The sequence below is a fragment of the Lathyrus oleraceus genome, chromosome 4 (assembly GCF_024323335.1).
Source record: "Lathyrus oleraceus cultivar Zhongwan6 chromosome 4, CAAS_Psat_ZW6_1.0, whole genome shotgun sequence".
NCBI classification, from domain to species: Eukaryota; Viridiplantae; Streptophyta; class Magnoliopsida; order Fabales; family Fabaceae; genus Lathyrus; species Lathyrus oleraceus.
In genome coordinates, this window is record NC_066582.1 from 121,633,761 (window position 1) to 121,705,849 (window position 72,089).

Sequence of the window (72,089 nt, forward strand, 5' to 3'; positions counted from 1 at the left end):
AGCAACAGAATACAATTCAAATGCTTTCGAAGGAGTAAACATCCCATGTAGAAGAAGAGATGTATGATCATAATAAGGATGATCCTTTGTTAAGAAAACTTTGCGGTACAAAGTCATGAAATTAGGATTATCAAACAAGAGGGACCATGATTTACAAACACATTCAAATCTCCTCAAAGATTTAATACACAATTTTAATAGAATGGAAATTGCAACATCATCGTGTATGTGTAATTCTTTTCTTAACTTTACCTTTTCATTCGTCCCTGCAACCACACTCACGTGCTTGTGCTTGTTCATGTTCCAATCCGTTGACGACCTTTGATTGATATTCGAAACCCTAGAATAACAAGTCTTTCCTTGCAACTCAAACCCTAAAGTAAACCATGAAGCTAGGGTGACGGTTAAATAAGATGCACTACCAATTGAATTTATAGGGAAAAAAGAACTATAGTGATTTATAGAAATATTTTAAAACTCAATCAATTAATTTTGTAAAAAAAAATTGAACAAAATAAATAAACAATCAATTTAGTCTTTAAAAATTGTTACCATTTCACATATTTATTTTCTAAAGTATTAAAAATTAATTATAATATTTTTAAACTATTTTTTATTTAAAAAATTATTCGTTTAGAAGTTTATCCTAATAACTAAATAGTTTGTTGAAAAAATAGTTTAAAATTTTTTAGTTTAATTTTTTTATTTGTGGATTTTAGTTGATTGTTTATTCATACACAATGATAATTGTTTATTTATAATTAATTTATTATTAATTTATTATTAATTTATTATTAATTTATTATATATTATAAATAAAATGGAAACAATTAGAATAAAGTAATTACAATTTATTATAAAAACCATATCTTAAATAAATGTTGTCTCTCTAAAATTAATTAAAATTAATATTTTTTTAATTAAAATTCATACTTTTTTTAATGGAATTAATTACTATACACTGTAAAAAGTTTTACACGGTCGATTCATCACCATCACTCGTTTGCATTACTTTATAGATTTTTAAAATAAAAGTTAAACTTATTTCAATATCCAACGTATATGATTAACCAACTCTGTAAAATCTTTTTACATTTCAATTAAATTCTTTTTTAATATCGATGACACAACTATAATACATTAGCTTTTAATAGGTTTAATTAAATCCGTGTACTATGGGATTTTTCTCTATTTATATATAATTATATATATTATATATATATATATATATATATATATATATATTATATATATATATAATAAAATAAATAAAATACTATTTTTAATTATCAAAACAATTCTAAAGTATTCTACTTACTTATATCATATCTCTATACCCCTAACTTAAGAATACATACTCCGCCAACACTCAGCCATAAAATAAATCATCAAAGTGCATAATTCAAATAATTAAAATATAATAAAATATCTAATAAAAATTTGGGATGTTGCATTCATCGTTCGATCATAGAAACAATGTCTAAAGAAGGATATATCATGTTCGTGCAACTTTTGGGTTTTTGGGATGCTCTACTAGGGTTAAAAAAAAACTAATCGACACGGGCACCTCCGGGACAGACCATCGACATAGAGACATTCCTCGAATGACTCCTATGTCTCCATCACAACCACAAGCACAGAAGAAATGCTTTGCACAGGCTTTTCAAAATGTGTGTGACATACCGATTTCAAATTTTACTGAGCATTGCCCGAATGGTAGTCATCTCTCGATTAAGACATATGAAGAGACTTACATAGCAAGATTCTAAGAGCCTTAGTACTTTTAGAGTGATCTTGTGCATAGGTTAGGATCACTATTCTAAGTGAGGACATTATTGTAATTTACGAATAATGTGTTATATCTCGAGTAAAGTATTTATAATTAATTAGGAAAGCAAAATTCACTTTCTAATCGATTAGGTCTTTCATCTAATTGATTAAACCAAGAGTAATTGGGGTTGATGGAAAGAAAAAGGATAAAAGGTGGATAAGAAGAAGAGAAAAACCATAAAAGGGAAAGAAGAAAAGAAAAGAAAGAAAAGAGAAAAGAGAAAAGAGAAAGGAAGAGAGAAAGAGGAAGGGAAAAAGAAGAAGAAACTAATGGAGTGAGCTTTATCATCATCTTCTCCAAGTAAGGTGAGATCCTAGTTAAATTAGCATTGGATGGGAAATAATTCATGAATTAGGAATTACGGTTTTGTGTTGTTGTTATTGTTTGATCATGACATCATGAAATTGTTATTGTTCTTCTTACTTCTATGTGATATTCCTTGACCTCTATACGTTGTTTGATTTTATTTTGGTGTGTTCAGGGTTGTGTTGATGTAATGGGAATCTGTGAAGAAACTATGTTATTGTTGTTATTGTTGTGTAAAACCATGGTATTGGTGTTGTTGTATGCAATATGATGATGCATGTTGGTTGTATTGGTGTTTTTCCTTATCCAAACATGTCATGTTAGTGTCATGATATTGTCACATTTGTTAGAACTTCACTAAGCGAAACAGAGGAAGTTTGCTACTGACTTGGTTTGCTATGAGTTCATTCAATGAAGTATATTAGCTACTAGTTCGCTAGGCGAGCTTGATAACATTGAGAAAAATGCTTGATTCTTATTTTCACCATAACTTGAGAATCGGGTATCAGATTGAGGCGAGACTTGAAGTGTTGGAAAGCTATTTCAATGCTCTATTAGATGGTGAAGTAAAACATGGTTTTTTATGCCAATGTTTGATATGATAGTGATGATAAACTATTATGTATGATATGATGAATTGATTTAATACCTTGTTTCCCTGTTTCAACCATAAAATGGGAACGGTAACCTCAATTGATACGACAACGGGTGCATTAGAAAGCTAACATAGAGAATTATGATATATAAAGATATGTCTCTATGACTTATACAAATGTGACCAAGCAAGTTGTTGTAAGCTTTATCAAGAATCAGATTATATGTCGTTATGGTGTGCCAAGTAAGATCATTATTGACAATGGGTCGAACTTGAATAACAATATGGTGGAAGCTCTTTGCAAAGACTTCAAGATTGCACATCATAACTCTTCTCCCTACAGACCCAATATGAATGGGGATGTTGAAGCTGCAAACAAGAATATTAAGAAGATTATCCAGAAGATGATGGTCACATACAAGGATTGGCATGAGATGCTCCCATTTGCTTTGCATGGGTATCGTACATCCGTTCGTACTTCAACAGGGGCAACCCTTTTCTCTCTTATGTATGGTATGGAAGCAGTACTCCCCGTAGAGGTTGAGATTCCTTCATTACGAGTGCTCATAGAAGCCAAGTTGACTGAGGCTGAATGGTGTCAGACTAGGTTTGACCAATTGAATTTGATTGAAGAGAAAAGATTAACTGCCATGTGTCATGGTCAGTTATATCAGCAAATGATGCTGAAAGCTTTTGATAAGAAGGTCAGACCTCGTGTGTTCAGAGAAGGTGACCTGGTGCTCAAGAAGATTTTATCATTCAAACCAGATTCTAGAGGAAAATGGACTCCTAATTATGAAGGCCTATATGTTGTTAAGAAAGCCTTTTTAGGCGGCGCATTGATACTTACAACTATGGATGGTGAAGAGTTCACTCGTCCTGTGAACGCAGATGCAGTCAAGAAATACTTCGCTTAAAAAGATAAGAATAGTTCGCTAAGTTGAAAACCCGAAAGGGCGACTTAGGCAAAAATGAGCGTCTCGGTGGATTGAAAACCCGAAAGGGCGATCCAGGCAAAAAGTAGAGACATAAAAACAGAAAGAATTTCCCGATAAGTTGAGTACTCCACCCTGGGGAAACTTATGCAAAAATTAGGGATTATGGCAAGTAACCGCATTCTGCTAATTTCCAGTGTTTTGAAAATTGGATTGAGCACAAGGGTTGACATCAATTCATCACCCCGGTGGCGGTCGAGAGCACAGTGGATATCAAGAGTTGGTAGAAGGATTAAGGATCATTTGTATTCAATGTAACCCTTTTCCATGTAAATTACCATTTTCAACTTTGTAAAAATCTCTGAGGTCTTGTCATTTACAGACTACCATTCTATCAAATAAAGTTGAGCTTTTATCCAATTGTTTCTACTCTTATTTATTTCAGCCAATAGTTTAAATTTTATTATGATCATTTTTGAAAATTAAAAATTTTTAAAACTCTTTTTCTTAAAACATATAAAAAGCAAGAATTTTCCAAAGCAATTGAAAGAAATATCAACAACATTCCGATGAATAACAAGTCCTTGAGTGCGAAACATCAGAGGTTCCCAAGTAGTTAACCCTTCGGGTATCCCTAGACGGTTGTGTTGATTCAGTTCCTCGGAGGAATTTTTGATTCCTCAGTAGAGCTTTGTTCCTTTTTCTTAGCTGAGTTGGTTGATTCAGGTACCCTACGACTTGTTCTCCCTCGACAGAGTTTCTGCCTTCCCTAGTGGAGTTTTGTTTTCCTTCAGTAGAAGTGGTTGATCTCCCTAGTAGATCGCATTGGTTTCCCCGCCCATCGCCAGTCGACTTGCTCCCCAGTCAGAGTTTCCTCCTAGTTCCTAAGCAGTTTGTTTTCTCTGTAGGGTTGTCTCCCATTTTTATGGTGTTGACCTAAAAATCCTCACAGGTTCGGTGATATTTCTCTTTCCTCACCAGATCTCCTCCTTCCCCAGTTAAGGGTGAGCCTTTTTGGATTGTTGATCTCTTTGTTCTCCATCAGTTGTCTCCATATTTTGTTGATTGACCGATGATTGTATCGATGATTCAATTTCTTTGCGACACCTTTGTATCCTTTTGTGATCGTCCTTGTCGTCATAATCATCATATATATATACATTCATATAATTTCATATTTGCATATTCACATATCTGATTAAATTGTTGGTTTGAGATTCTCATTCCCTGTATGGCGGTACTTTATCCCCATACAAATTTCGGTGTCTGTCCTCCCTCAATTGCAGAGTGTCGGCCCCTTAGGCAGAAAGACTTTAACCTTTCTCCTCTTCCCCACGGAGTTGTTTCCTCGTGGATGATTATTACTTCAGTTTCCTCCCCAGTTGTTTATCTGGATGGAACCACTCCCCTTGAGTTATATCCTCATTGGACTGAGTCTTGATTGACTATTTTCTTTCTAGCTCCTACGTAGATAGATACTTTGAGTCCCCTAAGAGTCTATTGCCCAGTAACTGGTAATATTCTTCTTAGTTTGCAGTTTGTTACTTCTTGCCTAATACCCGACAAAAGTATCCCAGTTTTCCCAGCAATAGAGTCCCTAGTGGATCTGATTTCCCAGGAAGTATATCCTTGATATGTTCACCCTAACTGGTGACGGATATCTTTCTCTCCCCTGCTTGAGTCTATCCTTGATATGTTCATCCTAACCGATGACGGATATTCTCTTTTTGGTATTCTACCCAGTAAAAAGGTAGTTGTAATCCCTATTCTTGTTTCCCATAGAGTTAATCCTTGATATTTTTATCCTAACTGGTGACAGAGTTCCTTCTCTTTATGGTCTTCTACCCAGTAACAGGTAGTTGTAAACCCTGCTTTTGTCCCCCCCTCCCCCGCCGAGTTGATCCTTGATATGCTCACTTTAACTAGTGACAGATTCGCTCTCTTGGTATTCTATCCAGTAATTGATAGATGTAATTCCTATTTTATCTCCTCAGAGTCTATCCTTGATATGTTCATCTTAACCGGTGACGAATTTTTCTCTTTGATGGTATTCTATCCAGCATTCGATAGATGTAATTCCTACTTTTTGTTCAGTTGGTTTATCCTTGATATGTTCATCCTAACCGATGACGGGTATCCTCCTTGACAATCCCAAGCAAGTCTATCCTTGATATGTTCATCCTAACCGATGACGGATTTTCTTCCCTTTTGAGTTTATCCTTGATATGTTCATCATAACCGATGACAAATATTCTCACCCTTGGTCTTCTGCCCAGTAACTGGTAGTTGTAAATCCTATTTTCTGCAGTTTTCCCCAGCAAGGCTATTCTTACCCAGTAACCGGTAATGAATATTCCCTTCTGTTGTTTCCCAGCAAATTATCCTTGATATGTTCATCCTAATGGGTGATAGATGTTCTCTCTGTCAGATCTTTATTATCTCCTTACCCAGTAACAGGTTGTAGATGATAGATTTCTGCTCCTCCTGTGTTGAAGTTTATCTCTTCCCCAGTCGAGTTGAGTGTGCATTTTCTTAGTGAAATCGCCTTTCCTGCATGATTCAAGTATTTCAGTTTTATCCTGACTTACTCGTATCCCCTGCAGATGTTGTTAGTTCCCCGACTGATTCTTTCCATGTTTGCATGGAATCCCTCGAGTCCCTCAGTAGTTTTGAGTCGTATCCTGGCCTACGCATAACCCCTTTTATCCCCTAGAGTCTCTGTCTCCCCAGTGAGTTTTCCTTACGTAATGCATTTTACTCCTACGGACTTTCGGTCTCTCCGATATCTTTTCCTTTGTGGAAATATATCCCCACAAAGCATTTACTTTTTTGCATTCATATCATATGCATCATGAGGTCTCTTAGGGACCAAAATTTGTTTCTATATGTTGTTATTTAAGCCCATTCTACTGAGTCGACATACAATTTTAACCTTCGCCTCCTCAGTTAGAATGTCCTTAAATAGGGGCAGCTGTAAGACCCCAATTTTGACCCTAAGATCCCTCATTCAATTTCATCATAAGCATTAGCATTGGGATCATACCTTGGCATCCTCCTTACCCCTCTTTCATTGGGTTTGTTTTGGGAAAGATCACCAAGCACTTTGTGATTGTATCATACTTGTATATTATCATTTTACTAACCAAAATACCAAAAATATGTCTTGGCATTTGCCTAACTCTTTTGTAGGTAGAACATGATCTTCATTGATCTATCAAGTTCACATCTAGGGTTTGAGACCCTCATGAACAAAGAACACAACCATGAATTGATACAATAATGGTCACAAGCATCATATATGAGTTCCATTGATTTCTACATGTTATATTGATCAAGTTTTCTTCAAGAGTTTGAGGGTGATTTGCCTTGGAAACCCTAGTTTGACTGGGTATCTTGAGTAACTTCTCCAACAAGCTATCTCACCAATTGATCAAATTTCTCAAGGGACACTTCAAAATTCATCATATTATGCATATATGATCTACCATGAGCATATAAAGTCAAGAGAATTGAAGGTTAGCAAGTTGGTTGATGGGGAGGGCAAATTTTGAGGTGCTACACTAACTAACGGAATTGAAAGAAAAAGGAGAAAACTTAATTGAACTAGAGAAAAAGAAAAACAAAAAGAAAGAAGTAAAACATCTGAAAATCCGCCTGACATCAAGGTTCCTCAACGACACTGTTCATCCTCCTCAAAATTAAATGCCAACACAAAAACTAACAACGCAAAGACTACACACAAATAGTAGCAAAATCGACAAAAAAACAATACACCAACAAAGAGAGTCCGGCGAAACAAAGGATACATTGTTGATGAATTGTTACCATGTGCCGACATGAGTTGTCTTGTATCCAAATAAACTAAGACTTACCTATTTTGAATTTATGCTTTATTGAACACAACCTGGGTAAAAAACACTTTCTTCAATCCAAGATCATCTGGTTGAGGAAATACATGTGCGATTTCTACACAGGAGCGTTAAACCTCTTGCCAACAACAGAATCCTGACCAATGGTAATGTCCGGCAAAGCGGAAGAAAACTAAGGATGACTCTCAGTCGGCAGTGTTGATGGTGGTTAAAGTGAAAGGTTGATGAGTTGAGGGGTGGGTAAATGGAGATGGACAGAAACTGAGGTGAATGGGTGGTGGTGGTTTGTGGGGTATCAGCGCGAGGTATTGAGTGGTGTTAAAAGAGTTGAATTTGAGTGGTGTTATTGTTGTGTCAAGAAGAAGTTGAAAGTGAATCAATGTTTTGAATGAAGGAAATGCTTTGGTTAGTGGAGATGTTATGAGGTCATGGAGAGTGAGGGAGAGAAAGGAGAGAAAGGTTAGTGAAGGGAATAAGGGAAACGTATGGTGGCGGGTGAGGTTCGACCGGGGTCTGAATAACGGTCCAATGATGAAGGTTTTTTAATGGTCAAGGCCGAGAGAACAAAAAAATGCATAAGCAACAAAAAAAAACCCCTTTCCAAAATGCTACGTCCTTTTTTTTTATTTTGTCCTCTTTCTTTATGATTCCTTTTTGTATTTGAAAACCAATTGTCCCACTAGTTCTGCCTCTACCCGCTTGGGTGGGTCTCCAACTTTTTGTGTAGTCGCGTGGCCACGTTTGATAGAAGCAAAAAAAAAAAGGAGAGATTTATGATGCTAGCTGTTAATGAGTAACATGGAAGGGATCCAATGCTCATTTCTCACTCTTGTTCATTATCCTTTAACTTTCTTTTAATATTAATTAAAAGTTAATAATTAAATGAAACTAAATAAACTCAAAATAATCACTCAATTAATCCTAATTAATTTAAATGACTATTTTGGTTAAAAAATAAATATAAACGGATAAACAATAAATAAAAATCAGGCATAAAAGTGCTCAAAAAATTAAAATGAATGCACCATCATGGTCAGTACGAAATAAACGACTCAGAAATGGAAAACGCTCGGTTAAAATGTTCAGACTGATCAAAATGGAAAACGCTCAGTTAAAATGTTCAGACGGATCAAAATGTTCACGAAAAATTAGCCAAAAAATAAATCAAGCACACCAGGTTAAACTACGCGAAAGTAGATTAATAAAACTGATGTCTGCAAGCTTGATTTTGAAATTTTCCGTCCACTGATTTGACGCACGTTTGTCAATTAATTCAATCGGTCTGCTTGTTGATCCGAAAAATTATTTCGACTGATATTCTAGACACTATGCGGTATGGAATGCATGTTATGTTATGCAGAGATGCAATAACTATGATAAATGTATTGAATCATTGATTTAGGGTCAAAATTGGGGTGTGACACCTTGTTCATTGTTCAGTTAGAAGTTAGCCTAAAACTTTATTTTCTTGTATAAGGGGTTTGTGAGCATAACCTTCTAAAAGCTCTAAAGCATAGTGGATACTCTCAAGATCAATTCTTAAGGACAAAATTAGATCTTCTTGGCCAACTCTATATAATTCTCAAGTGTTATTTCACTTGTCTTATCTACTTTATTTTCAATAATTTTCTTTAATTTGAATTTCCATTGCATATTTACTCAATCTTTTTTATAAAATATTTTCAAGCTCTGATTTATCAAATGATTTTTTTTCAAAAATAAACGTTTTTCATACCTTCATAATTCATCCTCTTTAGTGTATGGAATCATATGTTCAATATATTTTACATAGGTGTTGATACATAATAAGTAGTACATAATATTTAATTTATTAATATTAGAACATTTTGTCTTAACTAAAATTAATATTTTTTCTAAGTTATAAAAATATTTTTTATGAACTTCACATTGACTCTCATTCATCCTAGAATTGTTTGACATGATGACATGCATTAGTGCTATTTTTTGTTGCCTTTTGTCCCATTGAATGCTCCGTTAGAAATTATGAGTTATACTCCTAACTTGAAGGTGTCTCAAAGTTAGGAGAGGATGAGTATGTCCAAATAAAAGAATTCTTTGTTCTCTTTGAAGAATTTTCAATCAATGATCTCATCCATTTAAGTTCATCTTTTAACAATTGCAATGCAGACTCAAGATTGAATGTTGCACCTTTCGTCCTGAGAAAAAAAAAAGCATGGGCATTGATTAAGATATCTTTCCATGAGTGTCCTACTTTTCTTTCCGCTGACGGCTTGTTTATAACAACCAATATATTTTATTCAATGGAATTTGCATTTTAACTAGTTGTGTTGCTCTTCTCGCGACATCCCACGACCGTGGATATAATTTCCACTGACTTTTCACCAAAATTTGTCTGATTTTTTTATCAACTCTTGCAATTGAATTCTTTGAAATTATTAGGAGAAAGCTAAGTCTCACATTGATTAAAGATAAAGCTTTCAAAGAATTTATATAGAGTGACACCTCTCACTTTATAATTCGGTTTCTTAGGGATAAATTGTCAAACTTTAAATCTAGCATGGTATCATAGTCTCATTTAAGATCCACTAGACCACTTATTATTAGGTTTTTGCTATCGGTTACTCACCATTTATATTCATGCACTAGATGCCTAATCTTGAACTTAAGGGTGTGTGTTAAGAGTCTCGCATCAGACAATATATAACCTGGACACGTGTTTATAAGTGAAAATAATTATTACCTAACAAATCGATTTTGTAGGAATGAATCACGTCAAAATCTAATTCTAATATTATAAGTATAAGAGTCTATCAATTCATGGTATATTAACAATTTAGATCATCTACCGATCATATCATGCATCAACCCCAATTAAGTGTGAGGGGGTTCTAGAACATAAATGTCTGACTCTACCTTTTAAAGGCATAAATGCTAGAGGGATGAGGATGGGGATTTAGAAGAAAATTATTGTTGCTCTGAAAGGTGTTATCATGCTACAAAATCACAAATAAAATTGCGATTTTTAACATTTAAAATATATTTCAATAGTCATGCTAGAAGTCTAAACAACCTCTTACATGTAGTTTCAGCCGAAAATATTCCAACGATTATTGTCACAATAATGCAATTCCTTGAGAGTGTTTGGAATGAGGAATGTGTTGAGAACATAGTTACATAGAGTAGATCTTAATAGGTGTGATATTAAAAAAAACTTGGAAGCACTATTCTAATTATTTATTCAACTCAAATTATAACTTATAGTAGCTAGTCAAAACTCAAAGTCGAATATTATAATTGAAACATATAGAAATTATATACTCCTTCTGTTCTATATTATAAACAAATTTTAGTTTTTTAAATTTATATATTTATATATATATATAATATATATATATATATATATATATATATAATATATATATATATATAATATATATATATATATATATATGGACTATGTTTCAATAGATTTGACAGAGATTTTAGAGTTGATAGAGATACTAGAGTGTGCTAGTAATGTACATCCAGTTAGGCATGAATTCCTTGTAAGCAATTTTGTACTTACTCAGCATTTGACACTCGAAAACTGAAGAGCATTGGAGTTCCACTCAACACTCAACAATCCATAATATTAATATCAGTTATATTAGCATGAATTGTAACATCTTTCTCAATATGATAAAAATAAAAGAAGAAGCTACAATGGCAGTCGGTGTGCAGCTCAACTGTGCACACACATACTTATTGGAAAAGAAATTTTGTAAGTACAATCTCGGTGAAACAATGATGATTTTGAAGATTTTAACTTTCTTGTATCAGACTTTTGGCACACCGAATATAACTTAATAAACAGACAACTTTATGATGCAGTGGGAAAATGTAAATCAGACATGACATGAAGCTCAACATTTCAATGTATTCTTATTAAAAAATATTCATTTGGGTGGATACAGTTTGCTATAACTGGGTGAATATCTTTGAATAAATCATAACTTTTTAAACCTATCATTAGCATATATATATTGATGATTATACTAAGTATAAACCTTCAAAACAAATGAGAAACTTCTTGATAATAATTAAGAAGCAATTGAAATTCTTACTACTTGGACGAAAACAGATATTAATTACTCTTCCCCTTCAAACGGAATAAGGTTTTCTCTAAGATTTAGTATCTTACAAAATCTTTTTGTTTTAAAACCAAGTTCCTCAGCCGTTTGGGTATTTAAGTTGACCGAAACCAGTCCACCATCTTCTTTAACGAACATCATATCACCCTTCTTTCCCTCTCCAATAGGATACCTAAGGCAAGGGATGACCCTTATAATAAACATTTTAGTCCATGATTCCTTTATACTAATTTCTCCCAAAACTGAAATGTGAAAAGTAGCCGTCTCTTCGAAATTTAAGATCAAAGCAATAGAGCCCTTCAATAACACGAAGTGTTTCCTTACTAATGGCGCAAAGTTGTCATCAATGTCTGAGGGTACCGATGTCGTAATGAAAACTTCATTACTCCAGTCAAATGACAACAGATATCTTTCGTAAGGTGTTTCACCTAGGCACATCCAATGAGAGAGTCCATCCATGTACAATTGTTGTTTGTCCATAAAAGCGTGATGCATATTAAGATTGAGTAATCTCCAAGAGTTAGTTCGTAGACTATATATCTCCCAAATATTTTTCCTACTAAATATCTGTCCATGACATATCACTTTATAGTCGTCTGTATGACGGTCATAACCAAACCCAACATGAATATGAGCAAAATGATCATCATTAACAAACCTAGGTCGAACGACCTTAAAGTCATTAATAGATGGATTCCACAGTACAAGGGTTTTCTGTAGGAATGGTGGGAGTAGACAAAGGGTCCCATTAACACTACCTGAACCTAAAATATTAAAATTACGAACATAATTATACTCATTTTGTTTAAAAAGAGTATATACAGATATTGGTTGATCATATTTCACCCTTGGCCACTCTAATCTAACCTTATTCTCATACCTATCCCCACAAACAGAATACAATTCAAATATTTCATCTTCATAAGGAACTTCCGGAGGAGTAAACACCCCATGTAGAAGAAGAGATGTACGATCATAATAAGGAAGTTCCTTTGTTAAGAAAACATTGCGATACAAAGTCATGAAATTAGGATTATCAAACAAGAGGGACCATGATTTACAAACACATTCAAATCTCCTCAAAGATTTAATACACAATTTTAATAGAATGGAAATCGCAACATCTTCATGTATGTGTAGTTCTTTTCTTAACTTTACCTTTTCATTCGTCCCTGCAACCACACTCACGTGCTTGTGTTTGTTCATGTTCCAATCGTTTGTTCATGTTCCAATCCATTGACGACGTTTGCTTGATATTCGAAACCCTAATCTCAAGAATGAACTAACAGTATTATAGTTGCTAGGGTGAGATTTAAATAAGATGCAGAAATTGAATTTATAGGGAAAAAAGAACTATAGTGATTTATAGAAATATTTTAAAACTCAATCAATTAATTTTGTAAAAAAAATTGAAGAAAATAAATAAACAATCAATTTAGTCTTTAATCTATTACTATTTCATCAATTTTTGTTTTTAAATAACGTGTGTTTATTTGCAAAATGGTTTGTACGGGACATACCAGTACCTTATAAACTTTTAAACTATTGAATAATTTTTTGTCTTGTAGAATGACAATGAATAGAAAAAATAAAATAAAGTAAAATTTATTATAATATTTTTATAAATTATAAATATCATATATATTAAAATTGTTAAGTTTCTTAGTAATTTTTGACGTCAAAATGGAGGTCAATTTTTAATCTATTTTATAGGTTAAAGTTGTTAAGTCTCTTGACAATTTTTGGTGCTAAAACAAAGGTCAATTCTATAATTTACTATATGTATTTTATTTATTTATTTAATAATGACTATAATTTAATTTTTTTTCTTTTAATTATTTAATTAATAGTTAAATTATTATAATATGTTATCCCACTAAATCTATAATTTACTATATTCATTTTATTTATTTAATAATGACTATATTTATTTATTTAATAATGAATATCCCTCTGATTTATCTTTTAATTAATAAAATATTATGTTACCCAAAATTTTCACCAATTTATTTAATTATTAGTTAAATTTCGTTCAACTATCTCTTTAATTTAATATTGTTTTCTTTTAAGTAATAAAATATTATATTATCCAAAATTTCCACTAAGTTATTTATTTATAATTAATAGTTAAATTTCGTTCAACTAATTATTTTAATAATTAATTAATAATTAAATTATCTTATTATAATATGGCAGTCCATTAAATCAATTTAAATTGTGAACATGACCCCGCCAAATCAGTTGTGGATCCTGCAAGTTGCATTTTTTTATGCAGTTACCCAAATATATAGGTGGTCTTTTTATTTTTGTTTTAAGTTAATTAAAGATAATTATCTCGATTAATTTAAGTTGTGGACATGACAACCCACTAAATCAATTAATCCATAACAAACTTTTAGTATTTAGTTGCTTCTCTTATATGAAAAGGTATATCAATATGATTTTTATAAAAAATTATAGTTTTTTTTTAATTATATTTATATCTCACAAAATATTTTGTTTCATCATCTTAGTTGTCAAAGATTCAAGCTTCTATAAAGAAGAATGATATTAAACAATATGAAAAATCTATTGAGTTAGAGGTTGCTTATACGATAGAATTTTTTTGTCTCAATGAATAATGTGGGAAAGTATAAGTCAACTTACTTTCATTAGAAGCAGCACTATATTAGAAATTCCCTATAACAAAATTCCCAAAATCATTTTAATTTCACAAAATTCTTAGAAATTCTCATCGCACTCATAACGGTCTTTTTGATGGGTTAGACTTTTTTCTAACTGTATACCTATAATATTAATTTTTAATTTAATTTTTTATTTAATTTTTATTTATATTATATTTTATTTATTCTAATTTTATTATTATAAAATTATTTCTTTGTAGATGTGATTGGACATGTGGTTGAAAAAGTTGATATTAAAGATGTTGAATCAAAAGAAAAAATAATCAAACTCGTGGATTTAACTCTTCAAGATCTTGTGTAAGTATAATTAGCATTAATAAATTATTATTTTTGTTAGTATGTTGACAAAAAGTTTCTTTGTTTTCAATATCATATGTGCTTTATGGGTCATTTTGCTGAAGAAGTGAACTATTATCTAAAAGAAAATGAAATAGAATTTCTTATAGGAGTTATTATGCGGGTTTTTTTTACAAAAATAACCCACTTTTTAAAGGAAATTTTCAAAATACCTCCGATTTCAAAAAAAATCTCAAAGTACCCCACTTTTAGGAGGAGTCGCCAATTGAATTGGAGACTCCTCTTAAAACTTGAATGGAGGCGCCAATTGGATTGGCTAGGGCAGGTGCCCTAACCAATCCAATTGGCGCCCCTGTGTAGGGTTTAAGAGGAGTCGCCAATTCAATTAGAGACTCCTCCTAAAATGCATTTTTTGTGTTTTATGGTATAAGTGATAGATAAATTTGATATAAGACCACTTGATATTAATAAAGTTTGGCGTTTACACAAAGAAACTTAATGGTGATGACCGGGAACACCTAACCGACCTCCGGTCCCACATCCTCTAGCTACCCTAATCCTTGGCCCTAACCCACGTTGACGATTCTGTACCGGTGTTTGATCATCTGAGGGGCCAGGAGCGTCACTACCAACTACAGGAGAAGGTCCGTTGAGGTATTCAGACAAGTCGGCATAGTCTTCAGTATGCATCGATGGTGTACCGCCGTAGCTGAGCTCATGACCCATGCCAGAGAAGTTGGAATGTGGTTGACTCATTGATGGGCGACCGAGACGGTTGAAGGGAGACATGGGTGTGAACGATGCGTCGAGCAAAGGTTGGAAAGGTTGTTGGGGTGTTTGGTAGAGATAGGGTTGTTGGATGTTTTGGTTTTGTGATGTTTGGCCTTCTTGGCTACGGTAGGAGGAGGGGCGGTTGGTGTTGAATGATCGTTGGGTGTTCTGGCTAAGGCGACTTTGGTAGGGTGATGGGGTGGGTGCGAAGCGATGTTGGGTCTCAGGTTGATGGTCAATTTGTTGGTGGTGGTATGGGGTATGCTCTTGGTATTGGGGTTGGGTGAATGGCATATTTTGGTTGTATGTTTGTGTGTTTGTGGAACGGAAAGTTTGACGGATAGGGGGTTGTGAGTAACCGGGCTGACAATGTTGTTAGGGGTTAGATGTTGATCCTTCTGGTGTGTAAGTTGCCTGGCGTGGGTTGTATAGGTACATATCCTCATCAATGAACTGAAAACCAATCGATCTGTACCAAGCCATATAAGTACGACTTGGTTTTTCTTCAGTTGGCATGACTGCGTCAGTTAACACATGGTCATGACGGTGCTTCCATTTGCGACACTCCGATCTTGCGAAGCTTTGCCATGGATTGAAGTTCCATTGGTCGTTAACTTTATGCAGATGTCATTCTCCTAGGCTAGTTGGGGGATCTGGGATATTCTGGAGCATACCGAACTGCAACTTCACACGATCACTGTTGTGCATCTCCACAGTTGTGAACCGTATTATCGATCTGCATGCAGTCCATACGGCTGCGTCTTCAGCGTTGACCTCATGGTCATGATCCAAATTAAGGTATGGACGCCAAATGAACTGAAATGTGAAAGAAGATAGGATTATAATTAATGTAGAAAAAGTTAACAAAATATAACGAAATAATTAAGTTCTTTTGCTTACGTTTGTCGGTCGAAGGTGATCCAACAGGTTGCGATACTAAGTAATACAATGTCTTGGACATCTGTTGTAACTCATACCACGTGCAGACCATCTACACCAAAAAGTCAAAAAAAATTAGTTAGAGGTAATAAACTTTAAAGAAGTAAGTAAAGATATAGAAATTTAAACAACTTACTTTTGTGCATACGGAAATGTGAAAGGGTTGTTATTGACCGGTGCTAGAGACGGTAGTCTTGACCAACCCCATGCTTGTAGCAAAACAGCACATCCAGAAAATGCAGATGTGTCTTTGTGTGAGTTTTTGCATAAAGAGCTATAGAGATAGGCTAGACAAGCAGATCCCCAACTGTAACTTCCTATTCTATCTACATGTCTAAGTAGAGGTAAGTACATAATATGCATGCTAGAATCACTATCTTCGGGAAATAAAAACGAGATAATTAACAGCATAATGTAACACCTAGTTTTTATTATTCGAGCATCTTCGGTAGAATTCTCATCTAAGTATAAACTATTATAGTACGACTTAAGGCGTGAGAGTAGTATACCTTGACCTCTTGCATTATCATCTAACAAATCGGTCTCTAAGAGCTCCATGCAAATTGAATTTGCATAGTTGGTCTTACCATTAACAGCCTTACCTTCAATGGGTAGTCCTAAAAGCATGTAGACGTCTTCTAACGTCACGATACACTCACCAGTTGGGAACCAAAATGTGTGTGTCTCTGGTCTCCATCTTTCGCATAAAGCTAGAATGAATTTGTTATCTATGGACCAAGACAAAATCTTGCTAATATGACCAAAACCGGTGAGTTCAACATAAGGTTGAATCATCGGGTCCATATGGACATATTCGTGGACCCGAGTTCGGAACCTTGATACATCCTATAAAAGAAAGAATAAAAAACTTGACTAAGTTGGTATGTCAAAATAAAAGAGGTTTGGTGAAGATGAAAGATAAAAGGTTAACAAAAGAAAAAACTTACATATGTTGCGATGTTTGCAACCGTTCCTCTATGTGCTTCGCCCATTGTGAGGATAGACATTTTATCGGGGGGTTGGTGTAGATGAAACTACAAGAAGTTGTTGCAGATAAAATTGTAGAAAAAGTATTGTAGAAGAAGTAGTGAGAGTGATGGTGTGAAAGAAGTGCTGATGGAGTGGATGTATTTATAGGCAAATGGATGGGAGCAGGAAAAGTTGTGCTTGCATGGTGTCTCCACTTGAATTGGCGACCATGTACAACCTTTAAGAGGGGTCGCCATTCAAATTGGCGCCTCCATAGGGACATGCATGCAAGACCTAGGTCTGATTGCTTGGTTTCGAGGTTTGAATGCATGGTGTCTCCACTTGAATTGGCGCCCATGTGCAAGGAATGAGTGGGGGCGCCAATTCATTTGGAGTGTGTGTCTACATGTCTGACACGTGGCTGTCTTGTCTCTTGCATGCTGAACATGTCACTTCTTAGTAGCTTGCATGGCTGACACATCATTTTGGAGTAGCTTGCATGTGCGACACGTCATTTCAGAGTAGCTTGCATGTGCGACACGTCACTCCGAACTAGCTAGCATGTGAGACACTTCACTCCTCTATTTAAGTGTCTTACTATCAACATCCAAGACACTTCACTCACATTCATCTGCAGTAAGAAAATAGTTTTCATCTGCACAATGTCATCTTCATCATTATACAGTGTCAACGTTCACTGCAATGGTGAAACATACGAGTCTGAGCTACATGGTTTTTGTTTTCGAAACACCGATACCATTAGACTCACGATCAAGAGAAATGCAACCTTCTTGCATTTGAAAAAAAGAATACAATCCTTTATAGGATCGGGTATTGTGTCAAATATCACATATCAAAATCCAATATTTTTTTAGAATGGTCAATGCAAGTATTTCCCCCTTAAGGTACGAGACGATGAAGATGTTGAATACATGTTTGTTAGTCATGAACATTCAGGTTGCAACTGTATTGAGTTGTACATTACTCTTCAACCATGTATACCATCTCAACAGTCTCAACTAACCGGTCAGGATGAATCTGGTGAAGATGATCGACAATGGTTAGATGACGTCAACCCAGAAGCAGAAGCAGAAGTGGACGTCATTGATGAAGAAGAAGAAGAGACCGAGATACAGGTTGATCACATGCTGAACAACGACGATGAAGATGATGATCAACCACCACCAATACCTCCTAGTCATGTCTACAATCCGCCTCAACATATGACAAATATGGATCTTCACGACGATGAAACATCCAACAGTGTTTTCTATAATCCGTATCCGAGATCAGAAGGCGAATTAAAGGTGGGAGACATGTTTTGTACCAAAGAAGAATGTGTTCTGGCAATCACAAAATTTCACATGAACAACTCTGCTGACTTTATAGTGAAACGCACTGATTCTAGAAGGTATGTTATCGAATGTCGTAACATGCTTTGTAAGTTTCGTTTGACTGCGTCTTATAAGAAGAAAAACGACTCTTGGGAGATCGCTTCAATAGACCCACTACACAGTTGCATTGCAACTAACGTTGAACAAGATCACCGTAAACTAAGCGTAACTTTGATATGTCAAGACATTCTGCCATTGGTTAATAAAGACCCATCAGTAAAGGTGAGTATAATTATATCCCATATCAGAATAACATATAATTATACTCCATCTTACAAGAAAGCCTGGATTGCGAGGACAAAGGCTGTTGAACAAGTTTTCGGCAACTGGGAGGATTCATACAAGGAATTGCCACGGTTTTTATGGGCACTAAAAACATATGTCCCAGGAACTGTGGCAATTATGGAGACATTGCCAGCGATGATGCCAGACGGAACCTGTGCTACAGGTAATAGAATATTTCACCGTCTCTTTTGGGCATTTGACCAATGCATCAAAGGTTTCGCATTCTGCAAACCTATTATTCAAATTGATGGCACTTGGTTATACAGAAAATACAAGGGTACTTTTCTCATGGAGGTTGCACAAGACGGCAACAACAATCTCTTTCCCATTGCCTTTGCTCTTGTTGAAGGTGAAACGGCTGGTGGATGGGGTTTCTTTCTTCGACATCTCAGAACGCATGTGGCTCCACAAGCCAAACTCTGTTTGATTTATGATAAACATGCTGCCATTGAGAGTGCCTACAACAACCATGACAACGGATGGCATGATCCTCCTTCTACCCATGTCTACTGTATCAGACACATTGCACAAAACTTCATGCGTGCTATAAAAGATAAGAATCTTCGCAAGAAGGTGGTGAATGTTGGGTATGCTTTAACTCAGCCGTCATTTCAATATTATCGTGATGAAATTAGACTGTCTAATGAAGACGCATGGAGATGGCTAAATAACATACCAGTAGAGCAGTGGACAAGGGCATTTGACAGAGGTTGTCGATGGGGCCATATGACAACAAACATTGTGGAATACATGAACGGGGTATTCAAAGGAATTCGAAATCTGCCGATAACCGCCTTGGTAAGACCAACCTATTACAGGTTGACTTCTATGTTCGCAACCAGAGGTGAAAGATGGAGTGCGGTGTTAATGTCCGGGAAAGTATTCAGTGAGTGTTGCATGAAGGTCATGAAAGAGGAGGGCATCAAAGCTAGCACACACGCTGTAACAGTCTTTGACCGTCATAGACAAAATTTCAGCGTCCAGGAAACAATGGACCACAACGAGGGGCGACCAAATTTAGCCTACGCTGTTAGACTAAACAGAAGTTGGTGCGATTGTGGAAAATTCCAGGCCTTCCGCATACCTTGCTCCCATGTCATAGCAGCATGCGCTTATACTCGTCAAGACGTTTACAACCATTTATCTGATGTGTACAAGGCCAACACCATCATGAATGTATATACTCAAAGCTTCTCAGTACTACCAATGGAGGATTACTGGCCTCCATATGAAGGTGATATTGTTTGGCACAATGACGAGATGCGTAAAAAGAAGAAAGGAAGGCCAAACAGCATACGTATCAGAACAGAGATGGATTCCACAGATAAAATGACAAGATTATGTAGTATCTGTCGTCAACCAGGACACAACAAGAACAACTGTCCCAATCGAGAAGCATCATCTAGGTCTTAAGCGTTTTGTAACATTGTATTTCTGTAACCTTAAATCATTATATATCATTAAGTTATTGTTACAACGAGGTTCACAACAAACATCAGTACAAAACATCTGAAAACATATATATTTCTAACTGATTACAACAGTCAAATTGATGTCGTCTCGACCGAACATCATTTCCCTAGCATCCTTATCAGTCTTCATTCGCACCCAACCAAAGATACTGTCAAGTCTCTCAATACTTCTGATTTTTTCCCTTTCTGGTATTTTTCCATCTAACCAACGAACCAGCTCCCTCTTCAGTTGATCGAACGTGGTGATGTTCCAAAACAGCATCAGCATTTGAGGTTTGTCTCTCGTATAAATCACCTTTCCGTATCGGCGACGAATACCAAACATGATAGCCAAATGATTATATGAGATGTGGAACAATTAGTCACACAACGCATCTATTTATAAGACAAAAAATGCATTTTAGGAGGAGTCTCCAATTGAATTGGCGACTCCTCTTAAAACCTACACAGGGGCGCCAATTGGATGCCCTAGCCAATCCAATTGGCGCCTCCATTCAAGTTTTAAGAGGAGTCGACAATTCAATTGGAGACTCCTCCTAAAAGTGGGGTATTTTGGGAATTTCTTTAGAAAAGTGGGTTATTTTTGTAATGGAGGCTTAAAATATTTGATGGTAACTATTATATGATTTTTGTTAACATTATGATTTTTATAAAACACATTTCTTTATTTTGTTAATATGTGATTTAATATTTTATTGTAATTCAAATTATTAGGTCAATTGTTAATACCTTCGATGAAATTAAATTGCTTATCAATTCTAACTTTGAAGAATGTTCTGACTACAAGAAAAAGTATGTACTTCTTTATCTTGTGTTGGAGACAAACTTATAAACTTTAGATAAATTGTTATTTGATTATTACTTTGTTATATAATATATAAATTTTAGGTTTGAAACTGAAAATATATCTTTGATTCAAGAGATTAATCAGATTGTCGGAAAATCTTTAATATTTTTATATGACGATCTGCTCCAAACTAAAAATATGAATATTTCTGATATCATTCCAGCTAAATCAGTCTTGTTTTAATTTTATAAAAGTGAATTATTTCTTTTTACATTAATTATTTATTATATTTTCATAATAACTTATTATTATAATTTAATATTTTAAAATTATGCAGAAATGTGTATGTATTGTCTTGGCTAAAATTATCAGCATTGACTTAAAAAAATTGATACTATGATTCATGTGATATATGTTTGAAAAAGATTGAACTTGTCTACATTAAATATTTTTGTGAAGAATCTGATGCAATGGTCAATGCTACTATTAGATATTTTTTGTTTTTATATTATTAACATTTACTCTATTTTTAATATTAATTTATTAAGTATTCATAATAATCATTATTATTAGTAGTAGTAGGTTTAAGATGCATATTTATGTTTGGAAGAGGGTGTATCAACTACCTTTGTTTTATTTGACAAAGTTCTTTCACACTATTTAGGGAAAAGTGCAAAAGAACTATTGAATTCAATCACAAAGGTAATTTTTAATTGTTTATATATTTAAATATTTTAGATTCTAGAAATCAATAATTTTTTTAATTGATTACTTATATATTTCAATAATAAGAGAATACCATAGGATTATCCATTGACACAATATGAAATAAGGAAATGCTTTTTAAAGTGGAAATCAACAACAAAAATGCCGAGCATATGTTTTATACATATGCAGTCAAAAAATGTTTGATTATACTGAAATCATCATTAAATTTAAAAAGAAATATCATAATAATGATAAAGTTATTTCTGAAACCGATGAGGAAGATCTTGAAGTCAATATTAAAGTAAATTCTAATAAAATATTAAATAAATATTTTATTTATTAATTACAAATATAGCTAGTTAATATTTTTATATATCTTATTAAATATTTTTTCTTTGCAGATTAAAATTAATGAGAATAATACTTTTGTTGACAAGTCTTTAAAAAAGAGAAGTGTCGATCATGTGTGATATACATTTAGATTAATTGTGCAACTGAATTATCAAGTTTGGAAATACAAAAAGTTGTCATAATTAAACATGAAGACGAGTATTTCTAGGATAGAGTAATTAGTTTCATTCAATTCATTTTTTTTAAATTTTAGTTTTTTTAATATTTAGTATTTTTAGTAATTTGTTATCAATTTTTTAGGTTAGATTAATTAGGTTTTTTAAGTTCATTGTTTAAAAATTTTGTTGTTTAACACTTATTTGTTTCAGTAATTTTTTTTAATTTTTTTTTGAATTATTTCAATTATATCATTCATTTTTGTCTATTGTGATTTATTTAATAAATAATTCTTTACTTGAAAGTTTCACATTTTTGAAAATAATCATATATACTAATTTGTATTTTAAATATATAACTATTTTGATAAAATAATCATAACTAAATGAAATAAATTTCTCTCACATTTTTCAATTATTTTCAAAACTAGATTGTTTTGGGTTTTATATTGATTCTTTTCACTCATATTTAGGTAATAAATTAATTTATATCATCTACAAATCACTTCTTTATTAATTAGTTATATTATACATTTATTATTATTTATTTATTTCCATTATATTCTTCTAAGTCTTACAATTAAGTAATAAAATATATTTTTATAAATATTTAATTTTAAATATAAAGAATTTAATAATTATTTTTTATTATTTTTTCAAATTTCTTATAATATATTAAAAAATACTTAAATAAATTGAATTAGTCAAACCTTGAAAAATAACCTAGCGAGTTTTTAATAAAATATTATCAATTTTTAATAAAATATATAAATTTATCAAAAAATAGAATTAGTTTTTTTTTGGGAAAAAGGAACCAGTCAAACGTCAAAAACATTTTTTTGATAAAAATATTATCAATTTTGTAGTACAATTTTATCAATTTTACTTTTTTTTAATTTCTAACTAAAAAACGAGCCCCTTCTAAATTATTTTTATATTCCTAATATTATGACTTTAAATAGCAAAAATAAAACAAACTTCAATTTCAAAATTTGATCTATTAATGTTCCATCATGAAATTTTTCTCATTTATTTTTATGCTAATTATATATTTTATACTATCAAACTTTTAAAAATAAAGTTAGCCATTTTTTAGTAAAATATTATAAAAAATATAACTGAAAAAAAATTTGTTAAGATAGAATTCACGTGTGATTTTGTTTTTGTAATTTCTAACCGAAAAACACCTTCCAAAATAGTTTGTTGACTATTTCTCATAACATATATCATCAATTCTTTAATAAAATATTACCATTTTTTTTATAAAATTTAAATTTGGGTGTGGTTTTGTTTTTATAAAATATTACCTTCCAAAGTATTTGCGCTATTTCTCATATTATATCCTCCCGCACATTTTTTAAAGCTGGTTATTATATTCCTAACATTATGACTAAATAAGCAAAATTTTAACAAACTTCAATTTAAAATTTTGGTCTATTAATATTTGATAATAATATTTTTTTTTATATATTATATTATTTCTATTAACTAAGGTAAGAATCAACAATCGCGAGAGCGTGAGGCTCGAGCTGGATAGTAAAAATTAGGCATTGATTTTAAAAACAACGAGAGCACTTTAAAAGCAATTAGAACTTATTTATTTTCAAAAAGTATTTTTAACTTCAAATGGGACAGCGAGAGCTGACTTAAAGCCATAGGCCGAATCGGCAATCACGAAAGTGTAAGATAAAGTCTTTTAAATAAGTATTTTCTACCGAAAGATATTTGATATTTGAACTATACACCGATGAATTATGGAATCCCTGAAGATTAATGCGTTGCATATTGATTCCTCCTATTAATACTTTCTTAAAACTCAATTTCTCTTAGATTTAATTCTCTGCATCCGAACTTCTATAAATCATCCCCTTGGCTAAACGTAGCGACGTTAGTAGCACTAGTTTGACCATCGGTCCCTGTGGGTTCGATATCTTTTAAAACTAAAATAACTGGACTGTGCATTTGCAGTCAAGTACCCGATAGATTATATTCTATATATAGTCACGACAACTAGGCATGACAACATAACCCATACCCGCGGGTACCAACCTGAACCCGCCCTGAAGTTGACGGAGAAAGCCCGCTTTGACTGGGTTTAGGTTCGGGTTTGGATTTTCCCCGATTTTAAAATATGGGGATGGGTCGGGTAATGGAGACACTAGTAGCCACCCCGAACCCGTCCCCGAACCCGCCCCGTTTATTTCATTATGTACATTATTATTTATTTTTGAATATTTAGAGTATTAAATATGTGGTCAATGTTTTGATATTTTAATTTGAATTTATTATTTAAAATATTTGAAATGTATGTATGAAATTTTTTTAGATTGTTTTATTTTATTATTTATAATGTAATTTTATTTTGGAAAAATAAATATTTCTATTTAAAAAATTGATTTCACTAAATGAATGGTGGCGGGGCGGGGATACCCGAACCCGTTTAGGACGGGTTTGAGTTTTGATTCTCCATCACCGTTTGGATTTGGGACGGGGAATGGGGATTGTTTGGGGGTTTGGATTTGGGTTTGGGGAAGGTAAAAACCGTCCCCGACCCGCCCCGTTGTCATGCCTAACGACAACATCAACTACAAAATCACAAATAAAATTGCGATTTTTAACATTTAAAATATCTTTCAATAGTCATATGCTAGAAGTCTAAACAACCTCTGACATGTAGTTTCAGCCGAAAATATTCTAATGATTATTGTCACAATAATGCAATTCCTTGAGAGTGTTTGGAATGAGGAATGTGTTGAGAACATAGTTACATAGAGTAGATCTTAATAGGTGTGATATTAAAAAAGAAAAATTGGAAGCACTATTCTAATTATTTATTCAACTCAAGTTATAACTTATAGCAGCTAGTCAAAACTCAAAGTCGAATATTATAATTGAAACATATGGAAATTATATACTCCTTCCTTCCGTTCTATATTATAAACAAAATTTATTTTTTAAATTTATATATATATATGGACTATGTTTCAATAGATTTGACAGAGATTTTAGAGTTGATAGAGATACTAGAGTGTGCTAGTAATGTACATCCACTTAGGCATGAATTCCTTGTAAGCAATTTTGTACTTACTCAGCATTTGACACTCGAAAACTGAAGAGCATTGGAGTTCCACTCAACACTCAACAATCCATAATATTAATATCAGTTATATTAGCATGAATTGTAACATCTTTCTCAATATGATAAAAATAAAAGAAGAAGCTAAAATGGCAGTCGGTGTGCAGCTCAACTGTGCACACACATACTTATTGGAAAAGAAATTTTGTAAGTACAATCTCGGTGAAACAATGATGATTTTCAAGATTTTAACTTTCTTGTATCAGACTTTTGGTACACCGAATATAACTTAATAAACAGACAACTTTATGATGCAGTGGGAAAATGTAAATCAGACATGACATGAAGCTCAACATTTCAATGTATTCTTATTAAAAAATATTCATTTGGGTGGATACAGTTTGCTATAACTGGGTGAATATCTTTGAATAAATCATAACTTTTTAAACCTATCATTAGCATATATATATATATATATATATATATATATATATATATATATATATATATATATATTATATATATATATATATATATATATATATATATATAGATGGATTATACTAACTATAAACCTTCAAAACAAATAAGAAACTCCTTGATGACAATTAAGAAATATATCTGCAATTGAAACTCTTACTACTTGGACGAAAACAAATATTAATTACTCTTCCCCTTCAAACGGAAGAAGGTTTTCTCTAAGATTTAGTATCTTACAAAATCTTTTTGTTTTAAAACCAAGTTCCTCAGCCGTTTGGGTATTTAAGTTGACCGAAACCAGTCCACCATCTTCTTTAACGAAGATCATATCACCCTTCTTTCCCTCTCCAATAGGATACCTAAGGCAAGGGATGGGCCCTATAATAAACATTTTAGTCCATGATTCCTTTATACTAATTTCTCCCAAAACTGAAATGTGAAAAGTAGCCGTCTCTTCGAAATTTAAGATCAAAGCAATAGAGCCCTTCAATAACACAAAGTGTTTCCTTACTAATGGCACAAAGTTGTCATCAATGTCTGAGGGTACCGATGTCGTAATGAAAACTTCATTGCTCCAGTCAAATGACAACAAATATCTTTCGTAAGGTGTTTCACCTAGGCACATCCAATGAGAGAGTCCATCCATGTACAATTGCTGTTTGTCCATAAAAGCGTGATGCATATTAAGATCGAGTAATCTCCAAGAGTTAGTTCTTAGACTATATATCTCCCAAATATTTTTTCTACTAAATATCTGTCCATGACATATCACTTTATAGTCGTCTGTATGACGGTCATAACCAAACCCAACATGAATATGAGCAAAATGATCATCATTAACAAACCTAGGTCGAACGACCTTAAAGTCATTAATAGATGGATTCCACAATACAAGGGTTTTCTGTAGGAATGGTGGGAGTAGACAAAGGGTCCCATTAACACTACCTGAACCTAAAATGTTAAAATTAGGAACATAATTATACTCATTTTGTTTAAAAAGAGTATATACAGATATTGGTTGATCATATTTCACCCTTGGCCACTCTAATTTAATCTTATTCTCATACCTATCCCCACAAACAGAATACAATTCAAATATTTCATCTTCATAGGGAACTTCCTGAGGAGTAAACACCCCATGTAGAAGAAGAGATGTATGATCATAATAAGGATGTTCCTTTGTTAAGAAAACATTGCGGTACAAAGTCATGAAATTAGGATTATCAAACAAGAGGGACCATGATTTGCAAACACATTCAAATCTCCTCAAAGATTTAATACACAATTTTAATAGAATGGAAATCGCAACATCTTCATGTATGTGTAGTTCTTTTCTTAACTTTACCTTTTCATTCGTCCCTGCAACCACAGTCACGTGCTTGTGCTTGTTCATGTTCCAATCCATTGATATTCGAAACCCTAATCTCAAGAATGAACTAACAGTATTATAGTTGCTAGGGTGAGATTTAAATAAGATGCAGAAATTGAATTTATAGGGAAAAAAGAACCATAGTGGTTTATAGAAATAATTTAAAACTCAATCAATTAATTTTGTAAACATTTTCATCAAAATAAAAAAACAATCAATTTAGTCTTTAATCTATTACTATTTCATCAATTTATCTTTTTAAATACTTACAATATATTATCCCACTAAATCTATAATTTACTATATTTATTTATTTAATAATGATTATATTTATTTATTTAATAATGACTATCCCTCCAATTTATCTTTTAATTAATAAAATATTATATTACCCAAAATTTCCACAAATTTATTTATTATTAATTAATAGTTAAGTTTCGCTCAACTATCCCTCTAATTTAATATTGTTTTCTTTTAATTAATAAAATATTATGTTATCCAAAATTTCCTTCAATTTATTTATTAATTGATAGTTAAATTTCGTTCAACTAATTATTTTAATAATTAATTAATAATTAAATTATTATAATATGTAAGCCCATTAAATCAATTTAAGTTGTGGACATGACACCCACTATATCAATTAACCCAACCTTTCCATTGCATTTTGTTTAGGAAATTATCTATATGTCTTTTTATTTTTGTTTTAAATTAATTAAATATAATTAATTAAATTAATTTAAGTTCTGGACAGGACACCCCACTAAATCAATTAACCCAACCTTTCCTAGATTTGACCAGGCTTTTTAGGTTGCAGTTTTTTGTTTTATTTTTGTTTTAAATAAAATTAATTAAATAGAATTAATTAACATGGATTTGACCAGACTTAAATGGTTCTTTTATGTTGTATTTTTTAAAAATTAGTCAATTTGAAATGCTTTAATCAAAAGATCAATTGCCTAACTAACATTTAAAATCCTCATAAGACTTTCTCAACAAAAAAGTCAACATTTCATGGTTAATTTTGTTTACTAAAAGTCAATCTTGTGTGAATGGTTTCCAAAACTCTTGTTTATGATGTGTACCAATACCATCAATATGTTTTTACTATAATTATGGATTCCAACACTTAGGTCAAGAAGACCTTTTTTTTTTACTTTATATATATAATATTAATTTTTATTTTATTTTTTATTTTATTTTATCTATTCTAATTTAATTATTATAAATATTTTTTTAGATGTGATTAGACATGTGGTTGAAAAGACGGATATTAAAGACGTTGAATTAAAAGAAAAAAGAATCAAACTCATGGATTTAACTCTTCAAGATCTTGAGTAAGTATAATTAATATTATTTAATTAATTTTTTTATTAACGCTATTTAGGGAAAAATACAAAAAAAAACTATTGAATTCAATGACTTAGATAATTTTTTAATTGTTTATATATTTAAATATTTTAGATCCTACTTTAGAAATCAATAATTTTTTTAGTTGATTATTTATATATTTCAATAATAGGAGAATAGTATAGAGGATTATCCATCCGGAATTGACACAATACGAAATAAGAAGATGCTTTTTAAAATGGAAATCAACAACAAAAATATCGAACATATATTTTATACACATGCAATCAAAAAGATATTTGATGATATTAAAATCATCGGTGAGTTTAAAAAAAAAATCATAATAATGGTAAAGTTATTTTTGAAATCAATGAGAAAGACGTTAATGTTAATATTGAGGTAAATTCTAGTAAAATATTAAATAAATATTTTATTTATTAATTACAAATATACCTAATATTAATATTTTTTATATGTCTTATTAAATTTTTTTTAGATTAAAATTAATGATGATAATACTTTTGTTGACAAGTCTTTAAAAAAGAGACGTGCAGACTCTCATGTGACATACATTAAGACTAATTGTGTAACTGAATTGTCAAGCTTTCTGAAATATAAAAAGTAGGGGTGGCAAACGGGCATGCCCGCCCCGTTTAGGCTCGTCCCGCAAAAAACGGAACGTGGTAGGACGGTCATAGTTGAGGATGTGAGCCTAAAATTTAGATCCGTCCCGTAAAAAAGTGAGGGTGGGCGGGGAAAGCCCGCGGACACTGCACTATTTAAGCCTAAAAATGCAAAAATTTATGTAAATATACGTGCCCGCAAAAACCCGCGAAAAAAACGGAACGCGGCGGGGCGGACACATTTGAGGGTGAGGGCCTAAATCCTTGACCCGCCCCGCACAAAAGCGAGGGCAAAATGGACATGCCCAGCGGGCCGAGCCCGTTTTGCCACCCCTAATAAAAAGTTGTCGCAGTTAAACAATTTTTTAGGTTGGATTAATTAGGTTCATTAAGTTCATTTGTTTGAAAATTCAGTTGTGTTAACATTTATTTATTTTAGTAATTTTTTTTTGAATTATTTCAATTATATCATTCCTTTTTTTCTATGGTTATTTATGTAATAAATAATTCTTTACTTTAAAGTTTCACATTTGTGAAAATAATTATATATATATATATATATATATATATATATATATTTATACTAATTTGTATTTTAAATATATAAATATTTTTATAAAAGAATTATAACTGAATGAAATAAACTTCTCAATCATTTGTCAATTATTTTCAAAACTCGATAGTTTTGGATTTTATATTATTCTTTTCACTCACATTTAGGTAATAAATTAATTTATATCATCTACAAATCACATATTTATTAATTAGTTATATTATACATTTATTATTATTTATTTATTTCCATTATATCCTTCTAAGTCTTACAATTAAGTAATAAAATATTTTTTATAAGTATTTAATTTTAAATATAAAGAATTAATAACTATTTTTATTATTTATTCAACTTTCTTATAATATATTAAAAAATAGTTACATAAATTGAATTAGTCAAACCTTTAAAAATAACCCTAGCGAATTTTTAATAAAATATTATCAATTTATAATAAAATATATAAATTTGTCAAAAAATAGAATTAGTTTTTTTAGGAAAAAAGGAATCAGTCAAACCTCAAAAACTTTTTTTTGATAAAAATATTATCAATTTTGTCATACAATTATATAAATTTTACTTCTTTTTTTATTTCTAACCAAAAAAACGAGCCCCCTCCAAATTATTTTTAAAATATGATTTATATTCCTAATATTATGACTTTAAATAGCAAAAATAAAACAAACTTCAATTTCAAAATTTAATCTATTAATGTTTCATTATGAAATTTTTCTCATTTATTTTTATGCTAATTATATATTTTATACTATCAAACTTTCAAAAATAAAGTTAGCCAATTTTTAATAAAATATAAAAGTGTCAAAAAAAATTATTAAGCTAGAATCCACGTGTGATTTTGTTTTTATAATTTCTAACCGAAAAACACCCCTTCCAAAATAGTTTATTTCTCATAACATATATCATCAATTTTTCAATAAAATATTACTATTTTTTTTATAAAATATAAATTTGGCGTGTGGTTTTGTTTTTGTAATTTCTAACCGAAAAACACCCACCTTCCAAAGTATTTGGGCTATTTTTCATATTATAACCTTCCAATTCAAAATTAGGCAAGTTTTTTTAAGTTAATTATTATATTTCTAATATTATGACACAAAATAAGCAAAATTTTAACCAACTTGAATTTAAAAGTTTGGTCTATTAATACTTTTTTTGAAAAAAAAAATCAGTCAAACCTCAAAAAAAAAAAATGATAAAAATATTATCAATTTTGTAGTATAGTTTTATCAATTTTGCTTTTTTTTTTTTTAATTTCTAACTAAAAAACGAGCACCTTTCAAATTATTTTTAAAATATCATTTATATTTCTAATATTATGACTTTAAATAGCAAAAATAAAACAAACTTCAATTTCAGAATTTGATTTATTAATTCTATCCTGAAATTTTTCTCATTTATTTTTATGCTAATTATATATTTTATACTATCAAACTTTCAAGAATAAAGTTAACCATTTTTTAATAAAATATTATAAAAAATAAAACTGAAAAAAAATTGTTAAACTAGAATTCCCATGTGGTTTTGTTTTTATAATTTCTAAGTCAAAAACACCTGCATTCCAAAATACTTTGGGCTATTTCTCATATTATAATCTCCCAATTCAAAATTAGGCACATTTTTTTAAGTTGGTTATTATATTTCTAACATTATGACTCAAAATAAACAAAATTTTAACAAACTTTAATTTAAAAAATTGATCTATTAATATTTGATAATAATATAATTTTGTTTACATATTATATTGTTTTTATTAACATGAAAAATTTTCTTCTACTTTTCTTGCTAATAACTTATTTAATTTTATCAACCATTACTCATTAACATTGATTTATGAATAATGAAACAAAATGAAGAACTAAGTACTTCAAGAAATATTGTCTTGCTAAAGGGACGTGGGTATGTTTGTTACTTTAAAATTTTCAAAATTACTTCTTTTGTTTAGCCATTAATAATAATTCAAATAGTTACTCTCTCTTTTTACATGTAACAATAACATTAAAAAGTTTTAGAACACCAAACATTAAAGAACAAATGAACATATATGACACAATCATAAGTAGCGTGAATGATAATTATGGTGAACTTTTTTCCTATATGGCTATGGTAGAACCGGTAAGACATTCATCTGGAGGGTGATTCATGTTGCAATTAGATCAAAGGGAGATATTGTTTTGACGGTGTCCTTGAGTGAAATATCATCATTACTTATTCCTGGTGGAAGGACAGTCCAATCAAGATTCGCCATACCAATAAACATCATTGAGAATTCTACGTGTCGTATTAAGCCAGATGATCCTTTAGCTGAATTAATTGTTAAGTCAAAGCTTATTATTTGGGATAAAGCTCATATGATTCATAAACATTGCTTTGAAGATGTTGATAAATCATTTATGGATATACTTAGAATCTCCAATCCAAGAAGTATGAATTTTCCCTTTGGAGAAAAAGTTGTTGTCTTGGACGGTGATTTCAGGCAAATTCTTCTTGTTATTCCGAAAGGGACGAGACAAGATATTGTACATGCTAGCATTAACTCTTCGTATTTTTGGCAATTTTGTGTTCGGATCTCAATGACATAAAAGAGTTCTCGAGTTGGATTTTAAAAGTTGGTGATGGGAACAGAGAAATTAATGATGGTGAAAATAAAATTACAATACCAAATGACTTGCTAATTAAGAATACAAGCAACCCTATTTCTTCAATTATTGATACCACATATCCATCACTCTTGGATAATATGAATGATTCTTCTTTTTTTCAGAATAGGACAATCTTAGCACTAACAAATGATATTGTTGATACATTGAACAACTATATTATGACTTTGATTCCAGGTGATGAAAAAACATACTTAAGTGCTCTTAGTCCGTGTTCATTTGGGGAAAATAATAATAGTCTTGATAATATTCATAATCCTGAATTTCTTAACACCATTAATTCTCTCGGTATACCAACACATGAGTTAAGACTAAAAGTTAGTGTTTCAATAATGTTGTTGAGAAATATTGATCAACAATCAGGTTGAGAAATATTGATAGACCGTCTTTAATTTTGGGCCTTAGATTTGTAATGAGGCTTTGGATCATTCAAGACTTTAGATTTTGAAGTTTATCGTCTTGAATGATTCATAGTCTTAAGTTTTAGACCTTTCAAAACTCTATAACCAGATGTCTTAGGTTCTAGCTTCATCATAACCTTTGACTTTGATGTTTTAGGTTCTGATTCTTTTAGAACCTTTCACGTGACTTCTTCAGGACCTTTGATCTTGGGATCTCAGGTTCTGATTTCTTCAAAAACTATGATTCTGCAGTTATAGTTTTTTTTTGGTTTGAACCTTTTGCTTATTAAAGTGAGAGTTCAACCTATTTTTAGCAGAGCTTGAAGAAGATGGATCTGATGGGTTCATCAAGATTTCAATCCTTGGATTATAAGGTTTTTTATGATAGCGAAGACCTTCTCCTTTGCTTCTACTTATACCATAGATCATGGATGCAAGTTTGGTTATGTTAAAGGAAGATATGATTAACTCTTGAATAGTTATTGTATATTTATCAAGAGGTTTGTCAGACATATCTTTTATTAAAGCAATTTGATCTCTTTCAAGTTTTTCAATCTTGTCTTTTGAGAAGTTTAGTTCATCTCTTATATGACCATTTTGCTTCTATATAATATTCATATGTATGGCTTTCTGCTGGCATTTATCCATAAAGTGTTAACATAAGGTAATTAAATCAGATTTAGAGAGTTTAGAGAATACGTCTTCAGTATCTTTTTAGTCTGAGTCAGGATCAGCTTCTGATTCTGAGTCAGGATCAGCTTCTGATTCTGAGTCTGAGAAGGTTGTAGCCACCAAAGTTAGATTGGCTTCCTTTTTACTTTTTTCAGCTTCTTCTTTATCATCCATTTCATTTCATGTTGCCATGAGACTCTTATTGAACTTACTTTTGAAGTCATTCTTCTGGAAGTGTTCCTTTTTGGTTTTGTCCTTTTGAATATCAGGACAATCAACTATGAAATGATCAGGCCTTTGACAGTTGAAGTAGCATTTCTAAAGCTCTTTCATCATTATCAGAATCTTCATCTGAAGCTTCATTATGAGTGGCTTCTTTATGCTCTCAGGTCTGAGAAGACTTCTCAGACCTCCCAACATATTTCAAAGTCAGAGATTTTGATTTATTTATTGGTTCTTCATCTCCATTGAGTTCTAACTCATAGCTTTGGAGATTACTTATTAGACTTTTAAGACTGATATTGTTCAGGTTTTTAGCTTCCTGAATAGTTGTCACCTTAGGTTTGTATCTGACAGGAAGCAAATAAAGATTTAAAAATAGTTTTGGCAATAGATTTGTCAATAATATTTATATCCTCGAAATGAGGCAAGACATCAACAATAATGTCTCTCACTCTGTGATGTTTTCTGTAGATCTTTTTATGATCAGGTGTGAGAGTTTTCCTGTCATGTGACCATCCGAACACAATTGACTTGAATGTCAATGCCATCTACCAAGATATCCCACAATTCGCCATCAAGACCTATAATGTAAGTGTACATCTTACTCTTCCACCATTAAAAATTCAGTAGAGTCTCCACTGAATGTTGGAGGTCTAGCAATAGAATTATTCTTATCATATGTACTTTGATCATTGTTATTATTACCACGAGGTGTACCCTCACCAGGACTACCAGGATTAGTTATTTCATGACCATTAGGCATGATGGAAGATATATTTTTCTCATGATCTTTTCTGCACCACTACTAAGTGTTATAGTACAGACCGTGCTTTGATGCCAACTGAAGGTGAGAAAAATACACAAGTAAGGGGGTTGAATTCTGTATGTTAATTCTTTTTCTCTTCTGAAAAACCAACTACAAAATCTGAACAAGTTCAAAATCTGATCTCAGAATTGTTAGCAGCGGAATGAATAATAATCATAAGCAATAGATAAAGCAACACAGAGTTATTTCGGTTCCTCTCCTAAAATGAGAGTAGTCCAGTCCCCTTGTCTAACGAGAGATTTTACTATAATCAAACCGATTACACTTTGCTCAAGCAAACTAGCAAGAGACTTCAACTACTCAATCACACTAGAAAGAGACTTCTGCTCAAGCACACAGGCAAGAGGCTTCCGCTGAAGCACACATGCAAGAGACTTCTTTTGCTCAAGCACACAGACAAGAGACTTCCGCTCAAGCACGCATGCAAGAGACTTCCACCGCTCAAGCAAACTAACAAAAGACTTCCTCTGCTCAAACAAACTAGCAAGAGACTTCCTATACTCTAACCAAATAATTTAGGAGAATAGATAACAATTATACTTTATGTAAAATCAGTAGTATAGAAGTGATACAACACACACAAAGATTCTTAATCACTTAAGATTTCTAAGGTATACACAGATAAGAAATCTTAAGAACTTGTATAGTAAACAGATAAAAAATTTAGCTCAAAGTTGTGCTCAATGTTGTTCTTCTTTAGATGGTTCGCTTGTTATTCGTTAGTTCGGTGACCTTCCTTTAAATCTTCAACTCTTTTTTATAGAGGCTGAAAAAGAGTCGTTGGAAGGTGACTTGCACAAGTTATCTTAGTAAAGAAGCACTTCCAAGAAAGAGACGTTAGAAGTCAATCCTATTAAAATCTTCATCCAATGTATAATAACTGTGTCCATTGCGTCGTTTTCATATTAGGTATCTACCAAGATTTTGGGGCAGATTTAAGAGGTCACGTCAACTATCCTTGAGCCTTGCACTAAGAAACCCTAGTTGCATTTTTCCAAAAGTCTGGTTTTGACAAGATTGGTCTGCATTGGAGACAGAGTACAAATCAAAAGTTGAGTACCTTTAACAGAGGTCTTCAGAGTCTGAGCTGTCACCAAAATCTAAGATACCATGTTCAGATTCTGATTCTTCAAACCCTGAGTCATTTAGCTTCTCTTTATATCCTTTTATCAGGGTCAGTTCTGAGTTGAATTTAAAGTTTATAATCCTACATACTTGAACGTATGTTAATATACCCAATTATTTTTTAAATATTTTGTTATCATCAAAATTCAATTTATATAAATAATTTTGTTCCAACCTAGAATTCATTTTAAATTTTCATGCAATTTAACATGACAGATAATAAGGCACGTTTCTGATTGATAGATTTGTCACTTTTGCAGTAACTCCTATTACCTATTAATAAGTCCCCATTGTTGGAACAATGAGCATGGTATCAGATCTTTTGTTCACTTACAATAGATTTATAACTAGATATAAAACAAAAATCGAATATTATAATTGAAACATATGGAAAGCATATATGCTTAAATAGATTTGGTAGAGATACTAGATTATGCTAGGAATGTACCTCCACTTAAGCATGAATTCCTTCCGTCATTGTACACAATTTTCTACTAGGCATGAAATCGTTTAATATTGCCTCATAAAATACAAAGATGTTGCTATAAACTGTCACAATGAGAAAGAGTTAAGATAATCAATACATTACCATGATATCTTTGTTCTTTCTCCAAGTGAACAAAAATAGCAGGTATGTCTTCAAGAAAAAAGCATTTTGCTACTGTCTTCCCAACACACTTATTGGTAAAATGCATCTTCAAGACATACCGTATGAGAGATTTCGTAATCCTCGGAGGCCAAATTTTGTGCTCAGATAAATATAAACCTAACTCTCTATAAATTCCTCAGCTAGTCCTATGATGAAAAACAGATAGAACAAACTTTATATAAAAAACACCCAATAAGTAATTTTCAGTCATAGTGGTTTATATATTGCAAGTAGGAAGTAATCAAATTCAAACAGAAACAAGTTGCTCATTAGATTATAAAGTTTACCAAACACAAACCTTCAAAACAAACAAGAAACATGTCTATATTTCCAATTGACAAGCCACTTGGATACAAGTATAATTCTTACCAATTTGGTGAAAATAAGAATATAAAAAATTAAATACCCTTTCCTTCAAACGGAATAAGGTTTTCTCTATGAATTAGTATCGTACAATGAAATCTATTTGTTTTAATACCAAGGCCCTCCTCAATCGCTTGGGTATTTAAGTTGAACAAAACCAGTCCACCATCTTCTTTAACGAACATCATATCACCCTTCTTTCCCTCTCCAATAGGATACATAAGGTAAGGGATAGACCCTATAATAAACATTTTAGTCCATGATTCCTTTACACTAACTTCTCCCAAAACTGAAATGTGAAATGTAGCCGTCTCTTCGTAATTTAATATCAAAGCAATAGAGCCCTTCAATAACATGAAGTGTTTCCTTACTAATGGCACAAAGTTGTCATCAATGTCTGAGGGCACCGATGTCGTAATGAAAACTTCATTGCTCCAGTCAAATGACAGCAGATATGTTCCGTCATGTGTTTCACTTTTGCACATCCAATGAGAGAGTCCATCCATGTACAATTGTTGTACATCCATAAACTTGTGATGCATATTAAGATCGAGTATTCTCCAAGAGTTGGTTCTTAGACTATATATCTTCCAAAGATCTTTCATACCAAATATTTGTCCATAACACATCACTTCATAAATCACTTTATAATCGTATGTGTGACGGTCATAACCAAACCCACGATGAATATGAAAAGAATGATTATCATTAACAAAATTAGGGGAAATAACCTTAAAGTCATTAATAGATGGATTCCACAGTACAACTGTTTTCGGTCGGAATGGCGGGATTAGACAAAGGATCCCATTAACACTACATGAACCTAAAATGTTAAAATTAGGAACACAATTATACTCATTTTGTTTTAAAAGAGTATATACAGATATTGGTTGATCATATTTCACCCTTGGCCACTCTAACTTGACCTTATTCTCAAACCTATCCCCAGCAACAGAATACAATTCAAATGCTTTCGAAGGAGTAAACATCCCATGTAGAAGAAGAGATGTATGATCATAATAAGGATGTTCCTTTGTTAAGAAAACTTTGCGGTACAAAGTCATGAAATTAGGATTATCAAACAAGAGGGACCATGATTTACAAACACATTCAAATCTCCTCAAAGATTTAATACACAATTTTAATAGAATGGAAATCGCAACATCTTCATGTATGTGTAGTTCTTTTCTTAACTTTACCTTTTTATTCGTCCCTGCAACCACACTCACGTGCTTGTTCATGTTCCAATCCATTGACGACGCTTGCTTGATATTCGAAACCCTAATCTCAAGAATGAACTAACAGTATTATAGTTGCTAGGGTGAGATTTAAATAAGATGCAGAAATTGAATTTATAGGGAAAAAAGAACTATAGTGATTTATAGAAATATTTTAAAACTCAATCAATTAATTTTGTAAACGTTTTCATCAAAATAAATAAACAATCAATTTAGTCTTTAATCTATTACTATTTTATCAATTTTTGTTTTTAAATAAGGTGTGTTTATTTGCAAAATGGCTTGTACGGGACATAACAGTACCTTATAAACTTTTAAACTACTGAATAATTTTTTGTCTTGTAGAATGACAATGAATAGAAAAACTAAAAGAAAGTAAAATTTATTATAATATTTTTATAAATTATAAATACCATATATATTAAAATTGTTAAGTCTCTTAGTAATTTTGACGTCAAAAGGGAGGTCAATTTTTAACCTATTTTATAGGTTAAAGTTGTTAAGTTTCTTAACAAATTTTGGTGCTAAAACAAAGGTCAATTCTATAATTTACTATATGTATTTTATTTATTTATTTAATAATGACTATAATTTAATTTTTTTTCTTTTAATTATTTAATTAATAGTTAAATTATTATAATATGTTATCCCACTAAATCTATAATTTACTATATTCATTTTATTTATTTAATAATGACTATATTTATTTATTTAATAATGAATATCCCTCTGATTTATCTTTTAATTAATAAAATATTATGTTACCCAAAATTTTCACCAATTTATTTAATTATTAGTTAAATTTTGTTCAACTATCTCTCTAATTTAATATTATTTACTTTTAAGTAATAAAATATTATGTTACCCAAAATTTCTACCAAATTATTTATTTATAATTAATAGTTAAATTTCGTTCAACTAATTATTTTAATAATTAAATTATTATAATATATCAGTCAATTAAATCAATTTAAGTTGTGAACATGACACCCCACTAAATCTGTTGTGGATCTTGCAAGTTGCATTTTGTTTAGATAATTATCTAAATATATAGATGGTCTTTTTGTTTTTGTTTTAAGTTAATTAAATATAATTAACTAGATTAATTTAAGCTGTGGACATGACAATCCACTAAATCAATTAATCCATAACAAACTTTTAGCATTTAGTTGCTTCTCTTATATGAAAAGGTATATCATTATAATTTTTATAAAGAAGTTGCATTTAGTTGTTATCAATTTTTTAGGTTAGATTAATTAGGTTTTTTAAGTTCATTGTTTAAAATTTTAGTTGTTTAACACTTATTTGTTTTAGTAATTTTTTTTTTTTTGAATTATTTCAATTATATCATTCATTTTTGTCTATTGTGATTTATTTAATAAATAATTCTTTACTTGAAAGTTTCACATTTGTGAAAATAATCATATATACTAATTTGTATTTTAAATATATAACTATTTTGATAAAATAATTATAACTAAATGAAATAAATTTCTCAAACATTTTTCAATTATTTTCAAAACTAGATTGTTTTGAGTTTTATATTGATTCCTTTCACTCATATTTATGTAATAAATTAATTTATATCATCTACAAATCACTTCTTTATTAATTAGTTATATTATACATTTATTATTATTTATTTATTTCCATTATATCCTTCTAAGTCTTACAATTAAGTAATAAAATACTTTTTTACAAATATTTAATTTTAAATATAAAGAATTAATAATTACTTTTTATTATTTATTCAAATTTCTTATAATATATTAAAAAATACTTAAATAAATTGAATTAGTCAAACCTTGAAAAATAACCTAGCGAATTTTTAATTAAATATTATCAATTTTTAATAAAATATATAAATTTATCGAAAAATAGAATTAGTTTTTTTTTTGGAAAAAAGGAACCAGTCAAACCTCAAAAACATTTTTTTTGATAAAAATATTGTCAATTTTGTAGTACAATTTTATCAATTTTACTTTTTTTTAATTTCTAACTAAAAAACGAGTCCCTTCCAAATTATTTTTAAAATATGATTTATATTCCTAATATTATGACTTTAAATAGCAAAAATAAAACAAACTTCAATTTCAAAATTTGATCTATTAATGTTCCATCATGAAAATTTTCTCATTTATTTTTATGCTAATTATATATTTTATACTATCAAACTTTTAAAAATAAAGTTAGCCATTTTTTAATAAAATATTATAAAAAATATAACTGAAAAAAAAAATTGTTAAGATAGAATTCACGTGTGATTTTGTTTTTATAATTTCTAACCGAAAAACACCTTCCAAAATAGTTTGTTGACTATTTCTCATAACATATATCATCAATTCTTTAATAAAATATTACCATTTTTTTATAAAATTTAAATTTGGGTGTGGTTTTGTTTTTATAAAATATTACCTTCCAAAGTATTTGGGCTATTTCTCATATTATATCCTCCCAATTCAAAATTATGCACATTTTTTAAAGCTGGTTATATGCACATTTTTTAAAGCGGGTTATTATATTCCTAACATTAGGACTCAAAATAAGCAAAATTTTAACAAACTTCAATTTAAAATTTTGGTCTATTAATATTTGATAATAATATTATTTTTTTATATATTATATTATTTCTATTAACAAGAAAAATTTTCTTCTACTTTTCTTGCTAATAACTTATTTAATTCTATCAATCATTACTCGTAAACATTGATTTATGAATAATGAAACAAAATGAAGAACCAAGTACTTCAAGAAATATTGTCTTGCTAAAGGGTTTTGGTATGTATGTTAGTTTAAAATTTTCAAAATTACTTATTTTGTCTAGTCATTACTAATAATTCATTTTTTTTACGGGTAACAATAACATTAAAAAAAGTTTTAGAACATTAAACATTAACTTCCACAATGATTCAAAAACAAATGAACATATATGACACAATCATAAGTAGCGTGAATGATAATCGTGGCAGACTTTTCTTCCTATATGGCTATGGTGGAACCAGTAAGACATTCATCTAGAGGGCAATTTCTACTACAATTAGATCAAAGTGAGATATTGTTTTGACAGTGGCCTCGAGTGGAATATCATCATTACTTATTCCTGGTGGAAGGACAACTCATTCAATATTCGCTATACAAATAAACATCATTGAGAATTCTACGTGTCGTATTAAGTCAAAGCTTATTATTTGGGATGAAGCTCATATGGTTCATAAACATTGCTTTGAAGCTATTGATAAATCGTTTAGGGATATACTTAGAATCTCCAATCCAAAAAGTATGAATCTTCCCTTTTGAGGAAAAGTTATTGTCTTGGACGGTGATTTCAGGAAAGTTCTTCTTGTTATTCCAAAAGGGACGAGACAAGATATTGTACATGCTAGCATTAACTCTTCATACCCTTGGCAATTTTGTCGAGTCTTAACATTGACAAAACAATATGAGACTCCAATCTGCATCTTTGTGTTCGGATCTCAATGACGTAAAAGAGTTCTCGAGTTGGATTTTAAAAGTTGGTGATGGGAATATCAGAGAAATTAATGATGGTGAAAATGAAATTATAATACCAGATGACTTGCTAATTAAGAATACAAGCAACCCTATTGCTTCAATTATTGATACCACATATCCATCACTCTTGGATAATATGAATAATCCTTCTTTTTTTTCAGAATAAGACAATCTTAGCACCAACAAATGATATTGTTGATACATTGAACAACTACATTATGAATTTTATTCCAGGTGATGAAAAAACATACTTAAGTGTTGATAGTCCATGTTCATTTGGTGAAAACAATAATAGTCTTGATGATATTCATACCCTGAATTTCTTAATACCATTAATTCTTTATGTCTACCAACACATGAGTTAAGACTAAAAATTGGTGTTCCGGTAATGTTGTTGAGAAATATTGATCAACAATCAGGTTTATGTAATGGAACTCGGCTTATAAGTATGCAGACGAGAACTTATGTACTGGAGATAAAACTCATATCACAAAGTAGTATTGCACAAAAGGTTTATATCCCAAGATTGTCTTTGACTCTATCTGACCCAAGGATTTCCTTCACATTTCAATGTAAATAGTTTCATATTGTTGTCTCATTTGCTATGACTATCAATAAGAGTTAAGGTCAATCTCTTCAAAATGTTGGCATATATCTTCTAAAACTTGTATTTTCACATGGTCAATTATATGTTGATGTTTCACGTGTAACTTCGCGTGCTGGGTTGAAGTTGCTTATATGCGATGATGAAGGTCGTGTCTCCAACAATCTTACAGCGTAGTTTATAAGTAAATCTTTCAAAATTTGAGATAGATCAAGTTTACATTATAGATATTACTATTTATTATGATATATTTGGGCTTTCTTTTACGATTATGAAAGAAACAATGTTATTTAGTTTTTATTCTTTCATCATGCAATGTAATATAATTATGACACATATTAATGTTAACTTATTTAGCTAATTACTTATTAAATTTTCATTAACATAATTTACTTTTCGTGCATGCACGAGTACAATTACTAGTTAGTATATGAGAGAGAGAGGGAGGGAGAGAGCATATTTTTAATATAAAAAGATAAAAGGGTATTTTTTTGTATTTTAATTCAGTTACACTAAAGATAAAAAAATTCTAAAAGCAATTGATATTGAAGAGAATACAAGGAGTATTCAACTCATTACAATCCAAAAAGCAATCGGAGAAAATCCCTACCAACACAAAACTAACTAAAGCACCTAAAAGGATCCATGCAAAAAGCAAGTAAATTAGAGTTGGAATAAGGAATTTCCCCTATGCAAGACCATTTTCAAGCATAAAATTTAATGTTCCAACAAATATCATCAATGTTACATGTTCCATTGTTAAAAAAAAGCATTCATAACCTTCCAAAGACACCAAACAACCGTTATCCAAATGGATCCTAACTTCGAATTTCCATCTTTGTTATTACCCAAACTGCACCATTCCACAAAGAGATTCCAATAGCACCCATCATAAGAGCTAATATAACCACACGAATCACCCATTCTTTCCCAAACAGACAAAGAAATTGGACACTTAAAGAAAACATGTTTCAAGTCTTCGTCCACTATATCACAAAGAACACAAGATCTACCAAGGTTGCATAAACGTCTCATGAATAATTAGTCCTTCGTGGCAATTATATTCCAAAATAGTCTTCACCTGAAAGATAAAATTATAGTCAGCACTTTGATCTTCCATAAGCAACTGAACGCTTTTTTTTTATCAATTGACAGCAGATTATGCACTATATTATCCAACATTAACTAATAAGTCTCCCTAACACAATAAACTGTAGATTTTTCAGTGTTCCAACTAATATTATCCTTCGACCCCATGATAGGCGATATCGCTGCTAACAAAACCTTTAAAGACCGAATGTTATTCAAAACTGAATCCTACAACAATAAAGGAACTCTCAAATCTCCCCAATTCCACATCCCTTCGTCACAGAACCCCAAAGAATTCATAGAGGCGTCTTTTGTTTTGCTACTAGCAATAAAGTCATGAAACATTTTAGCAAAAGTAGAAAAACAGAACCACGAAGCAGCCCAAAAAGGAATGGATTTTCCTTCTCCCTGCTTATAACTGATTGAACCTTCTTCCATAACAATTTATTATCCTATAGGATTCTTAACTTCCATTTAGACAAAAGATCAAGATTAAATTCCTCCAAGCTTTTGATGTCGAGATCGCCCTTCTCCTTTGAACTACACACTATTTCCCACTTCACCCAATGAATTTTCGACTTATCTTCAGATCCTCCCCAAAGAAACGGTTTCTTGATCTTGTCAATATCTTCCAAATACTCATTGGGGCTTTATATAAAGAAAACAAGAATATATGGAGGTTGGACATAAGAGAATTGATAAGCGTGATTTTTCCCACCAAAGACAAAAATATACCTCTCCAAAGAGCCAACTTAGATTTGAACTTGTCAACAATCGGATACCATGCTTAGATTCTTCTAGGGTTACATCCAATAGGAATACCCAAGAAACTAAAGGAGAAATTTTCAATCTTGCAAGATAGAAATTAGATGCTGCCAAAAGAAAATGACTACTCACATTAATCCCAATAAGCTTACTCTTATGGAAGTTCACCCCTAACCCCGATACCAGATCAAAACCCCTTAGAATGGATTTAATACTCCAAAGATTCTTCCAACCACCTTCTCCTCTAATCAAAGTATTATTGGCAAATTGTATAATTTCCACTGAAGTGTCCTCATCAATGAAACCCCTTGAAGTCACCTACTACAACAACCTTTTTCATCAAGCAAGACAAACCATTCGTGACAATAACGAAAACAAAATGAGATAGAGGATCTCCTTGTCTTAATCCTCTTTCCACTTCTAAATCCTTCGAAGGGCCACCGTTTACCAATATAGATAAATGACACTTGAAATTACATGTCTCCATCCACCTCATCCAAGTTATCCCAAAGCCCATTTTGTTCATCATAGATCGAAAAAAGTCTCAATTAACACAGTCCTACGCTTTTTCGAAATTGACTTTGAAATGAACATGTTCCTTTTTATCCCTATTAGCTTTTTCTACAATTTCATTAGCGATTAAAACTCCATCCAACAATTGCCTACCAGGAACAAATGCAGACTGACGATGTGAAATGAGACCACCAATAACCCTTTCCAACCTAGCTGCCAATAACTTTGCCAAGATTTTATACAAACTTCCAACCAAACATATATGCCTATATTCGCCAAGATTGATGGGATGAGCTACCTTGGGAATGAGAATCAGAAATGAAGATGTAACATCTTTAGGAAGGTGAGCATGTCGATGAAAATCCTTCACAAACAAAAGTATATCTTCCTTCAAAATAAACTAACACTTCTTAACGAACACATAATTGAACCCATCCGGGCCCGAGCTTTTTGCTCCATCACAACTCCAAACCACTGCTTTGATTCCGCCCTCATAGAAAAGGGCCTCCAAATACTCTGCTTCAGGCACATACAAGGTTTTGAAAGAGCAACCTTTCAACAGTGGTCTGTTCGATTCTGGTTTAGCAAACTAGTCTTTGAAAAAACTTCTGACTACCTCCTTAACATCCTCAACTGAGTCCACCATACCATTTTCAGTTTTAACCATTCCAATATATTTCCTTATAACTCTCCCCTTGATCAATTTTCAAATCGGGAAATGATCAGAAATATGCATCTTGCCAATTAACTGACCTATCACACCACATCCATCTATGATTGGATAATCCAACAAAAACCTATCTAACATGCTCATGGTTTTTCCGTCTCCATTGAACTAGCTAAATTGATTACCTGATACAGGAAAATCAATCAGGTTTAATTCATTGATGAAAGCTATGAATTCCATATGCTCCGAACTTCTGTTGACCAGAGTCTGTCCCTTTCTTTCAGAAGAAACTGAAATCCTATTAAAGTCACCTCCCATTATCCATAAACCATATGACAACTTCCTCTTAAGCTTGATCAATTCACTCCATATTTTCCTCTTCAAACTGAATTAATGATGTTGTTGATTCTATTTCTCTTGGACAAATTACGACCCCCTCTGATATTCAGTGAACCAATAATCATTGTACACTGTTAAAGGCCGCCTTCTTGCCATCGAATCCAACTTTGTCCTTTACTTCCATTTCCTCTATCTTCTTCGAATAATCCTTTTTCTTATCTCTCGCAACCACGCCAAGATTAGAAATGGTATTCCATACCTTTTCCCCAACTTTCAATTCCAGATTGTCCCAAAAATTGTAATTACACAACCGAACACCAAAACCTCGAAGTTGGTTCGTAACACAAAATGGTTCTAGCAGAATAATTATCAATATCCTCTAAAATTGCCACCGATGGGAATTTATGAAACGAGGAAGATGAGGCGTAAGGGATTCTATTCTTCAGATAGTCAAAATATGAAGGTTGAGATAACTATTCAATCGGATCCTCTAAATGGCCTGACCAAACTAGAGTAACAAGGCCCAAAACTCTTTTTTGGGGCTTAGAGTTTCTCTTACCTACTGACCCAATAACCTCAGTTACACTCCTCAACTTTAGCTTCTTACTAATCACCTTTTTCCCACTCTCAAAGGTATTAACTTTACCTTAAACGTAGAATCAATAGGCCGAATGTTCTCTACTCGTATAGCTTCTAACCCATCACGATCAACCCCTCCTTTTGAAACTAAAGTACCTGCTGAGACTGCCTTGGCCGCAATAATAGCTACATCAAACTTTGAAACCCTATTCATAGAGACAGACATACTGCTCACTTCATGATGATTATCTCGTCTCGAGGCATCCATGCTCCCATTGTCCAAAACTAACCTATCGTCATTCACGTCTCTGATCGGAGAGGAACTGGAATCTCCCTTGTTTTCACTATCCACCAACATCTTATCCAAATACCATTTGTCTTCCTCATCGTCTTTATCAAACTTACTTCATACACTTTCTGACTCCAAAGAAAAACAAGGAATGACACTCTTCCTAGCTGAATTGTTTGCTAGAAGACGCAACAGGCCGTGAGAGTCTTCGGTCATCTTAATACTGAAAACTTCACCATTAATCTGAACTTTAAAATTTTCATTAAGCACCACTGCACAATTAGTCTGAACCATGATTCTAGCAACATTCATACATTCCCCACTCAATGTGTTTTCATCTACACAAATATACTTTCCAACCATTTTGGCTAAAAGTTCAAAAAAAGAAAAAATCCATGCATGGCAAGTAATGTCATAGCATCTCAACCACGTGTCTCTTTCTTTATCAATATCCTCTTCCCTTCATTATCTGATCTCCGGGAACCACTATTTCCACCAAGATTCGACTTCCCTGATAATGTCTATAATCTCCTCAATTTCGCTTTCCTCCAGCAAACATAGATTGGCTCTGAAAGGAGTTACCTTAATAGAGAAATAACCCTCAATCTTAAAACCGGTTTGAATGTTGTACAACATACCAGGATTGATAACTACTCCAACAAATGCCATTCTAAACCTTTCAAAATTAGACTCGACAGATTGAAACTTCAGATGGAATGGTATCTTCCGAATACAAGGAACAGAGGATTGGTTAACATTATTCACCACCTCCGTAAACGATTTATACCTAACTTTAGCTTCTAAGAATCCATTCCACCTTCTCTTAAGACCATTCAAATTTTGATTGCGAGAGCTATCTCCAACCCCCTGAAATCCACCCTTAAAAACATTCTCTGCTTTGTTGAACCTTGGGATGTTGGCATGAATCTTTACATTATCGATAAAGATATTATCCAATTTGATAGCAAGCAACCTAATATCCTTCATTTCAATAAATCTAGCAAAGCCGGAGCGTTTGCCAAATTTGTTTCTCTTATGAGGGATAACAACTTTCCTCACCTTATCAAACGAGCCAAAAATATTGAAGATCACTTCAGCTTTCACTCTATCTAGAATCTCAGAAAAATAAATGGACATAATCCCTTCCACTCCTTCTTGATTGAATCCTTCTCCTAAAGGATGAGAGTCTTATCTTTGCACCACAATCTTTCTAAACGCTTTCCTGGATACTCGCTTCCACTTTATGTGTCACCAACTCTAGTTTGGACATGTAGCTAATATGTTAACAAGATACTCTAAAGACAAAAAGTTGTTTCAAGATTTAGTGAGAGTTTTACCACCTATTATGGTCCTACCAGGCTCGAGAGTTAGTTTATGTAGTTGCGCGTAGAAGATATCCAGTTTATACCCAAAAAAATTAGTTTTTGTCAAATCTCTTATCCTGATTTTTGTCATGTCTCGTGAACAGTTAGAGTTGTGTTGTTCAATCCCTTATTTTTTAACCAATCTAACGCAAAAGTTAAATAGTTTAGTTATGTCGCTCCCAATATTCAGAAAAATGTGATATTAATTAAGTGTTGAAACAAATGATTTTTATGTAATTGATCTGCTAGAATTAAAAAAAATTACCTTAATGATTTTCGTTTAAACTACTAAAATATTGGTTAATGAAAGATGAAGTGAAAATCTATTAATAATTGGTTTAACTCTGCAAATAAGTGACAATTAACATGATAATAGAAATTTTTATGGATGAAAATTTTGTATACATGATTTGTTTATTGTTTGTTGAATTAATATCAATTTTGAAACAAATTTTATCTCAATGCGCTTTGTTTAATTAAAATGAAAATAAAATTTATTGTTTAAAGAAGATCAAATAAATGAGTAATGATGGTAAGAAAAAGAATATTATGTAAAAGTAAAATAGAATTAGAGTGATTAAAAAATAAATTAAAAAAGCATGAATCAAATATAATATTAATTAATGATAAAAAATAATTCTTAAATCATAGTGGTCTTATGGTTTGTAGTCCATAATGAAATTTTGGTCCACTCTGTAATAAAAAATAAAATAAATTGTGTATATATATAATATATATATATATATATATATATATATATATTATATATATATATATAATATATATATATATATAATATATATATATATATATATTAGTATGGTTAGGGTTGTTTAGTCATATTTAGTGTATTTAGAAAGAGTAAGGAAGAGTAAATGAAGAGTCTCGAATTATCATCATCTGGACGGTGCGGGTGCGGTAACTGTTCATTTTCTAAAAAATAGAAAGAAAGGTTTGTTTCAAAATCTGAGTTGTTTTATTATGTTAGTAATTTATTTGTGATTTTGGTGCAGCGCATGTGATGCTTCTGATTTACAGATTGAAGACATAAAGCGAAGTTTAGCAAGAATGAGGACATAAATAGAACTGCATAAGCATAAGCTTTGGAGGATAATTTTAAAAAAGTTTAAAATGAAAAGGAAAATTCTCAAACAGATGAACGTTGCCAAGTTAAAGAACCATATATTAAAGCCAAAATATTCATGACTTCCTAATACAATATGCTTGGCTGGTGTGTAGACGCGGTAGATAGTAAAATGGATGAGAAAATCAAAAATTCATGTAACACTTAAAAATGCAAGTACAAATGGTTAAAGGTAGTACATAGGATTGAAGTTGATATGGAAAAGTACAAATAGAACACCTAAAATGATATACAATGAAATAGTTACTTCTTAACATGTGTAAATATCTGAACATTAATAAAGTGAGGTGGATTGGTGACTTGAAAAAAAACAGTGTCTTTTTTTCCATATTGCATCATTTCTTGAACTCGTTCCGTTGTAGATCTCTTTTAGCATGAACTACCTCGCATGTCTTGCAGATTGAGAGATCAACCTCATTTCTCAATATGATATGTTTTACATTAGGGGTAAAACAACATTTCCCAACTGATCTTGGGACATGCTAGAACAGATTAATTTTATAAATAGTAAGTTTTTTTTGTTAGAATGTTAAAAACTTTAGTAGCAAATAAAAATAAAATTTTCTAAAACATTACTCCCTCCGTCTCAAACAAGTGTCATTTGTAAAAAAAAAATTGTCTCAAAATAAGTTTTGTTTTTAGTTTTCCGATGCAATTTTAGTCTTGATCTTCAAATTTGTATCCTCTAATTAATACTTCTAATTTATTACTCCTTCTTTTTCTTTTTAAGTGTTATTTTTTTTATAATTTTTTGTTTATTTTTAATTGTCACTTGCAAAGTTCCAGTTATATTAATTGTTTTTTTATTAAAATTACCCCTAATTGTTTATTAAAGAGAGATAAAAAGATAAATGAATATAATAAATAGTTAATGGTATTATAGAAAAAGGGAGAATTGTTGTTTGAAAAGCAACAATATTGATTAAATTCCTTAATATATGTAAAAAGTCAAAAACTGACACTTAAAAAGGAACTCATTAAATATTTCTTTCACTTTGCATTAATGATAATTTGAATACATCAATAACCAACAAGGATAGTTTGGTAAATTGTTACTCTCTCTCTCTCTCTCTCTCTCTCTCTCTCTCTCTCTCTCTCTCTCTCTCTCTCTCTCTCTCTCTCTCTCTCTCTCTCTCTCTCTCTCTCTCTCTCTCTCTCTCTCTCTCTCTCTCATTTATCACTTTTTTTTAATATGTGTGAAAGTGTCAAATATGACACTTATTTTAGGACGGATGGAGTATTTTTTTTCCACCGTGTATATATTAACATGAAGGAGCCAAGTATCCTCCTCATAATCCATCTCCGTTAGATTTAGGATTTGGAATATATGTCTTTTTCTTATTATAAGTCGTAAGCAGACACTATCTTGAAACTAAGATTGTTGCTTTGTTCTTCAGCAGATCTACAACACAAATAATTTCATTCTTTGATATTCATACTTGTATGGGTCATTTAGTGTTAGTTCTGATAAGCCTTCTTTAATTTTGAGCCTTAGATTTGTAATGAGGCTTTGGATCATTCAAGACTTTAGATTTTGAAGTTTGTTGTCTTAAATGATTCATAGTCTTAGGTTTTAGACCTTTCAGAACTCTATAGCCTGATGTCTTAGGTTCTAGCTTCATCATAACCTTTGACTTTGATGTTTTAGGTTCTGATTCTTTAAGAACCTTTGACTTTAGAGACATTGGTTGTGACTTCTTCAGTACCTTTAATCTTGGGATCTCAGGTTCTGATTTCTTCAAAACCTCTGATTCTGTAGTTATAGGTTTTGTTTGGTTTGAACTCTTTGCTAACTAAAGTGAGAGTTCAACCTATTTTTAGCAGAGCTTGAAGAAGATGGATCTGACGGGTTCATCAAGATTCTAGTCCTTGGATTATAAGGTATTTGATGATAACGAAGACCTTCTCTTTTACTTCTAGTTATACCATAGATCATGAATGCAAGTTTAGTTATGTTAAAGAAAGATATGATTAACTCTTGAAGAGTTAATGCATATTTATTAAGAGGTTTGTCATACATATCTTTTATTAAAGCAATTTGATCTCTTTCAAGTTTTTCAATCTTGTCTTTTGAGAAATTTAGTTCATCTCTTATATGACCATATTGCTTCTTTATAATATTCATATGTATGGCTTTCTGGTGACATTTATCCATAAAGTGTTAACATAAGGTAATTAAATAAGATTTAGAGAGTTCAGAGAATACATCTTCAGTATCTTCCAAGTCTGAGTCAAAACCAACTTCTGATTCTGAGTCTGAGAAGGTTGAAGCCACCAAAGTTAGATTGGCTTCCTTTTTACTTTTTTCAGCTTCTTCTTTATCATCCATTTCATTCCATATTGCCATGAGACTCTTATTGAACTTACTTCTGAAGTCGTTCTTCTAGAAGTGTTCCTTTTTGGTTTTGTCCTTTTGAAGATCAGGATAATCAACTATGAAATTATCAGCCTTTTGACAATTGAAGTAACCTTTCTAACCATCCTTGTTGTCTCTAGAGCTTTTCCCTCTTAACCCAGTCTTTTTCCAGAGAACCTCATGTTCTTGTTAGCAAGATACTTAAATCTTTTTAAAATGAAAGTCATTTCATCATTATCAGAATCTTCATCCGAAGCTTCATTATGAGTGACTTCTTTATTAGGGATGGCAATGGGTAGGGTTTGGGCAGGGTACTATAGTACCCATCCCCATGCCCACGATTTGAAAAAATCATCGTGCCCGAGCCCATACCCGTTTGGGTGCCAAAATTAGCACCTGTACCCGTAAACCGCATTCCTATTAAAAATAAATAGATCAATCATAAAATATAATTTTAAGTTTTTAAAAATATTAAAAAGTTTTCAAATAATTTATTGTTGAAATAAACAAACGCTTATATTAAATACGTAACGGTTTAACATTGATATACATTTTATAATTGATAGACATACATTTTATATAATAATATAAATTAAAGTATATAATAAAAATAAAAATACCTAAATATATAGTGTGCAGGTATGTGGTGGGGTGGGTACCAAAGTGCTCATACACGTACCCATAGCCGCTTATTTTTGTGGGTAATTACCTGAGCCCATATCCGTACCCATTTTTGTGGGTTTTTGTAACACCCTTCTAAAATACCCCAATAAATAATTAAAACAACCAAACATAAATCAGAGTATATATGCAATTTAAGGGTGTCACACTTGACACTTCACACCATGTTCCAAATTAACTCGTCATGCTCATTTATTCATCAAAATAAACATTTGCATAATTCGCAGCGGATAAAAATCTAACAACATTCGAACCATGTAACACATTACATGTAAGGTTATTCAACAACCAAAACGAAAACAAGGCAAAACATCCCGTCCCGATGTTACATCTACCAGAGCATGACCCACTAAGGAACTACACTAGACTCCAAGGACTAGCTTCTACTCAATCACTGCACGTTACCTGAAACATAGTTGTAAGGGTGAGTTCCTCAATCGATATAATAAGCATTATAAAATATCATGTAATGCTAAGTAAATGAACACATCTCATCACCCTAATCATATCACACATTCAGTAACGGCAACATCAACTCATACTTATACTCATGCTCAACATAAACATCAAAACACACGTATAATATTGGAACACATCCATTCATATTATACACAATACATACATTATGCAATGAGACTCCATGCATGCGGTACCGACTATTCGTGAACACATAGTTCAACCTCACCGATCAAATCCAGATACGGCTACCAAGCTCACTAGTCCCACTCATTTGAGACCTAATGACTCACTCACTAATTCCTCACCATGGGAATTAGCTACCACCCCAAGGGCTATGCTATGCACGCTAATCACCTAGCATGCAAACATCAACAACAATCCATAATAACTCACTCACTAATTCCTCACCATGGGAATTAGCTACCACCATAAAGGCCACAATATGCAAGCTAAATCACTTAGTCATGCAAACATCAACAATCATCCACAATGGACATATGCTCACACTCTAAGCCATAAACAGTCCATTCACAATTGCATACATAATAGATACATCCACAGCATTATGCATACAATCATACATCATCCACATATTTATCACATAATCATATCATGCCACATAATCAATCACAGTATTAGCACGCTCTACTAATACCCCTACCGCTCAAAACACGGGAAATGATCCCTATTATATCATACGCCAATATAGGCCAAACATCAAACATGCACACCATATTTAAATATAAATTTTTCACTTTTCACACAGTGTTAACCGGTTAACGCCCTGGGTTAACCGGTTAACGCAACACAGAACACGTTTCCTGGCAATTCACAACAGTGTTAACCGGTTAACACCCTGGGTTAACCGGTTAACGCAAGACAGACAGCAATATTTCACAATTCATAACAGTGTTAACCGGTTAACACCCTGGGTTAACCGGTAACGCAAGACAGAAAGGTGTTCTTGCGCTAACACGAAGCAGAATGCAGAATTCTCCGCATTTTCCGCCGTTGGAGGACTTCCGGACCTCCGATTCCAATTCCGTAAAAAGCTACACTTTCGGAAAATCAAGACTCATCCAATTACATATTCAATTACAGCTTTAACATAACTTATTCATCTCAATTTTTCAGCATTCAACATCCCAATTAGGGTCAAATCAATGGCTTATCACTACCCATTACATGTTAACCCATAATACCCATTAAACGACGATAAACCCCCCTTACCTGAGTTAATCCGGCAATCCTTTAGCTTCAAGCTTTTCCCCTTCTTCAACCCTCGTTCTCTTGCTCTTCCTCTTTGCCCTTTTCTCACTTTCTGTCGCTTCTCTGGTTTTCACGTGAAAAACCTTTTTTTACCAAATGGAACTCTTTATATATATTCCAACTTATTATTCCAATAATAATAATAATTCCAATAATAATCCAATTATTTAATTAAATTAATAAATATACTATTAACTTAATTTAAATAATTATCATATTTTATCGGGGTGTTACAACTCTCCCCCACTAAAAGAGTTTTCGTCCTCGAAAACATACCTCAAGCGAATAACTCTGGATAAGGCTCCTTCATCTGACTCTCAAGTTCCCAAGTTACATTGCCACCTGCTGGTCCTCCCCAAGCTACCTTTACCAAAGCAATCTCTTTACCCCACAACTGCTTCAACTCTCGATCCTCGATCCTCATAGGTGATGTTTCAACAGTCAGGTTATCTCTCACCTGTACATCATCTACTTGGACAACATGCGACGGATCAGGAATGTACCTCCTCAACTGAGACACATGAAAAACCTCATGCAAATTCGCAAGTGACGGCGGTAAAGCGATACGATAGGCTACCTCCCCTATCCTCTCCAAAATCTGATAAGGACCAATAAATCGAGGTGTCAACTTCTTCGACTTCAAAGCTCGACCAACCCCAGTTATCGGAGTAACACGAAGAAACACATGATCTCCCTCTTAAAACTCAAGTGACTTCCTCCTCTTGTCGTGATAACTCTTCTGACGACTCTGAGCAATCCTCATCTTCTCCTGAATCATCTTAATCTTTTCCGTAGTTTGTTGAACAATCTCCGGTCCAACCACAACACTCTCACCGGACTCATACCAACATAAAGGTGTCTGACATCTCCTACCATACAAAGCTTCAAACGGTGCCATACCAATGCTCGAATGAAAACTATTGTTGTAGGTAAACTCAATCAAAGGTAAATAACAATCCCAAGCACCTCCCTTTTCCAAAACACAAGCCCTCAAAAGATCCTCCAGTGACTGAATCGTCCTCTCAGTCTGACCATCAGTCTGCGGATGATATGCAGAACTCAATCTCAGCTTAGTTCCCAAAGCCCTCTGCAAACCTTCCCAGAACTTCGATGTAAATCTAGGATCTCTGTCCGAAACAATACTCGACGGAATACCATGCAAACTTACAATTTTCTCAATATACAACTCAGCTAATCTCTCTAACGGATAATCCATTCTGATCGGAATGAAATGAGCCGATTTTGTCAATCTGTCAACAATCACCCAAATAGCTTCAAAATTCTTAATTGTCCTCGGTAAACCAGAAACAAAATCCATACTGATACTATCCCACTTCCACTCTGGAATAGCCAACGGTTGCATTAGCCCAGACGGCTTCTGATGCTCAATCTTTGACTTCTGACAAGTCAAACAAGAATAAACAAAACTCGCAATTTCTCTTTTCATTCCCGGCCACCAAAATAACTTTTTCAAATCATGATACATCTTCGTAGCCCCAGGATGAATACTCAGGCCACTACGATGTCCTTCCTCGAGTATACTCTTCTTAAGTTCGGTAACATCCGGAATACACACCCGATTACCAAATTTCAAAACACCATTCTCATCAACTCTGAATTCACCACCTTGACCTTGATTCACTAGAGTCAACTTATCAACCAAAAGCACATCGGATTTCTGACCCTCTCTAATCTCATCCAGAATACCACTCGTTAACTTCAACATTCCCAATTTAACACTATTGTGAGTACTCTCACACACCAAACTCAAGTCTCTAAACTGCTCAATTAAATCCAATTCCTTAACCATTAACATAGACATATGCAATGATTTCCGACTCAATGCATCAGCCACTACGTTTGCTTTACCCGGATGGTAATTCAAACCAAAGTCATAATCCTTCAGAAACTCTAACCATCTCCTCTGTCTCATATTCAGCTCTTTCTGATCAAACAAATACTTTAAACTTTTATGGTCACTGAAAACCTCAAATCTTGACCCGTACAAGTAATGCCTCCATAACTTCAGAACAAATACCACAGCTGCCAACTCTAAATCGTGTGTCGGATAGTTCCCCTCATGAACCTTCAGTTGTCTCGAAGCATAAGCTACAACCTGCTTATTCTGCATCAAAACACCACCCAAACCCAACAATGAAGCATCACAGTAAACCTCAAATGGTTCCGACGGACTTGGTAATATCAGAATAGGAGCAGTAGTTAACCTTCTCTTTAACTCTTGGAAACCTTCTTCACATTTTGAGTCCCAAACAAACGCTTGCCCCTTTCTAGTCAACATCGTCAACGGTAACGCCAACTTAGAAAATCCCTCAATGAATTTCCTATAATAACCTGCAAGTCCAAGAAAACTCCTTATCTCAGAAACTGACTTCGGAGCTTCCCACTTAGATACCGCTTCTATCTTAGAAGGATCAACAGCAACACCACCTCTTGAAACCACATGACCAAGAAAACTAACCTCTTCTAACCAAAATTCACACTTGGACAGTTTAGCAAATAACTTCTTTTCTCGTAGAACCCCTAAAACCACTCTCAAATGTTCAGCATGCTCTTCTTCAGATTTCGAATACACCAAAATATCGTCAATAAACACCACAACAAACTTGTCTAGGTACGGATGGAAAATCCTATTCATATACTCCATAAATACCCCAGGCGCATTAGTCACACCAAAAGGCATTACAGAATACTCATAATGTCCATACCTTGTTCTGAAAGCAGTCTTCTGAATATCCTCAGTTTTCACACGTATCTGATGATACCCCGATCTCAAATCTATTTTGCTGAACACACTCGCACCAACCAACTGATCCATCAAATCATCAATCCTCGGCAAAGGATACCGATTCTTGATCGTCACTTTATTCAGTTGCCTGTAGTCCACACACAACCTCATAGTACCTTCTTTCTTCTTAACCAATAACACTGGTGCGCCCCACGGTGACACACTCGGACGAATAAATTTCTTATCCAACAGATCTCCCAGCTGACTCTTCAATTCAGCTAACTCAACAGCAGACATACGGTACGGAGCCATCGATATCGGCCTAGTACCAGGTACTAAATCAATCGAGAACTCAACTTCACGCTCTGGCGGTAATTCATTCACTTCTTCAGGAAACACATCAGGAAAATCACACACCACGGCTAGATCGCAAATCACCAGTTTATCTTTAGCCTCCAAAGTCGCCAACAACATAAACAACTCTGCCTCATCTGCTACTGCCTCCTTCACCTGCCTTGCTGATAGAAACAAACTCTTTCCTTCCTCAACCTCAGGAAAAATCACAGTCTTATCAAAACAATTGATATAAACTCGGTTAAACACCAACCAGTTCATACCCAAGATAACATCAATCTGCACTAGTGGAAGACACACGAGGTCCATCCCAAAGTCTCTACCAAAAATACTCAAAGGGCAATTTAAACAAACTGAAGTAGTAGTCACTGAACCCTTCGCAGGAGTATCAATCACCATACCCCCATGCATCTCAGATATCTCTAATTTAAGTTTCACAGCACAATCCAACGATATAAAGGAATGAGTCGCACCTGTGTCAATAATAGCTACAAGAGGAAAGCCATTAATATAACACGTACCTCGGATCAAACGATCATCTGCAGAAGTCTCAGAACCCGATAAAGCGAAGACCTTGCCTCCCGACTGGTTCTCTTTCTTCGGCTTAGGACACTGCGGACTGATATGACCCACCTCTCCACAATTGAAACAAGTCACAGTCTTCAACCGGCACTCTGCAGCCAAGTGACCACCTTTTCCACACTTGAAACATTTCTTCTCATTACTGGTACACTCATGGAAACGATGTCCAGCCTGACCACATCTGTAACACTTAGCAGGAGCACTGGAGTCTCCCCCACTAGGTCTCCTCATCCCACTCTGTCTCTGGAAACCTTTGCCAGCTGCATACGGTTTCCCACGATCATTCTGATTCTTGCCTTTCCTATCAATCCTTTGCTGATAGCTCTCTGCTCTAGCCTTGGTATCCTGTTCAAAAATCCTGCAACAGTCAACTAAATCAGAAAACACTCTAATCCGCTGATACCCAATAGCCTGCTTGATCTCGGGACGTAACCCGTTCTCAAACTTCACACATTTTGAAAATTCCCCAGTAGCCTCATCATAGGGAGTGTAATACTTCGACAGCTCTGTGAACTTAGCAGCATACTCAGTAACAAACCGATTGCCCTGCTTCAATTCTAAGAACTCTATCTCTTTCTTTCCTCTGACATCCTCTGGAAAGTACTTCCTCAGGAATCTCTCTCTGAACACCGCCCAAGTGATCTCAGCACTCCCAGCAGCTTCCAACTCAGTGCGGGCAGCAACCCACCAATCATCTGCTTCCTTTGACAGCATATGCGTACTGAACCTGACCTTCTGGTTATCGGCACACTCAGTCACTCGGAAGATCCTCTCGATCTCCTTCAACCACTTCTGAGCCCCATCTGGATCGTATGCTCCCTTGAACATTGGAGGATTGTTCTTCTGGAACTCACTCAGTTGACGAGCAGCTCCCATTCCCACAACATTCGGATTCCCTCCAAGTACTCCAGCTAGCATACCCAGAGCCTCAGCAATCGCAGCATCGTCCCTACCTCTTCCAGCCATCTCTATTCTGAGAACCCAACAAGCTAAAACAATAAGTACTGATAGGGTTACACAACACCTATCCCATACAGGGAAACAGAATAATTACGACTCGACTCGACCGACTATGCTCTGATACCACTAATGTAACACCCTTCTAAAATACCCCAATAAATAATTAAAACAACCAAACATAAATCAGAGTATATATGCAATTTAAGGGTGTCACACTTGACACTTCACACCATGTTCCAAATTAACTCGTCATGCTCATTTATTCATCAAAATAAACATTTGCATAATTCGCAGCGGATAAAAATCTAACAACATTCGAACCATGTAACACATTACATGTAAGGTTATTCAACAACCAAAACGAAAACAAGGCAAAACATCCCGTCCCGATGTTACATCTACCAGAGCATGACCCACTAAGGAACTACACTAGACTCCAAGGACTAGCTTCTACTCAATCACTGCACGTTACCTGAAACATAGTTGTAAGGGTGAGTTCCTCAATCGATATAATAAGCATTATAAAATATCATGTAATGCTAAGTAAATGAACACATCTCATCACCCTAATCATATCACACATTCAGTAACGGCAACATCAACTCATACTTATACTCATGCTCAACATAAACATCAAAACACACGTATAATATTGGAACACATCCATTCATATTATACACAATACATACATTATGCAATGAGACTCCATGCATGCGGTACCGACTATTCGTGAACACATAGTTCAACCTCACCGATCAAATCCAGATACGGCTACCAAGCTCACTAGTCCCACTCATTTGAGACCTAATGACTCACTCACTAATTCCTCACCATGGGAATTAGCTACCACCCCAAGGGCTATGCTATGCACGCTAATCACCTAGCATGCAAACATCAACAACAATCCATAATAACTCACTCACTAATTCCTCACCATGGGAATTAGCTACCACCATAAAGGCCACAATATGCAAGCTAAATCACTTAGTCATGCAAACATCAACAATCATCCACAATGGACATATGCTCACACTCTAAGCCATAAACAGTCCATTCACAATTGCATACATAATAGATACATCCACAGCATTATGCATACAATCATACATCATCCACATATTTATCACATAATCATATCATGCCACATAATCAATCACAGTATTAGCACGCTCTACTAATACCCCTACCGCTCAAAACAACGGGAAATGATCCCTATTATATCATACGCCAATATAGGCCAAACATCAAACATGCACACCATATTTAAATATAAATTTTTCACTTTTCACACAGTGTTAACCGGTTAACGCCCTGGGTTAACCGGTTAACGCAACACAGAACACGCTTCCTGGCAATTCACAACAGTGTTAACCGGTTAACACCCTGGGTTAACCGGTTAACGCAAGACAGACAGCAATATTTCACAATTCATAACAGTGTTAACCGGTTAACACCCTGGGTTAACCGGTTAACGCAAGACAGAAAGTTGTTCCTGCGCTAACACGAAGCAGAATGCAGAATTCTCCGCATTTTCCGCCGTTGGAGGACTTCCGGACCTCCGATTCCAATTCCGTAAAAAGCTACACTTTCGGAAAATCAAGACTCATCCAATTACATATTCAATTACAGCTTTAACATAACTTATTCATCTCAATTTTTCAGCATTCAACATCCCAATTAGGGTCAAATCAATGGCTTATCACTACCCATTACATGTTAACCCATAATACCCATTAAACGACGATAAACCCCCCTTACCTGAGTTAATCCGGCAATCCTTTAGCTTCAAGCTTTTCCCCTTCTTCAACCCTCGTTCTCTTGCTCTTCCTCTTTGCCCTTTTCTCACTTTCTGTCGCTTCTCTGGTTTTCACGTGAAAAACCCTTTTTACCAAATGGAACTCTTTATATATATTCCAACTTATTATTCCAATAATAATAATAATTCCAATAATAATCCAATTATTTAATTAAATTAATAAATATACTATTAACTTAATTTAAATAATTATCATATTTTATCGGGGTGTTACAGTTTTTACCCTATCTGTTGTGGGTTAATTTGCGGGTGCCCATTAGGGATGAGTCAAATTGCCATCCATATTCTTTATGCTCCCATGTCTGAGAAGACTTCTCAGACCTCCCAACAGATTTCAAAGTCAGAGACTTTGATTTATTTATTGGTTCTTCATCTCCATTGAGTTCTACCTTTGGAGATTACTTATCAGACTTTCAAGACTGATAGTGTTCAGGTTCTTAGCTTCCTGAATAGCTATCACTTTAGGTTTGTATCTGTCAGGAAGCAAATAAATATTTAAAAATAGCTTTGGTAGTAGATTTGCAATAATCTTTATATCCTCAGAATGATGCAAGACATCAACAAGAATGTCACCCACTCTGTGATGTTTTCTGTAGATCTTTTTATGATCAGGTCTGAGAGTTTTCTTGTTAGTGACCATTCCAACACAATTGACTTGAATGTCAATGTCATCTTCTAAGATATCCCACAGTTCACCATCAAGACTTATGATGTGAGTGTACATCTTACTCTCCACCATTAAAATTCAGTAGAGTCTCCATTGAATATTGGAGGTCTAGCAATATAATTATTCTTATCATATGTACTTTGATCATGGTTATTATTACCACGAGAAGTACCCTCGCCGTGACTACCAGGACTAGCTATTTCAGGACCATTAGGCATGATGGAAGGGATATTTTTCTCAAGATCTTTTTTGCACCACTATTATGTTATAGTACAAACTGTTTTTTAATGTTAACTAAAGGTGAGAAAAATACACAAGTAAGGGGTTGAATTGTGTATGTTAATTCTTTTTCTCTTATGAAAAACCAACTACAGAATCTGAGAATATGATCTCAAAGTTGTTAGAAACAGAATGAATAATAATTAGAAGCAATAGATAAAGAAACATACAGAGTTATCCTGGTTCCTCTCCTAAACTGAGAGTATTCAATCCCCTTGTCCAACAAGAGATTTTTACTATAATCAAACCGAGTATACTTTGCTCAAGAAAACTAGCAAGAGACTTCAACGACTCAATCACACTATAAAGAGACTTCTACTCAAGCACACAAGCAAGAGGATTCCACTGAAGCACACAAGCAAGAGACTTCTTTTGCTCGAGCACACAGACAAGAGACTTCTGCTCAAGCACGCATGCAAGAGACTTCCACTGCTCAAGCAAACTAGCAAAAGACTTCCTCTACTCAAGCAAACTAGCAAGAGACTTCCTATACTCTAAACAAATAGTTTAGGAGAATAGATAACAACTATAATTTATGTAAAGTCAGTAGTATAGAAGTGATACAACACACACACAAAGATTCTTAATCACTTAAGATTTCTAAGATATACAAAGATAAGAAATCTTAAGAACTTGTGTAGTAAACAAATAAAAACTTTAGCTCAAAGTTGTGCTCAATGTTGTTCTTCTTTAGATGGTTCGTTTGTTATTCGTTAGTTCGATGACCCTCCTTCAAATCTTCAACTATTTTTTATAGAGGTCGAAAAAGAGTCATTTGGAAGGTGACTTGCACAAGTGATCTTAGTAAAGAAGCAGTTCCAAGAGAGAGAGAGAGACGTTAGAAGTCAATCCTACTAAAATCTTCATCTAATGTATAATAACTTTGTCCACTGCATCTTTTTCATATTAGGTATCTACCAAGATTTTGGGGCAGACTTAAGAGGTCACATCAACTTTTCTTGAGCCTTGCACTAAGAAACCCTAGTTACCTTTTTCGAAAAGTCCGATTTTAACAAGATTGGTCTGCATTGGAGACAGAGTACGGATCAAAAGCTGAGTACCTTTAGTTGAGGTCTTCAGAGTCTGAGTTGTCACCAGAATCTGAGATACCACATTCATATTTTGATCCTTCAGAACCTGGGTCATTTAGCTTCTCTTCATATTCTCTTATCGGGATCAATTCTGAATTGAGTTTAAAACTTATAATCGTGCATATTTGAACATATGTTAATATACCCAATTATTTTTTAAATATTTTGTTATCATCAAAATCTAAAGGATATAAATTTTTTTGTTACAACATGGATTTCATTTTAAATTTTCATGCAATTTAACATGACAGATAATAAGGCAAGTTTCTGATTGATAGATTTGTCACTTTTGTGGTAACTCCTATTAATAAGCAGGGTCGTCCCAATCAATTTGGAAACTCTGTTCTATTTTAAAATTAGATATTTAATAGATGAAAACACAACATATTAAAAAATATATATTTTATTTAATTGTAAATAAAATTAAATATATAGAGACAAAGATGATAAAAAATACTATGTAGAAATTTGATTTATCGAAGTTTAGTTATTCACGTCTTTCTTCTCTTACCATCTTCGATTTATAAAAAAAAAGTTCATACCATTTAATAAAAGAAAAAAATTCTTTGAACAATTTCTACAATATTAATAATGAAGTGTTTTATTTAATAAACAATCAACAATGTAAAATTATAAATTTTCAAGGTCTCACAACTACTATTTCAAATTTATTAATGTAGCGATTCACAATGATACAAAAATATAAATATTTTCAAAATTACATCTCAAAATTTTTCTTATATCTATAAAATATATTAATAAAAGAAAAAAAAATAATTAAATTAATTGCGATATTAAATTTTAAATAAATTTAAATATAATTTATTTAGATTATAGGCGGCTGGATAGGATATACTTCAATATATTAATAAAAGATAATATTTATTAAATTAATTGCAACATTAAATTAAATTTAAAAACAATGTGGTGGCATTTTTTTATAAAAGTAAAAATATACATAAAATGTAAGAACAAGAAATCAAACTCAGGTTGTATTACTACCAAAATAGTATGGTCACCGCTAGACTACACTACAATTATATATTAAAATAGAATTAATGATATATATTCGTTAGTCTTATATTTATATTGACTCTATCTATCAAATTCGGCCCTGTACGGTAGCACTCCTCGCACCCCACATGGCCACCCCAGTTAATAAGTCCCCATTATTGTTGGAACAATGAGCATGGTAACAAATCTTTTGTTCACTTACAATAGATTTATAACTAGATATAAAACAAAAATCGAATATTATAATTGAAACATATGGAAAGCATATATGCTTAAATAGATTTGGTAGAGATACTAGATTATGCTAGAAATGTACCTCCACTTAGGCGTGAATTCCTTCTATCATTGTACACAATTTTCTACTAACTCAGAGCCTTTGACTTTGTCGTCAGTAACAAACATGGACCCTCAAATTGACAGTATAATCCCAAAGAATGAGTATTTCCCGGTCCATGGTTTGGGCAGGAACTCTTTAAAATTTAAATTATCAACATATCTAGAAGTCCAGTATAAACATACAAAATAGTATTGAAAATATTCATATCTTTAACATCATAAAATCTTTTATAATGGCAGTTGTTAGTGATAAAGCTAGATATATATACAATGAAAATGAAACTATAGTAACATGAATTGTAACATCTTTTTCAATATAATCAAAATAAAAGAAAAAGCTACGATGGCAATCGGGGTCGGGGTGCAGCTCAACGGTGCACTCACATTCTTATTGGAAAAAATGTTTCATCAAAAACCTCCGAAACTCCGACACGACATTCACACAGCGTGCCGCTGTATCGGACATCGACGCACGTACGGCATATATCACACACGTTTTTGAAGTGTTCAACTAAAAAAAATTAATTACTACGGACACGAATACGACACTTTATTTCAAACAAATGACACAATTTAATTCAGAAAATTCCAGAATTAAAAGAAAAAACTTAGTTCAAAAATTTCAAAATTTTAAAAATAAATACATTTTTTAGCTTTCATATTCCACTTCTTTACTATAAAAACAACACAATTAGGATTTCTTATTTTGTTTATATTTCACTACTTTTGTCTAAACAAAATTCTTTTATTTTCTTCTATTATTTTCATCTTTGCACACCATTACTTTGGTTTTCACATGTATCTATGGATATCAATTATCATGTTCGAAATTTATTTAAAAGACTTGAAAGAATTTTTTATTATTTTATTTTAAATAAACATAAATTTTGTTTTTTATTTTAAATTTTTTACAAATTTTGCTTTTATATATATATATATATATATATATATATATATATATATATATATATATATATATATATATTATATATATATATATATATATATTATATATATATATATATATATTATATAATATATATATATTATATATATTATATATATATATATATATATATATATATATCCGTGTCTGTGTCCGTCTTCGTGTTTGGATTTTATAGTAAAAAACATACCGTTTGAGAAATTTTGTATTCCTCGGAGGACTTACTAGAAGTTGGATAACCATATCCAGCACACTGATTATAACTTATAAACAGACATGACATTAAGCTCAACATTTCAATGTATTCTTATTAAAAGACATTCATTTCTTGTTTTGGACACAGCTGAGGTGATATTGAAATAAAAGAAAACAAAACGTATTTGGTTTGCATACCCCCAAGGTTAAGGTGTTTTATGCTTTTCATAACAGGGTTATGCACCTGCTGTTAATCAGAAACATAGCATTATTATATAGCTTTACAAGACAAGAAGATCAGTAGTTCAGTACTTCAACTGTTTCTAGTTCAGTCCATCATATTGTTCTCCGATGGCAAAAGAGGTAGAGGTTTGAGCTACATGCGTCATGAAATCGTTTAATATTGCCTCATAAAATACAAAGATGTTGCTATAAACTGTCACAATGAGAAAGAGTTAAGATAATCAATAACTGCTTTTACATTACCATGATATCTTTGTTCTTTCTCCAAGTGAACAAAAATAGCAGGTATGTCTTCAAGAAAAAAGCATTTTGCTACTGCCTTCCCAACATACTTATTGGTAAAATGCATCTTCAAGACATACTGTATGAGAGATTTCGTAATCCTCGGAGGCCAAATTTTGTGCTCAGATAAATATAAACCTAACTCTCTATAAATTCCTCAGCTAGTCCTATGATGAAAAACAGATAGAACAAATTTTATATATAAAACACCCAATAAGTAATTTTCAGTCATAGTGGTTTATATATTGCAAGTAGGAAGTAATCAAATTCAAACAGAAACAAGTTGCTCATTAGATTATAAAGTTTACCAAATACAAACCTTCAAAACAAACAAGAAACATGTTGATGATAATTATAAACTATATTTCCAATTGACAAGCCACTTGGATACAAGTATAATTCTTACCAATTTGGTGAAAATAAGAATACAAAAAATTAAATACCCTTTCCTTCAAACGGAATAAGGTTTTCTCTATGAATTAGTATCGTACAATGAAATAATCTATTTGTTTTAATACCAAGGCCCTCCTCAATCGCTTGGGTATTTAAGTTGAACAAAACCAGTCCACCATCTTCTTTAACGAACATCATATCACCCTTCTTTCCCTCTCCAATAGGATACATAAGGCAAGGGATGGGCCCTATAATAAACATTTTAGTCCATGATTCCTTTACACTAACTTCTCCCAAAACTGAAATGTGAAATGTAGCCTTCTCTTCGAAATTTAATATCAAAGCAATAGAGCCCTTCAATAACATGAAGTGTTTCCTTACTGATGGCACAAAGTTGTCATCAATGTCTGAGGGTACCGATGTCGTAATGAAAACTTCATTGCTCCAGTCAAATGACAGCAGATATGTTCCGTCATGTGTTTCACTTTTGCACATCCAATGAGAGAGTCCATCCATGTACAATTGTTGTACATCCATAAACTTGTGATGCATATTAAGATCGAGTATTCTCCAAGAGTTGGTTCTTAGACTATATATCTTCCAAAGATCTTTCATACCAAATATTTGTCTATAACACATCACTTCATAAATCACTTTATAATCGTCTGTGTGACGGTCATAACCAAACCCACGATGCATATGAAAAGAATGATTATCATTAACAAAACTAGGGGAAATAACCTTAAAGTCATTAATAGATGGATTCCACAGTACAACTGTTTTCGGTCGGAATGGCGGGATTAGACAAAGGATCCCATTAACACTACATGAACCTAAAATGTTAAAATTAGGAACACAATTATACTCATTTTGTTTTAAAAGAGTATATACAGATATTGGTTGATCATATTTCACCCTTGGCCACTCTAACTTGACCTTATTCTCAAACCTATCCCCAGCAACAGAATACAATTCAAATGCTTTCGAAGGAGTAAACATCCCATGTAGAAGAAGAGATGTATGATCATAATAAGGATGTTCCTTTGTTAAGAAAACATTGCGGTACAAAGTCATGAAATTAGGATTATCTAACAAGAGGGACCATGATTTGCAAACACATTCAAATCTCCTCAAAGATTTAATACACAATTTTAATAGAATGGAAATTGCAACATCATCGTGTATGTGTAATTCTTTTCTTAACTTTACCTTTTCATTCGTCCCTGCAACCACACTCACGTGCTTGTGCTTGTTCATGTTCCAATCCATTGACGACCTTTGATTGATATTCGAAACCCTAGAATAACGAGTCTTTCCTTGCAACCCAAAACCTAAAGTAAACCATGAAGCTGTGACAGTTAAATAAGATGCACTACCAATTGAATTTATAGGGAAAAAAGAACTATAGCGATTTATAGAAATATTTTAAAACTCAATCAATTAATTTTGTAAAAAAAAAATTGAACAAAATAAATAAACAATCAATTTAGTCTTTAAAAATTGTTACAATTTCATATATTTATTTTCTAAATTATTAAAATGAATTAAAATATTTTTAAACTATTTTTTATTTTAAAAATTATTCGTTTAGAAGTTTATCCTAATAACTAAATAGTTTGTTGAAAAAATAGTTTAAAAATTTTTAGTTGATTTTTTTTATTTGTGGGTTTTTGTTGATTGTTTATTCATACACGGGGATAATTGTTTATCTATAATTAATTTATTATTAATTTATTATATATTATAAATAAAATGGAAATAATTAGAATAAAGTAATTATAATTTATTATAAAAACCGTATCTTAAATAAATTTTGTGTCTCTAAAATTAATTAAAAATAATATTTTTTTAATATCATTGATATAAAAAAAATTATAATACATTAACTTTATATAAGAATACTTAAATATTTTTTAAATATGATTTTTTATTGAACTTTTTAATTAAAATTCATACTTTTTTTAATGGAATTAATTACTATGCACTTTAAAAAGTTTTAGACGGTCGATTCATCACCATCACTCGTTTGCATTATTTTATAGATTTTAAAAAAAAAAGTTAAACTTATTTCAATATCCAACGCATATGATTAACCAACTCTGTAAAATCTTTTTACATTTCAATTAAATTCTTTTTTAATATCGATGACACAGCTATAATACATTAGCTTTTAATAGGTATAATTAAATTCGTGTACTATGGGATTTTTCTCTATTTTACATATATATATATATAATATATATATATATATATATATATATATATATATATATATTATATATATAATATATATATTATATATATTGCCTTTAAAAGAAATAGGTATAATTAAATATGTATTTTTTTAAAAATTTAATTTTTTAAGAGAGAATTTTAAAGAGAGAGAATGTCAACTTTAGAATTAGGATTAACAATTTCTAATTTTCTCTAATTATTTTAGAGAATTATCGATTTTGAATTTCTTAGTTGTTGAATCAAGCTGATTTTTGGGCACAATGTTACACTTTCATTGTAACACCCTAAATCCTACACATAATGTATCGCATAAATTAAATATAAAATAGAATCACGTAGGGTATCACACATTCATAACACACATGACTTGTTCCATAACACGGGTTTCGGTAGTAAATTTCAATACACACATTTGTAATAAGGATGTTTACACGACATCCAACTTATCGGAATCATACCTGGGATATTTACACGACATTCATCTCATCTGATCGGTATTATATATTCATATAATAAGACATTCATAACTTGTCACCGCACACTCACTTCCATTTTAAAGTATCATCACAGCAAAATTATCATCACAATTATGGAAGATAAAGCAAGTAATAACATCTAGTCTCAACTTCAATTGTAATAATAAAATAAGAGAGTTGTAATCAATCAACTCAACATCTTAAGAATTCTCAACAACAAAATTAGTCTTATGACTTCAACATAATCAGACATAAGGAATCAAAAAAGTGTTTAACCCAACCTGATGTTACATGATCAGAGCAAGGTGCCACTAGTAAAAGCGATAAAATAAAGAAGTAATACAAGAGCTACCTTCCACTTACTTCAGCAATACTACTCTTGAGTATCTGAATGATGCCCATGTAAAGGCAACATTCAAACAGAAGGGGTGAGAATTCATTTCAATAATAACGATATAGAATGAAGAATAGAGTACAACATCTACACAATCATGCACAACAATATATCACATTCTTACATCCAAATCATAATCAACATCATACACGGCAACATCTCAATTATCATCAACACCATACAAAACCACATCTCAATTATCATTAGCATCATATGCAACAACATCTTATCCAACAACACATCAACAACATCCAATTCAAATGCAACACTTGTGCAATGTACTCAACATCGAATCAACATGCATGTGGTACCAAATATGAATACTCAGGTTCATCTCACTCCATCATCTCCATGATAGGATCGGTTCTCTCTTGGAAGCGGAGCACACCAAAATCGCTACCATCACCATATGTAACGCTTCATGAATCCCCCATAATAGGAATTAGCTACTCGCACATGATCCATCATAATGGGATCGAGGCTCACCAAAACTCGTTACCATCAACATAGGTAACACTTCACTAATCTCCCATAATAGGAATTAGCTACTCGCATACAATCCATTACCATAGAATCGAGGCTCACCAAAATTGGACTGAAGTTCGTACACCAAGATGCATGACTCTCAAATAACATGCATTAACACAATAAGGTTCTCCTAAAGGATCTCCACGCAAATCTCATCATTTATGTATTACATCATTCATCATGCAATAACTAGTTCATGTTACCACATGAATAATATCAACAAACAGCAGCAACTCGTCAACATCTTAACATCATCGACATAACAACAGAATTATCACACCTCGATATTACAACAATGCAATGATTCATCAACCAAACATATAAACCAATACATTTATTAACATATTAGACATGTTAATATTATTAAAACATATCAACAATCACTACCACGTTATAGGTCTGAGCATTAACTTTCTAAAGCTTCAAACGACATCAAAATAGGACTTATAGAATAAAAGTTATGACCAAAATCGTCGGAATATGTCAATAATTCATTAATCGAACGTATGAAAAAAAATTCACCAACACAGTACGCATATGAATAATACTCAAACAATTTACTTATCACCATCATGTTATATCTTTGAGAGTCAGCTTTCTAATGCTTCAAACTCCAACCCAAAATGATTTACGAGTTGAAACTTATCATCAAAACCGTGCACGAAGTCGTTACTAAAGAGTTGTTATTTTTCTAAAAATTTCAGCATAATTCATCTTCTTCAACCACAAAAACATCCATGAAATAATCACCAAAATCATTTTATCCCTGAAAGAAAGTTATAGCCCTCTATTTTATATATCCAACGCTTCAAACGAAATTCGATTTGGACTTAGGAATCAAACATTATGCCCAAAACAATTTCAACCGAAAAAACAAGAACAAAGACTCCCGCGTTGAGCGCGGTTGTGACAGACAGAATGCATAATTTTTTACATTTTTCATCGTTGGAGGCCTTCCGGACCTCCGATTTCGATTCTGTAAAAAGTCAAATGCTCATAAAATTACAATCCATGCAATACTCTAACTATCTTAAGTTAATTTACAGTTTTAACACAATTAAATCATTTAATCATTATTTTAAGATTATGCCTAAAACCTTTGAAATTGTAACAATAGTGGATATATGTTCAATCATCAAAACAGAAAGAAAAAAATACGTGCATATAAGGCACACGAAATTTATCATATAATCATCATATAACAACCATCATAACATCATATTCAAAATTATGAATCAAAACACCAAACTCTAAGGAGGTTAAGGGTTTCTCCATTCTACCATTCTACCATACCCTTTACTATTGGAAAAAGTTCTCATCCTTACCTGAATTCCTTACAAAATTTCTGAATTGAAATCTTCACTCTCTTTCCTTGATCACCTTGCCTATTTCCTCTTTACTCCATTTTCTCCAATGTCATGTACTATGAAAATCTCCCTAAACATAGGTTTCTCTTAACTTTTTATTTTTAGGGTAAACTTTTCCAAATCACCAACTTGGCTCAAACTCAATTATCTCATTTTCCTTCCTCCCACTAACTTTCTCAATTTCTCATATTTGGCTCAATTATTTTATCTTCACTAATTAATATAATAAAAATAAATAAAATATTATTTTTAATTATCAAAACAATTCTAAAGACCTTAGACAGCGCTTTTTTTAGCCTTAGACAGCGCTTTAAAGCGCTGTCTAAACCTCCGCTGCTAAAGGTTTAGACAGCGCTTTTTTAAATCTTAAAAGCGCTGTCTAAGCCCCCCCCCCCCTTAGACAGCGCTTTGGCCAAAAGCGCTTTCTAAGACCCTCCTATTTTAATTTTTTTAGGTATACCTTAGACAGCGCTTTTGGCCAAAGCGCTGTCTAAGGGGGGGGGCTTAGACAGCGCTTTTCAAAAAGCGCTGTCTAAGCCCCCCCCCCCCTTAGACAGCGCTTTTGCCTAAAGCGCTTTCTAAGACCCTCCTATTTTAATTTTTTTAGGTATACCTTAGACAGCGCTTTTCAAAAAGCGTTGTCTAAGCCCCCCCCCCCCCCCTTAGACAGCGCTTTTGCCTAAAGCGCTTTCTAATCCCCCCCTTAGACAGCGCTTTTTACAAAAGCGCTGTCTAATGTATACGAAAATTTTTGAAGCTTTTGTTTTAAACCACATTTTTTCCAGGTTTATAAACCAGAATTTCTACCTGTTTTCAACCAGATTTTGACAGACAATTATCACATTTTATACATGCCATTTTGGCCTTTTTTCTACCAATTTTTGGCTAACAAATATATATATATATACCAATTCAAACCAATTTTGTCTTAAATGTATCAAAATATATACAAATTTATGTACACATTTACAAGTCATTACATATACTACAAATGTACACATTAATTACACAAATTTATGAAAAAACATTGAGCTCTATCATGAATTGACACCACTCCTCTTTGATTTCGTCCACTTGATCCTTTGTATAAAATGCACACTTGAATTCCTCAAAGTACTACATAATAATATAACATATTTTGAATTAATTCCAACTATTTAATTATATGAGATATGTGTAAATATAAAAATAACTCATAAGTTAGAAATACATACATCGGTGGGAATCATTAATCGGCCCAAAGCAAGAGTATCTCGCATAAACCTCAACATGAAATACCCGCAATCTATTTGATTACGTTGTTGAGGACACTACATATGAAAAAAAAAAATATGGATTATAAATCCTAAGTTTTATCAAGTGTCATCACTAATATAATAAAAAATTTGGTAATTAAAAATATACCGCCACTTTAATCCATGTAATGCAGTTGGCGCCCCTCCTTGAGGTTTGGATATCTCGTTGGGCCCGAAAAG

General features: G+C 32.4%; 5 protein-coding genes across 5 annotated transcripts in view; all 5 read right to left on the reverse strand.

Annotated features, from left to right (window-relative positions):
• LOC127136316 (F-box/kelch-repeat protein At3g06240-like) overlaps window positions 1–300 on the reverse strand; it is a 1,212-nt gene extending 912 nt beyond the window's left edge. The window contains exon 1 of the mRNA XM_051062894.1: window positions 1–300. This exon is cut by the window's left edge and continues 912 nt beyond it. Coding sequence (XP_050918851.1) covers window positions 1–300 — 300 coding nt within the window.
• Window positions 301–11,645: 11,345 nt separating this feature from the next.
• Window positions 11,646–12,854, reverse strand: LOC127136317 (F-box/kelch-repeat protein At3g06240-like). The gene has a single exon (XM_051062895.1). The coding sequence runs from the start codon at window positions 12,852–12,854 to the stop codon at window positions 11,646–11,648; it is 1,209 nt and encodes a 402-aa protein (XP_050918852.1).
• A 13,346-nt stretch (window positions 12,855–26,200) lies between these two features.
• On the reverse strand, window positions 26,201–27,421 carry LOC127136318 (F-box/kelch-repeat protein At3g06240-like). Its single transcript, XM_051062896.1, has one exon. It carries the CDS (start codon window positions 27,419–27,421, stop codon window positions 26,201–26,203), a length of 1,221 nt encoding a protein of 406 aa, XP_050918853.1.
• A 9,458-nt stretch (window positions 27,422–36,879) lies between these two features.
• LOC127136320 (putative F-box protein At3g16210) lies at window positions 36,880–38,097 on the reverse strand. Its single transcript, XM_051062897.1, has one exon. It carries the CDS (start codon window positions 38,095–38,097, stop codon window positions 36,880–36,882), a length of 1,218 nt encoding a protein of 405 aa, XP_050918854.1.
• Window positions 38,098–65,656: 27,559 nt separating this feature from the next.
• On the reverse strand, window positions 65,657–66,883 carry LOC127136321 (F-box/kelch-repeat protein At3g06240). The gene has a single exon (XM_051062898.1). The coding sequence runs from the start codon at window positions 66,881–66,883 to the stop codon at window positions 65,657–65,659; it is 1,227 nt and encodes a 408-aa protein (XP_050918855.1).
• Window positions 66,884–72,089: the final 5,206 nt, after the last annotated feature.

Coding starts and splice junctions, on each gene's coding strand:
- LOC127136317 (XM_051062895.1), bottom strand. CDS start 12,854: ATGAACAAACACAAGCACGTGAGTGTGGTTGCAGGGACGAATGAAAAG.
- LOC127136320 (XM_051062897.1), bottom strand. CDS start 38,097: ATGGATTGGAACATGAACAAGCACGTGAGTGTGGTTGCAGGGACGAAT.
- LOC127136321 (XM_051062898.1), bottom strand. CDS start 66,883: ATGGATTGGAACATGAACAAGCACAAGCACGTGAGTGTGGTTGCAGGG.
- LOC127136318 (XM_051062896.1), bottom strand. CDS start 27,421: ATGGATTGGAACATGAACAAGCACAAGCACGTGACTGTGGTTGCAGGG.